General features: G+C 43.7%; 3 protein-coding genes across 3 annotated transcripts; 1 reads left to right on the plus strand and 2 right to left on the minus strand.

The window, feature by feature from the left end:
* Positions 1-11,435: 11,435 nt before the first annotated feature.
* On the plus strand, positions 11,436-36,937 carry LOC149276432 (TAF6-like RNA polymerase II p300/CBP-associated factor-associated factor 65 kDa subunit 6L). The gene is made up of 12 exons (XM_089503657.1): positions 11,436-11,582; positions 12,036-12,122; positions 12,876-13,026; positions 13,402-13,452; positions 14,320-14,414; positions 14,547-14,621; positions 14,869-15,086; positions 29,114-29,246; positions 30,115-30,243; positions 30,850-31,143; positions 33,723-33,828; positions 36,786-36,937. Exons 1-12 carry the CDS (start codon positions 11,436-11,438, stop codon positions 36,935-36,937), a joined length of 1,638 nt encoding a protein of 545 aa, XP_089359783.1.
* A 638-nt stretch (positions 36,938-37,575) lies between these two features.
* LOC149276433 (transmembrane protein 223-like) lies at positions 37,576-38,633 on the minus strand. Its single transcript, XM_089503658.1, has 2 exons — positions 38,309-38,633; positions 37,576-37,868 (listed from the first exon to the last, which is right to left on the minus strand). The coding sequence occupies exons 1-2, from the start codon at positions 38,631-38,633 to the stop codon at positions 37,576-37,578; spliced, it is 618 nt and encodes a 205-aa protein (XP_089359784.1).
* A 5,765-nt stretch (positions 38,634-44,398) lies between these two features.
* LOC149276434 (guanine nucleotide-binding protein G(I)/G(S)/G(O) subunit gamma-3-like) lies at positions 44,399-45,337 on the minus strand. The gene is made up of 2 exons (XM_089503665.1): positions 45,239-45,337; positions 44,399-44,527 (listed from the first exon to the last, which is right to left on the minus strand). Exons 1-2 carry the CDS (start codon positions 45,335-45,337, stop codon positions 44,399-44,401), a joined length of 228 nt encoding a protein of 75 aa, XP_089359791.1.
* Positions 45,338-65,230: the final 19,893 nt, after the last annotated feature.

A 65,230-nucleotide genomic window follows, 5' to 3' on the forward strand; every position in this document is an offset into this window, starting at 1 on the left:
ATGATCTATTTTAAAGGTGAAATTCTCGCTGCATAAGTAAATTATGAGCAAATCACGAGCGGAGGATCACAAAAAAAACTGTTGTGCGCAGGGTTGTACCTAGAGTATTTGGCACCTGGGGCGGATCCTGTATGTGGCACCACCCCACACACTCACACACACTTTAAAACTGCTTCTGTCGTTGATAAGGGTACAGCATAACTGTTATCATTATATACTGAGGCACACATTGACTGGGGTACAGCATAACACCCATCACTATATACTGAGGCAAACATTGATGGTGGTACAGCATAACTACCATTATATACTGAGGCAAACATTGACGGTGGTACAGCATAACACCCATCACTATATACTGAGGCAAACATTGACGGTGGTACAGCATAACACCTATCACTATATATTAAGACACACACTGACAGTGGTAGAGCATAACACCTATCACTATATACTGAGGCACACATTGACAGTGGTACAGCATAACACCTATCACTATACATTGAGCCAGGCATTGACAACAATGCAGCATAACCCCTATCACTATATACTAAGCCAAACATTGATGTGGTGTAGGCCTACCACTTCAGTGTCTGGCCTAGTATATAGTAGGGATGCACTGAAATGGAAAATTCAGCATTCATTTGACAAAAACCGAAAATGACCCCCCCCCTTTAAAAAAAAAAAAAGTAACACACCAAAATTAGACACAAAAAATCAATAACAATATTTATACAGGGTTTGACAAATCCCAGGCGCCAGGTCGCCATGGCGACAGAGAATTTTGTCCTGGCGCCTAGGTGTTTGTCAGCCTCTTACATCCACAAAAAATTGTCCTCGCGTCAGCACAGCCACTCCGAGCCCGCCCCTGAACCTGTGATCACTCCCACAGAGTGATCCTGTAGGCTGAAAACGCGGTTGCAGGAAAACCAGCAATCGTGTTTTCAGCTGCCACAGGCAGCTTCAGGGAAGGGGGTTGTGTGTTGATTAGGTCCCCACACAAGTGTGGGGACCTGACCCAACACCCCCCAGCTGCCTGATCGCTCCCTTTTATTTGCCAACCTGCCCCCCCCTAGTTATGCACATCTGCCCCAGGCTTGCCACTCTGCCCCCTGATATGCCTTTTAACCCCTATATGCCCCTCTGCCTCCAGAAATGCCTTATACCCCTATACGCCACTCTGGCATATAGGGGGTTAAAAGGCATATCATGGGACAGAGTGGCATATAAGGGGGTATAAGGCATTTCTGGAGGCAGAGTGGCATATAGGGGGTTAAAAGGCATTTATAGAGGCAGAGTGGCATATAGAGGGTTAAAAGGCATATCATGGGACACTCTGCCTCCTGAATGGGGACAGAGATGACACTGGGGAGCTGAATGGGGACAGGGGTGACACTGGGAGGGGCTCATTGGGCTGAATTGGGACAGCAATGACATAATAATTTAAAAAAGCACACTTACATACACACACATACCGATTGTTTTTGTGTTTAAAAAATACAAAAAAATATTATACAGTTTGTACAAAAAATAAATCAGTTTACTGACCTTCTACTCCTTCCACTTCTTGGGGCTTTTCCATCTTGTCCGCCGTCCTCTGGTAGCTGCAGACTACCGTTTTCTATGGTAACAGGATGTCAGTGACCCGACATCCGGTGCTCCAGCAGGGCGGAGCTTTCACCCCTCACGCTGCTCTCAGTCTCATCATCACTAGGCGGCCATCAGATTGCTGGAAATTTAATCTAAACGGCCGATGCGTTCTGATCCCGTGGGCCAGAGCTACTTTAATCCTTTATTTATTTAATATGCCGGATCGGCTTGTCATATTAAAAATAAAGTATTAAAGTAGCTCCGGCCAGCGGCATCAGCATGCAGCGGCCGTTTAGATTAGATTTCCAACAATCTGATGGCCGCATAGTGATGGGAGGAGCGTGAGGGGTGAAAGGTCCGTGCGAGGGGGCGGAGCTTTCACCCCTCACGCTGCTCCCATCACTAGACGGCCATCGCACACGGCCACTGGGTGCTGATGCGGCCGGCCGGCGCTACTTTAATACGGACCGGCTTGCCATATTAAATAATAAAAAAAGAATTAAAGTAGCGCAATTGTCCCCCTGCCCAACCCGCCCCTGGCGCCGGAGGTGGCTTTCAATCCCGCTCCGCCGGCCCCCGGGCCCACGAATCTGCGGAAATATCCCGGTGGGCCAGTCTTGCCCTGCTTGGGCCCCCCTGAGTAGCAGAACTCCAGGGCCCGGTCGCAGTCGCGACCCCTGTAGTTCCGCCACTGCCTACTAGGTATGCTACTCGTTGTGCGCACAATTTTTTGATGTGTGCGCTCTCTCTAAACCAGGCCCGGACTGGCCATCGGGCCTTGGATATCTCCAAGTTTTGTTTGTTTTGTCAGATCCAAGTTTTGTTCAGATTACCGCATCCAGCCAAGTTTACTTCTACTTTGTTCTGGACATCATACGCTGCTATGCCAGGGTGCTGGTATGTGGCTGCTCAACCCTAGATGCCCACCTGGGAGAGTGCAGTTACCCTGCATCAGGCCCTGTCCAACTCCACTACTGCTCAATACCTCCTGAACTCCATCTTTGGGCGCTCTGGGTCTTTACAGTTGTCTGTATGGACCCAGTTCCTGACAGCCGCTGGGGAGTGATGCCACCTCCATCCCCGCCCTGGTGCTGCCACTGGGGAGTCGGGCCAGCAGCAACATCTCCCAGGACCTCACTCAGCCGATGGGGAGTGATGCCACCTGCATGCCCTCCCTGGTGCTCTGGCTGCCGCTGGGGAGAAGGGTCGGCTGCACCATCTCCCTGGTGCACACTCAGCCGCTGGGGAGTGATGCCATCTGCATCTCTTCTCTGGTGCTCCTGCTGCCCTTGGGATGATGGGCCGGCTGCCGCATCACCCTGGATCTCTGCATCCTTAACAGGTGCTGGGCAGAGGCTCCCGGCGCTCTGCCCTGTTGCCAGCACTTCAGCTGGGGCTAAGGCATCTTCTGGCTCGGTCTGCTGCTGGGGAGGAAGGACTGCTTCCCCCACTCCCATCTGCCGCTGGGGAGGGAGGACAAGTTCCTCTCCTCCCAGAATAGTAAGCTGCCGCTGGGGAGATGGGATGGCTGCCACATCTACCTGGATCCCTGTAGCCATTTCAGGTGCAGGGCAGAGGCCAGCGGCACTCTGTCCTGTTGCCAGCGCTTCAGCTGGGACTATAGGATCCGCCGACTCCAGTGTCATGGAGAGGCTGCCTTCCAGCAGACACAAGTAGTCCATCTCCAGGTACCATTACCTGTAGACTAGCCCTTCTAAGTCAGCTGTCAGGATCCGATCCTGGGAAAGCGGCAGCATTTCCTTGCGGTCTCCGTACAGGTCCCAGAATCAATAGCTCTCTGAGCTACCAAAGTCTTCTTTTTCTTCAAAAGGCTCCCAATGTAAGCCAGGGATGCCGAAGTCCCTACCTGCTGGAGAATAGTGACTTTCTGACCTCGACTCCTGCTGGCCTGCAGCCCAATACAATGCTCGGTATAGGTCCTCGAGTTCCTTCGCCACCAACCGCTTCAGTTTGGCTACTTCCTCTTCGGTGGGCTGCCATCTCATTAAGCGAAGCCGCAGCTTAACCAGCTCCGTGAAGTGCTGGTGTGGGGCAGGTTCTTGCCTTGGCAGCTGCACCAGTTTTCCATGGCATCTTCCTACAGCTCTAGCCGAATCAGGGCTCTCCATTCCAGCTGTACTTCTTCTGGAATTGTCCCTCCTCGTATTGACAGGGCGACCTCAACTCGCCTCTCAATGTCCCATAACAGAGCTTCCCACTTATAGTCATCACCTCCCCGCATCGCATTTCCTCTGCCACAGCTGTCGCTGATGTTGCATCTTTGCAATCAGAGCCGGCCTTAGGTGTTCCGGCGCCCTGTGCGAACTACTCCTCTGGCGCCCCCCCTCACTACCCCCCCTCTGCCCCTTCAAACTACCCCCCCTGTGCCTTCAAACTACCCCCCTCTGCCCCTTCAAACTACCCCCCCTGCCCCTTCAAACTACCCCCCTCTGCCCCTTCAAACAACCCTCCTCTGCCCCTTCAAACTACCCCCCCTCTGCCCCTTCAAACTACCCCCCGTGCCTTCAAAAAACTTTATTTAACATGGAGGATGTTAAATAAAGTAAAAAAAAAAAACCAACAAAAAAAACCAACAATGTTTTAATTTAGGTGCAGAGACCCCGCAGCGGCGGTGGCGGCGGAGGAGGACCCCGCTGCGGCAGCGGCGGAGGAGGACCACGCGGCGGCGGAGGAGGGCTCCGCGGCGGCGGCGCCCCCTGGAGTGTGGCGCCCTGTGCGGTCGCACAGGTCGCACACCCCAAAGGCCGGACCTGTTCGCAATCAGCAGGCATGTTAGTCCCGGTGGTGGTTTGGATATTCCGTTTTGAAAGAAGCATTCCACCTCTGCCACCAGTTGTGACGGACCGACCAGGGACCTCAGGTTGTCCCTCTCTGCCAAAATTACCAGGCAAGACTAGTCTTTAGCTACAACAAGAGGAAAACCGATTTATTTTAGGCATACAGGGCTGGATATATCCAGCAAAACACACATTAACATAAAACAAGATATTGGGATACAAACCGCCCCCTTAATGTGCCTCCCAGAGACAACAGGGGCAGTAAAGGGATTAACAATACAATAGGGTCCCAACCTCCACTGCCTATTACTGGCCCAAATCAGTTCCAGGGATGGTTGGGGTAAATGTCTGTAGTGGTGGAACTGGGAGAGGGTGGGGGAGACTGACTTATACAACATTAACCCCTTAACAACCTTTTTCGGTCCTGAACCGTCATTAAATTAAATAAGCTTAGAAAGTGATCAACAATCACACTACAATGGTGTCGCTGGAATGCCTCGATCAGGAGGCATTCAGCGACACCAAACACTTACCCCAGGACGGGCTGTGACCGCTCCGGAGATCGGTCACAGCCGTTACTGCGAGTGATTTTCGCCATCCGCAAGATGGCGGCCACCCTGTCAAAAAAAAAAAACAATGAAGTTGAAAAAGTTCGCTAGAATATGGAAAAAAAATGCTAAAAAAAAATGCACAAGGGGTGTCTAATTTAATAAAAAATGGCTTGATGGGGTAAATTGGAGTGGCCGGGCATTGGCTCAAAGATTGGGCATTGGTACAGACTGACCAAAATGGAGGAAAAAAGCACACTTCACAAATGTGGCATTTTAAATCTCAAACAACACGAAAAAACATCACTGCACTCGGGAGATGTTGCTGAACACACATTGGGGTGTTGTTTGATAGTGACGCATACCAGGAGCTATGAATTAATTTCTGAAGTACAATTTGTGTGGAAAAAGATACAAAATAAAATTTTGGCAAAGGCAGGTGGTAGAATCTCATGCATAAAAGGGTTAAAATACCAGCATTTGAAATACTTTGTGGTGTCTAGTTTTCAAAAATATATGGTTTGATGAGGTAAAGTAGCCGGTTTCAAAGATGTTCCAAAGAGGAGATAGAGGCAGAATGACCAAATGACCACCTGAATTACGCATGTCCCAAAAGTAGCCTTTTACCAGCCAAACAATCTGACAAACCTATACATGTTGGGTATCACCATACTCAGGAGATGTTGCTGAACACATATTGGGGTGTTGTTTGACAGTGACATATACCAGGACCTTTATATTTATAACTAAATAACAATTCGTGTGAAAAAAAAAAATTACTATTACAAAGTTGACAAAGTGTGGTTGTATAATTAGAGCATGGAAAGGGTTAAAATACCAGCATTTGAAATACCCTGGGGTGTCTATTTTTAAAAAATATGTGGTTTGATGGGGATTAATTGAGTTAACCGGCTTCAAAGATGTTCCAAAGAGGAGATGGAGGCAGAATGACCAGATTTGGAAAAAAAGGTTTGGAAATCATAAAACGCTACTTATTGCCAAATAACTTACAAAAAGCAGCAAAAAACATAAAAACATTGGGTATTTCTAAACTCAGGACAAATAGTAGAATCTATTTAGCTAGTTTTTTTACTTCCTTTTGTAGGTGAGTAAAAGATTTTTCAAAGAAAAGTCATAAAAGGTGTTTTTTTTCAAATTTTCACCATGTTTTATTATTTTTTTTTTATAGTAAATAAGATGATCTGATCAAAACATATGGTATCTGAAGAAAGCCCATCTTGTCCTGAAAAAAACAATATATAACATGTGTGGGTACACTAAATGGGTGAGGAGAAAATTACAGCTGAACACAAGCACCGCAAAAGTGTTAAAACAGCTTCGGTCCCACAGTGTACAACAATAAAAAATAAGCCCAGTCCTTAAGGGGTTAAACTATAACAATGGTGGTCACTCCCTGGTTGCAGATCCTGGCTGTCTGCCAGAGATAATCCCCACAGCAAGTGATGGGATTATATACTGCTGGGGATAGCCACAGAAGTCTTTGCAAAGTCAGGGCCCATAGTCAATAGGGAGGAGGCTAGCCATCAGATGGTCCCCTCCAAAAGCCCCAGCGACGGAAGGTTCCGTCACATTGACAGTCGTAGATTATGGTACCCGATAAACGGAGGCCGTCCTCTGTAGCTGATGCCCTGCTCCATGTCTTCTCCAGGGTGGGTTTCACCCAGGAGATACCGTATTTGCTTGATTATAAGACGACCCTGATTATAAGAAAAAAGAAAAAGTCTGACTACCCTATAAGAAAACATATTTACTAGAAACTATTTTTTCATATTTAATAAAAACTATGATTGAGAATTTTTTTTGGTTTTATCTCATTTTACTTGCCAACCTGCCCCCATTTATGCACATCTTCCCCCAGATATGCCTTATACCCCCTTATATGCCACTCTGCCCCCCAGAAATGCCTTATACCCCTAAATACCACTCTGCTTCCCTGATATTCCTTTTAACCCCCTATATGCCACTCTGCCTCCCTGATATTTATTTTAACCCTCTATTTGCTACTCTGCCTCCCTGATATTCCTTTAACCCCCATATGAAACTCTGCCTCCCTGATATTACTTTTAACCCCCTATACGACACTGCCTCCCCGAATTCCTTTTAACCCCCTATATGACACTCTGCCTCCCTGACATTCATTTTACCCCCTATATGACACTCTACCTCCCTGATATTCTTTTTAACCCCTATATGCTACTCTGCCTGCAGAAAGCCCTTTAAAGCCCCTCCCCATATGCCACTCTTACCCTCTCCTGACTTCCCAGTGCTTCTTTAGACTTCTCCCTGTGCTCAGGCAACCTGAGCTGCTACTGCCGGCGCTTCCACCGGGCTACTATGAATGAGCACCGGACGGTGATGTGATGCCGGTGCTTCGTCATAAAAGCCCCGTCAGAAGTGGAGGTTGCAGACGCCCCCCAGCTGCTGGAGAGGAGTATCCAGGTACCCTGCAGCGCTGCAGAGGATCTGGATCTTTGACCTGAGGTCTGATTAGAAGACAACCTTGAATATAAGACGATGGTTATTTTTCAGAGTATTTGCTCTGAAAAAAACTTGTCTTGTAAACGAGCAAATACTGTAATTTCTGACCAGGGGACCCAGTTCATGGCTGAGATTACCCAGCAGTTGTGGACGTTGTGCGGGATAAAGCCCTTGTACAGCACCCCTTACCACCCCCAGACGAACGGGTTATGTGAGAGGTTCAATGGAACGTAGAGACAGAGGGGACCCCGATAGTACAGTACTGTGACGAAACCCTCCATCACTGGGACCACTGGAGAGGCCTGACTGCCAGCCTCCTCCCTATTGACTATTGGCCGTGGGTTTGTAAAGACTTCTGTGGCTACCCCAGCAGTATATCATCCCATCACTTGCCGAGGGGATTATCTCCAGCAGACAGTCAGGATCTGCAAGCAGGGAGTGACCAATTATGTTGCCCTTCCCCCTGGTTCCACTACTACAGACATTTACCCAGGCCATCCCTGGAACTGTTTTTTGCCAGCAATAGATAGCGGAGGTTGGGGCCCTATTGTATTGTTAATCCCGTTACTGCCCCTGTTGTCTCTGCGGGGCAGATTAAGGGGGCGGTTTGTATCCCAATATCTTGTTTTATGTTAATGTGTGTTTTGCTGGATATCTCCAACCCTGTGTGTCAAAAATAAATCGGTCTTCGTTTTGGTTCTATACTGAGTCTCGGCTAGTGACTGGGGAACCAGGGAAAGTGTGGTGTCCCAGACTAAGGGAGCACAAGTCAGCGGAGGTAGTCGGTCGGACTAGCCAGCTCCGTGCTAGCCCTTACGATCGCACCGCCCGAGACTGCACTCTACAAGTCGAACAGAAGGTTCTTGCCGTCAAGCCCACTAAGGCCGATAAGCCGCAGGCCGCCTGGCAGGGTCCCTATCAGGTAGTGAAACAACTTTGTGACACTACCTACCTGGTAGCTGAATGCTCCGATAGGAAAACCCAACAAGCTTTCCATGTAAAGATGCTGAAGGCTTAGCAGGAACAGCCAGAGGAGGTAGTCGCTATCTGTGCCCCTGCAGCAGAAGATTCAGAGAATCTTCCGCTACCGGAACTACCCTGGCAGGGTGAGGGGCAAATGGGCATAGAAGCTATTCGCCTCGCTAACCAGCGAGGGGTGACACAGAAGGAACATGTCCGACCGGTGCTTTCACATCGCTAACAAATGTTCTCCACCACCCCTGGCTACACTACTGTTGCAGTGCACCAGGTGGAGACCCCGAGGTAGCCTCCCATGCGACAAGCTGCTTACCGGATACCTGAGGCATTAAGGGAAGGTATGCTGTCCGAGACACGGGAGATGCTTGATCTGGGAGTTATCGAGCCGGCTAACAGCCTATGGGCTTCCCCGGTAGTATTGGTGACGAAGCGGGACGGTACGACCTGCTTGTGCATAGACTACCGTAGGTTAAACGACAAGACCGCGCCGCATAAAGTTTCCAAAAAATTATTATTTTTTTCTTTTTTTGGGAAAAACTATTGTGTGCACAATTTTTGGATGTGTGCACTCTCTAAAGAAGCTATGTGCACGCGCACAAGCACACTGCTTAGAGGGAACACTGCTCACGGACCACAACCCACTAAAATGGCTTAACAGAGTCTCTGGGGACAATGGACACCTATTACTGTGGAGTCTAGCCCTGTAATCTTACAATTTCACGGTTCAGTATCGACCGGGAAAACAGAACGGGAACGCATTTGGGCTTTCTCGACAAATGGATTTAATGGATACTTAACTTTCCCGGACAGCCCCAGGCCGACCCGCTGAGGATCTAGCCGGGTCTTCCGGACTATGAGTCAAGGTGGGGAGATGTCACAGCCCTGGGTTGCAAAGATCTGTTTGTTTTTAATTATTGTAATGTGATTCCCCTTTGTATCACCAGCATATCGCCCATTTTCCCTTTAAATGGGGATGTTTCCCGCTGACATCAGTGGGAACGCCCCTGACGTCAGCAGACACACCCCTTTCAGCTGGATCTCCCCCTGATATCCGCAGGACCGCCCGCTAAATTGAAAGCTGGGACCTCTACTGTGTTTTAAATGAGACTTGGTCCTAGCAAACTGATCTGTCAAAATTCCATGTTTGAAAACTGTAATGCGCATGTTCCAATTTTGAACCCGCAGAGCCTAAAAGACATGCCCTATCCACGCATTGAGTATTCCTGTATTCAGAGTATTGCTTCAGTAATTTCATGTACCCAGAATAAGAAATTTACTAAAATACAGTTTAGGACACTGACATTGATCTGGTAATAATTATGTATTGTGGGGACAAATTTTAACCCCTGCAATTCCACCATCGTGTCATACACAATCACAGCATTGAAGGGGTTAACACTTGCTTGGGGACCCAAGCAACATTAGCCCCCTTCTCTGAAGCTGCCCGTGGCATCTTGGAACACAATGGTCGGTTTACGCGGTCAAAGGCAGACAGCAGCAGCGTCCATGTCATGGCGACATGGAGGCATCTTGTTTGCATGACGTACCAAGTTTGTCAGAGAACCAATGAGCCCACTTGGGCATGAGGTACCTGGTACTGTGTGTGTATATTCGACATAGCAAAAACTGCTCTGGTCAACAAGCACAACCATGGTAAAAAAAAACAAAAAAAAAAAAAACCCTCTGGCCCTGAAGGGGTTAAAAGCGATTCCTGCGGGAAATATCACCAGAAAATGATTGGAAAACGTAAAATATACTGCGGATAGCTGCGGCGAGGCCCGATAGAAATGATTACGCTAATAAACATTAGCAGCAGGGCTACTACAACGCACAACCACTAAGCTCCAAAGCATCAGGCCTTGTTACCACTGTCACGTGATCCAAAATTCACCCATTACGCATTTGACAGATTCCAATTCCACCCAATGAAACATTTCTCCGCCCTGTAAGTGGCGTTTTGTCTGAATCTGAGAGGCGGAACGCAACTCAGTGTAAAAAAAAAAAAAAAAAAAAATCGAGCTTTTGTCGGCATTTTACCACCTCCGGTAAAGCGACCTTTCGCGGGATTTGTAAAGAGGGGTCAACATCTTCAATTAGTATTTTTCTCCATCCTTTTAGGGTCTTCACACTTGCGGACACAGTATTGGTATGAAATATCTCGCCTGTAAACCTTGGTGAGCGGAGAGTATGCCGGGAGAAAAAGTACGCCGTGACGTCAGCGAGAGGCAAGAAATACAAAATATGTCATCGAAGTCTTTTTATTTTATGACCACTAATCACATTTTGAGGGCGCAATTGTGTGTTCGTATCCCCCCCCTCTCCGAAGTGCCATAGATTAATAAGTATGTTTTAAGATTGTCTCCATGGCCATTTAAAACATGCCAGTAACTTCAATTTAAGTTAATTAAGGTTAGACGTTCTACTTACGAATCGTCGGGCCTTACAGAAGCTGGGCCTCATCTAGCGCTCCTCCGGGCGATGGTAGCTGCATATAGATATATTTTTAAAACGTGTATTTGTCCATCTTGAAAATGTCTTTTGGTCTAATCTAGATGTATCTAAACCCCAAATTAATCTCCACTTCTGGCTATCATACTCCCTCAGGCATATTAACATCATGTCTGTGTTTTAAGTGGTGTGTGTATAATATGTATAATATACTAAGTAATCTCTTATTCTGGAAGAATAAATTACTCTAGCGTTACAGGGAAAATATTCATTTTGTCAGATCCCATTTTACTGAGCCTGCATAAGCGTTGAGAACGTCATGGGTCAGATTGAACAAATCTGTACGAGACCCATGAAATTCTTAAAACTTTTATAACTTTTACATATTTTTCTATGTTGACCCAATAAAAGGTTTTGTCAGATTTGACTCCGTGGTAAAAATGACAGCAAACACTTGATGGGCATGTTTAATTAGCAAAAGTTAGGGGTACAAAATAACTTTTCAAGCAAACAACTAATAGCATTATCTACATAGATGGAAAGCTGATTCCCTATATCTCTCTGCAGTCTGGGGATGGCTCATGCTGAGGACAAGCGCTATGTGGAGCTTTGTCAGGATTCAGTACGTCTGACAGCAGAAAGTGTTGGAATGGAAATCACTGATGAGGTTGCAGCACTGATAGCTGAGGATGTATGCTACCGCCTTCGAGAGCTCACTCAGGTTGATGCAAAGGGATTTTTTTTGTTTTTTAGAAATAGGATGACTGCTATTTTTACGGGATTTCACACTCTACTCAGCATTTCTAAGATTTCCTACAAGCTTAACTCCATGTAAACATGGAACATTATCAGTCTTGCCGAGTACAGGACCAATTCATACGCAATTCAGTTGGCTTGAGGTCAACACAATAGAAGTAAAAAAAAAATAAAAAAATACATCAGTGTTTTATGTGACAGATGTCACTTTATACCTTATGGTTAGGTATTATGTGGTTTATATATTTAAGGGCAAAGAGCCACACGCTTTTTTTTTTACATTATATCTTTTACTTTGTCACCTTCAGGACACATTTTCACTCCTATCTTACAAGCTTTACACAGCCTTTGAGTTTTTTTGTTTTTAGTATTTGAGACATGTTTTTTGTTAATTCTTACCACTTACATGTTTTCTCAGTTCAGTGCGCAGGCTCTGAGACACTCTCGCCGGAGAAGACTGACAGTGGAAGATTTGAACCGTGCTCTTAACTGGAGTAATGTTGATGTAGGTGTGATCATGCAACATACGCTGCTCTATATTATTAGATTAGGGTTATGTAACAAATGCCAGAAAAAAAATGCTGGTACTAGGACATTTATAAACCGCTGCCTTGCAGCATTCATGCATTGGTTATGGTCCAGCCATACTAGATTCGTTCGTACCTTCAGTCAGATAGCATGTTTTAGTGTCTAACTACTTAAAGAAAAGTATCCCCAAATTATGGGGTTTTGACACCTGCAGGATTAAATCTGACAGCTGTGGCCAAAATTTCCGGCCCCGAGCTGCCGGATCAAATGTAACTATTAGAGAGGCGTTACATTCAATAGAGTCTTAAATGAGCAACCAGAAGTTTTGGTATTTTCTTTCGGCAACATCATCACGGACACCTCTTGGCTCCTTGGGAGCTTATGACGATAACTATAATAACCAAATAATGCATGTAACAGATCATAATCGACCTAGAAATTCACTGGATAAACACTGTGACGTGTTGAATATATACATTTTGATTGTTGCTTCTTTAACTGAATGCCTCTCGTTTTTCAAGAAGAAGCCAAATGAAAATATTTGGATCATTGCTATTTAGGCCTTGTTTAGTCTTAGCACAAGCTATAATTCATACAGTATCATTCATTACACCTCCAGCACTCTGGTCACATATTTTCTCTAATGTGTGATGCCATAGGGAAGGAATCAACAGGCAATATGTAATGTATTTTTCCTTCTCTTCTTTTTTACCCGGCTCTCTATATTCAGGCTATCTGTGGTCATGGATCACCTGATGCAGTCTCTTTCCGTAGTATTAGAGATGGTGAATGTCACTGTGCCGAGGACAGAGACATCAACCTAGTTGAATTAGCCCTAGCAACTAACATCCCAAAAGGGACAGCTGAGACTTCTGTGAGAGGTAAGTGACCCATTTAAGAAATTTAAAACAGTCATGTGTTTGAAGGGGATTGTTGTGTAACTCAAGGCAGTGCCTCCGGTCCTACCATTCTCAGATTCCTTGTGCCGGATATGATGCCCCCACCTTTCTGAAAAGATAATATAGAGGTCTGTTGGTGGCATTAATTTACAAGTTTCAAGGTAAATCTCTGTTCTACCTACCAGCCCATTGAGTTGCAGTGTGTTAGGAAGACTGATGGCCCTGTAGGTCTGTTTCCCTCAGTATCTGCTTCCCTAACACGATAAGGATACACCACAGATTAAAAGTCACTGTAAACTGCTTTTGTGGGTGTGTGTTTTTTAAAGAGAACAAACTAAACTGCTTTTTTGTTATCAGTTCATGTTTCATATTTGGATGGGAAAGGGAACTTGGAGCCTCAGGGAACAGGTACGTTATCATCCCGATCTTCTGCATCTCAACAAGGTTCTGCTAAACTTATGAAGTACCATATTGGCTTGATTATAGGCCGCACCCTTAAAGTTTGGTGCTATTTTAAAAAAAAAAATGTTTTTGCGAAAAAATACACATCAGTGGAATGGTAAAACAGTATTTTATCTAATGAACAGGAATACATGTATTTTAACATTTTTGGTATCTATTATTCAGTTAGTCAGCATAGGTTATATACAAATAGAAAACAAACAGCCATTTTAAGGTCCCTCCTTAATTTGTAATGCACCTTACTTATAGATATGCCACCCTCCCCCGACTTACCAATGCATCCCCAGACTCCCTGGTGTCTAGCTGGTGCAGCCGGTGAACGTCTGCACGATGCGCGTAGCTAACCTTTGCTGCTGTTAGCCACTTCTGAGGCTTCTATGCCGGTGCTCTGCCATAGAAGCCCGAGCAGAAGTGCCGACGTTTACCAGCTGCAGGCAGCCGGTGAATACACGTTGTTGTCAGACAGCCTCCGCTGCTGGCCGGTAGTTCTGCAGGGCTTCTGCGGTGGAGCACGGGAAGGTATGTAACGCCGGCACTCCTTCATAAAAGCACTGGAGGAAGTGCCGGCAGCAACGGGGGTTGTCTGCGTTGCGCAGACGCCCACTGGCTGTCAGAGGAGGATCCAGGGTCCACTGCAACAATGTGGGTACTCTGGATCCTAACCCTGCTGCTGCCAAGTTAAATGGGAAAAAAAATCCCTGCGCTGAACCCTGATTATAGGCCACCCCCACACTTTAAAGACCTAAAGTGGGGTGGGGGGGGGGAGTGCCGCCTATAACCGGGCCAATTCGGTATTTCTTCCTCTGTCTCCAGTTCCTGCTGCCGTCTCTGTCCTGACAGATGACCTTTTGAAATATTACCAGCGTGTCACGCGAGCTGTCTTAGGAGACGATCTGCAGCTTATGAAGGTGAGAACGGAGGTTCCTGCATTTTCTTTCTTAATTGTGCCTTATTCTACATAAAATTATGCTCCTGGCCTCTCAAACCTGATCAATTCGCCAAACACTCACAACTTGCATCTTCTCTCTGGTCTCTCACAGGTTGCCCTACAAGACTTAAAGACAAATGCAAAAATTGCTGCCCTTTTACCTTACTTTGTGTATGTTGTGAGCGGGGTGAGTGCCACACATTTTTATTAAGACACTTTTTAGCATTTAAAAAGTAAATAATTGTCCTGGATATGAGAAAATTGAGCTTGCCTCACAATGGACTAATAAGTTATTTTATGTTTGTCATGCAAATTATCTTCAGTGTTAAGTGTAACACATGTTTTACTGAAGTTTAGCTCACAGTGCTGTTTTTTCCCAACTATCTTCGGGTTGCTTACTTACTATATTTTTCCTGAATTACCCTGTTCTGCAGGTAAAATCAGTTAGTCATGATCTTGGACAGTTAAGCCGTCTTTTACAGTTAGTACGTTCTCTGCTGTGGAATCCATATCTCTATCTGGGTTATTATGGCTACAGTCTCATGCAGAGCGTCCTATACTGCGTAACAGAACCTCTTGCTGCATCTATAAACCCGCTGAATGATCACTGGACTCTACGAGACTACGGAGCTGGTCTGCTAAGCGTTGTGCGGTGAGTGCAAAGATCAGTCATTTATATCTGCAAATGTGATATACGTTAATAATTTATTTAATGCATCTGTTGGCTACATAAAGTAATCGTTTTGACCTGGGATGTCGTTTGCACGCAATCCTAACTATGGCTAGGACAACATCCTTTTTCTGCCCAAATCCATATATTTCAAAGTAGAAACTCCCTGCTTTGTGATTAACTTTAAGTTCTGTTTATTTCACAATAACCAGCAGTGATTTATCTGGGCCAGCCTTCTCATAGGCAGAACAGAATACTTGAAAAGGTGTAGAGTGTTAAGGGCTAGTCTAGCTAAGGGCTAGGCTAGGCTAGTCTAGCTGGTAAAAAAGTCAAATAAGGGTGTTTGCAAATGGACGAATGTGTTACAGAATGTGAATGTAATGCATGCTGTTATGAAGAGGGAATAATGGTAAACTATCAACATAGTTGATATAGTATATAGTATATGTGAGTTTCTATGATTCCTCCTCATTTCACAGTTTGCCCCCTTTAAGGGTAATTTCCATTATATACAGATAAATGGTAAAAGGCTCTTACGATAACGGGTAGAAACCCTCATTTGCACCCATTCATTATCTGGACATTTTAATGGATGAATCTTCTATCTGCATCTGATATAACTGTACATGACAGACTTCCATTAAAAATCTAAAATCGTGAAAGTGAATAGAATTATGCACATTTTGAGGTATATGACAGACCCTAGCTACTTGTGAAGCAGCTTGGCTTCCTGGTAGCTTCTACCCTCATGCCTACCATGCAAAATTAGTTACATAGTTTTATATAGGCTGAAAAAAGACATGCATCCATCAAGTTCAGCCTTTCCTATATCTCTTAATTTGTTGCTGTAGATCCAAAAGAAGGCAATTCTGCACTAACCAGGAAAAAAAATCCTTCTTGACCCCAAATTGGCAGCCAGATTTCTCCTTGGATCAATAAGCTGTTTCCCCATAATTAAAGATTATATCTCTATATATTATATTTTTCCAAGTATTCATCCAGTTGCTGTTTAACCCCTTCAAGACAAAGGCTGATTTTACTTTTTGTACCCTTCGTGACAATGGCCGTTTTAACATTTCTGCGCTGCTGGTGTTTAGCTGTAATTTTCTTCTTTCCCGTTTACTGAACCCACACACATTAGATATTGGTTTTTTCAGGACAAGAAGGGCTTTCTTTAGATGACATTTTTTTGATTGTATCATATTATTTACTATTAAAAAAAGTATAAAAATGACTTTCTAACTTTTAGTTGAAAAATCTTTTACTCAATAAGTATAGGTAGCATTTTGCTATTTCAAAGCCATTTTTTCCAAATCTGGTAGTTCTTCCCCCCCCATGTGCCATTTCGGGTATATTTGAAGCCGGCCCACGCAATCTACCCCATCAAATCATATATTTTTGAAAACTAGACAGCCCAGGGTATTCCAAATGCTAGTATTTTAACCCTTTCCAAGCACTAATTCTACCATCAGCCTTTGTCAAACTTTATGGTAGTAATTTTTTTTTGCATTTGTTGTTTCACACACATTTTACTTCAGGTATGAATAAACAGGTTCTGGTATATGTCACAATCATAAAACACTCAATATGTGTTTAGCAACATCTCCTGAGTACAGCGATACCTCACATGAATGATTTTGCCTGGCTGTTTTGGGGCAAAAGGGCCACATTTGGGGCATGCGCATTTTTCAATGTTGAACTTTGGCGTTTGGCGATCAACTGCCCATGTCCTATTTGGTACATCTTTGAGCCGGGCCATTTCAGTGTGCCCAACAAAACCATATATTTTTGAAAACTAGACACCCCAGGGTATTTTAAATGCTGCTATTTTAACTCTTTGCATGTAGTTTGCAGTAGTATTTTTTTGTGTGTGTTTTTTCCCCACACACCTACTTTATGTATGAATTTACAGCTCCTGGTTTATGCCGCTGTCACACGACACCCCAATATGTGTTCAGCAACATCTCCTGAGTACAGTGATATCCCACATGCATGGGTTTGTCATTTTTGGGGGGAACTAAAATGCCACATTTGGTACGTGTGCATTTTTCTAATTGGAAATTAGATGTGTGGCCATCCTTCCCCCCGTGTTATTTGGGACATTGTTGAACCCAGCCATTTCATTTTACCCCATAAAATCATAATTTTTTTTTAAAGTAGACACCCCATGGGCATTTAAAATGTCAGTATTTTAACTCTTTCCATGCCAGAATTGTTTTAAGCGTATATGCTAATTTTAGGAGTTGCTCACAAAAATATATTTTTTATATATATATATTTTATTTTTTTGGCTTTTCTTAAAAAATTTTGTTTTTTTTTTTTTGTTTTTTTAACTTGAAGGTTCCCCTAATTTTTTTTACATTTTACTTTTTTTTTTTTTAGTATTTTTTTTCTAATTATTATTAATTTTATTTTATAATCTATTTTTACTAATGACACTGTGATTAGAAGGCTGGGCTCCATTGACTTGCATGGTTGAATGCAGTACCTGTATTCAACCTGCAAGTGGAGCCAGAGTTCTCTAGAGGGTCTGGAGACCATCTAGCTAACTTTTTCGTCTTTATTATATTTTTCCCGCAGCGGTCACAGTCCATCCAGAGGTAAGTGTTTGGTGTCGCTGGATGCCTCCTGATCAACACCATTTAAGTTTAGGAGGTGATCGTTGATCGCCTCCTAAACGCTTTTAAAACAGGCGTCCGGGGAGGGGCCAGAGATCGAGGCATTACAGCAACGCCGTTTGGGTGCAGAAAGTGAAAGTAGATCGCTTTCTGCACCCGTTTAAAGACGGGTGCCAGAACCAGGACCGGCACGTCAATTGTCAATAACGACTTGATTTTCCGTGACGTGCCCGGACCGTCAATTGTCATCAAGGGGTTAAATATCTGTACAGACTCCGATAAAACTACCACTACAGGCAGATAATTCCACATCCTTATTGTCCTTACTGTACAAAACCCTTTCCTCTGCCTTAGACTAAATCTCCTTTCTTCCAGTCTAAACGCATGACCATGTGTCCTATGCATTGTCCTGTTGTTGAACAGATCTCCACACAAGGGTTTGTATTGGCCCCGAATATATTTATATAATGCTTCTGGGCACAGAGTTTGAACCCTTTTTGAATATAGGAACCACATTTGCCTCCCTCCCAATCCTCTGGTACAATTCCTGAAAGAAAAGAATACCGGAAGATTAGAAACAGAGGTTCGCTTATTTCCAGACTAAGCTCCTTAAGTACACGTGGGTGAATACCGTCAGGCCCTGGAGCTTTGTTGACATTAATGTTCGTTAGTTGCTGCAGCACCTTGTACTGAGCCATCCAATTAGTTTGACCACAATTTTTTTTCAGTAGTCATATGTATATCCATTGCCATAGGTTCCTCCTTAATATATACTGAGGAAAAATAGTTATTTAAAGTGTGACCGAACCTTCCGTCACTGGGGCTTTTGGAGGGGACTGATGGATAGCCTGCTGACAATGGGCCCTGACATTAGAAGGGGTTCTGTTCTTGGGGAAGTGGGTACAGGGACCCACTTTTTACTGATTTTCCCTGTTATATGTTTTACCACATTTCCCACACAGAGACTCAGAACTGTAAATGCCAGCTGGACATCCTGGCGTAAGAAGAAGGCTGATTATCTGGGTTGTAAAGAAATGTATAAATGTGCTAGGTGTTAGTACTGCCATTCACTGTCTTTTGTGTACCCCCTACTGCTCTGTATATAATAACTAAATACACAGCCAGTAGCTGTTAATCCTGTTAGCTCTATGTCTTAGCCGTTGTTTTTTCAATTCAATTATATGTCTGTCATCATCATTCTATGTCTGCCTCCCCAATAATGTAATTATTTGTCTCATGTAATTCTGTCCTTCCCCCAGATGTTGTGTTGCAGGATGTGATCTAATTACTTCCTTCCTGACATGGTAATTAGATCCTGTGACATTTGTCTTGCCCCTTTATTACTTGTATATATAGTTCTTGTGTTTGGTTCAAATAAAGTAGTTCTTGTTTTACCTCCCTAAGAGTCCTGCCTTGTTATTGAGGTAAGCCTCGGTGCTGCCCTTATCAGGGCGGTAGAGTGCTGTATTGCTATACTTCCGTATCCTACAGTGCCGCCGAGGTTCCTGAGAGGCTGTATTTCCTGCTGTCGTTGGCAATATTTCAACCTGATGATCCAAGTCTTGTATGTCCGGTGACTATGGACAGAAGGAGGCAACCTCTGGTGGGTGTACCCAGTCGAGGTACAGGTCATTCCCATCACACTGGTGGCAGCGGCGGGATGCTTCCTTCAAAACGGAATGTCCAAAACACCACCGGGACTAACAGGCCTGCTGACTGCGGAGATGAGAGATCAGCGACAGCTGTGGCAGAGGAAATGAGCCAGTGTCAGGAACGGATAGAGAAGAAGTTTGCCAACCTTCTCTGCAGTGTGTTGTGAATCTACTGAGCCATCTGATCTGAAGAAGCAGTCTGGTGGATGGTGAGAGAGATTGACAGGCAACTCACCTGGGACCCGGATCTACTGAGGAAAGCAATGCGGGGAGCTGATGACTGTAAGTGGGAAGCTCCGTTATGGGACACTGAGAGGCGAGTTGAGGTCGCCCTGGCGATACGAGGAGGGATAATTCCAGAAGAAGTACGGCTGGAATGGAGAGCCCTGATTCGGCTAGAGCTGTGGGAAGATGCCATGGAAAACTGGTACAGCTCCCGAGGCAACAACCTGCCCATCCCAGAACAGCCCTTCGGGGAGCTGGTTAAGCTGTGGCTTCGCTTAATGAGATGGCAGCCCACTGAGGAGGAAGTAGCCGAAATGAAGCAGTTGGTGGCGAAGGAACTCTAGCTTGGGGACCTATACCGAGCATTGTATTGGGCTGCATGCCAGCAGGAGTCTAGGTTAGAAAGTCACTATTCTCCGGAAGGTGGGGACTTCGGCGTCCCTGGCTTACATTGGGAGGCTTTTGAAGAAAAAGAAGACTTTGGTTGCTCAGAGAGCTATAGATTCTGGGACCTGTACGGAGACCGCAAGGAAATGCTGCCGCTTTCCCAGGATCTGACCCTGACAGCTGACTTAGAGGGGCTAGTCTACAGGGAATGGTACCTGGAGATGGACTACTTGTGTCTGCTGGAAGGCGGCCTCTCCATGACACTGGAGTCGGCGCATCCCATAGTCCCAGCTGAAGTGCTGGCAACAGGACAGAGTGCAGCTGGCCTCTGCCTCGCACCTGCAATGGCTACAGGGATTCAGGGAGATGCAGCAGTTGGCCCATCTTCCCAGCGGCAGCTTACTATTCTGGGAGCAGAGGAACTTGTCCTCCCTCCCCAGCTGCAAATGGGAGCGGGGGAAGCAGTTCTCCCTTCCCAGCAGCAGGCCGAGCCAGAAGATCCCTTAGCTCCAGCTGAAGCGTGGCAACAGGGCAGGGCACTGCAGGCCTCTGCCCAGAACCTGTTAAGGCTGCAGAGATCCAGGGTGATGCGGCAGCAGGCCCATCGCCCCAGCGGCAGCACCAGGGAAGGGAAGCAGGCGGCATCACTACCCAGCGGCTGAGTGAGGTCCTGGGAGATGGTGCAGCCGGCCCAACTGCTGGCAGCAGCAGCAAGGAGGTGATGCAGGCGGCATCACTCCCCAGCAGATGAGTGAGGTCCTGGGAGATGGTGCTGCTGGCCTAACTCCCCAGTGGCAGCACCAGGGTGGGCTGGAAGTGGCATTACCCCCCCAGCGGCTTAGTGTGTACCAGGGAGATGTTGAAGCCGGTCCGTCTCCCCAGCGGCAGCCAGAGCACCAGGGAAGGGGTGCAGGCGGCATCTCTTCCCAGCGGCTGAGTGGACTCCAGGGAGAAGGGGCAGTCGGTACTTCTGTCCTGTGGGGAGTATTGGCAACTGGAGAAAGGCAGGACTCTCTACCTGCACTGTGGGACATGTATCCCATACCGGTGGGTGAGACTGTGGTCGCCACCTGTAGTCCCCAGAAATGCTGGGCAGCTGGCTCAGATCCTCAACCCTGGATCGAAGGGACCCCTGCCACCCTGTCTTCTCCCCAGCGGCTGAGAAGATTGCATAGAGAAGGTGCATTTGGCACTTCTCTCCAGCAGCAGTTGTATTTTTCTGGAGAGGCAGAGGTCAGGCGGGTGAGTACTGCTCTTGGAAGGGCAGATTGTTTGGGGCATCAGTTTTGGGAGGGCATTGATGATGGGCCAAGTGAACTTGCTGATTATGGGGTCAACCTGTTTGGGGTCTTCTCCTGGGTCAGTCCCACTCGGAAGGGGGAGAAATGTGACGGAACCTTCTGTCACTGGGGCTTTTGGAGGGGACTGATGGCTAGCCACGTTTCCCACACATCCTGGTGTAAGAAGAAGGCTGATTATCTGGGTTGTGAATAAATGTATTAATGTGCTAGGTGTTAGTACTGCCATTCACTGTCTTTTGTGTACCCCTTAATGCTGTGTATATATTAACTAAATACACAGCCAATAGCTGTCAATCCTGTTAGCTCTATGTCCTAGCCATTGTTTATTTCAATTCAGTTATATGTCTGTCATCATCATTCTATGTCTACCTCCCCAATGAATGTAATTATTTATGTCTCATGTAATTCTGATCCCCCCCCCCCCCCCCGATATTGTGTTGCAGGATGTCATCTAATTACTTCCTTCCTGACATTGGTAATTAGATCCTGTGACATTTGTCTTGTCCCTTTCTTATGTGTGTGTGTGTGTGTATGTATGTATGTATATATATATAGTTCTTGTGTTTGGTTCAAATAAATTAGTTCTTGTTTTACCTGACTATGAGTCCTGCCTTGTTATTGAGTTAAGCCTCGCTGCTGCCCTTATCAGGGGGGTAGAGCGTTGTATTGCTATACTTCCGTATCCTACAGTGCCGCCGAGGTTCCTGAGAGGCTGTATTTCCTGCTGTCGTTGGCAATATTTCAACCTGATGATCCAAGTCTTGTATGGGCAGAAGGAAGCAACGCCTGGCGGGTGTACCCAGTCCGGGGACGGGTTGTTCTCGTCACATAAAGTTTCTGCTTTATCCAGGTCCTCTTTAACCCCTTAACGACAATTGCCGGTCCTGGCACGACACGGAAAAGCATGTGCTTTACGACAATTGACGTGCCAGGACCGGCACGTCTTTAAACGGGTGCAGAAAGCGATCTACTATCGCTTTCTGCACCCAAAAAGCGTTGCTGAATGCCTCGACCTCGAGGCATTCAGCAACGCCGCGATCGGCACGAAGGGGCCATCTATGGCCCCTCCACGGGGCGTCAACATCCGCCATACTTTGTATGGCGGCGGACGCCCGTTTTAAAAGCGTTTAGGAGGCGATCGACGATCGCCTCCTAAACTTAAATGGTGTCGCTGGAATGCCTCGATCAGGAGGCATCCAGCGACACCAAACACTAACCTTTTGATGGGCTGTGACCGCTCCGGAGAGCGGTCACAGCCGCAGCTGCCGGCAATCTTCGCCATCAAGGAAGATGGCCGCCGTCCTGTAACAGGAACCACAAATTTTAAAAGTTCGCTAGACGGTCCAGACCATCTAGAGAACTTTGGCTCCACTTGCAGGTTGAATACAGGTACTGCATTCACCATGCAAGTCAATGGAGCCCAGCTTTCTAATCACAGTGTGATTAGTAAAAATAAATTAAAAAATAAAATAAAATTAATAATAATTAGAAAAAAATAGTAAAAAAACAGTAAAATGTAAAAATCATTTCCCACTGATGTCACTATCAGGGGAACCTCCAAGTTGAAAAAAAATGTTAAATTTTTTTAAAAAAAAATAATAAAAAAAAAATATATATATATATATAAAAAATATATTTTTGTGAGCAAGTCCTAAAATTAGCATATTAGCTTAAAACAATTCTCGCATGGAAAGAGTTAAAATACTGGCATATTAAATGCCCGTGGGGTGTCTACTTTTAAAAAATGTATGATTTGATGGGGTAAATTGAATGGGCCAGGTTCAACAACGTCCCAATTAACACGGGGGGAAGGATGGCCACACATCTAATTTCCAATTAGAAAAATGCACACGTACCAAATGTGGCCTTTTAGTTCCCCCAAAAAATGACACACCCATGCATGTGGGGTATCACTGCACTCAGGAGATGTTGCTGAACACATTATGGGGTGTCGTGTGACAGCGGCATATACCAGGAGCTGGAAATTCATACATAAAGTAGGTGTGTGTGGGAAAAATACACACACAAAAATATTACTGCAAACTTTGAAAAAATGCTGGTGGTAAAATATGTGCATGCAAAGAGTTAAAATACCAGCATTTAAAATACCCTGTGGTGTCTAGTTTTGAAAAATATATGGTTTTGTTGGGCACACTGAAATGGCCTGGCTCAAAGATGTACCAAATAGGGCATGGGCAGTGGATCCCAAATGCCAAAGTTCAACATTGAAAAAAGCGCATGCCCCAAATGTGGCCCTTTTGCCCCAAAACAGCCAGGCAAAATCATTCATGTGAGGTATCGCTGTACTCAGGAGATGTTGCTGAACACATATTGGGGTGTTTTGTGATAGTGACATATACGAGAACATTTTAATTCATACCTGAATTAAAATGTGTGTGGAAAACCAAATGCAAAAAAATGACTACCACAAAGTTTGACAAAGACTGGTGGTAGATATGGTGCATGGAAAGAGTTAAAATACTAGCATTTGAAATACCCTGGGGTGTCTAGTTTTCAAAAATATATGGGTTTATTGGGCACACTGAAATGGCCCGGCTCAAAGATGTACCAAATAGGGCATGGGCAGTGGATCCCCAAATGCCAAAGTTCAACATTGAAAAATGCGCATGCCCCAAATGTGGCCCTTTTGCCCCCAAACAGCCAGGCAAAATCATTCATGTGGGGTATCGCTGCACTCAGGAGATGTTGCTGAACACATATTGGGGTGTTTTGTGATAGTGACATAAACTAGAACATTTTAATTCATACCTGAAGTAAAATGTGTATGACAAAACAAATGCAAAAAAATGACTACCATAAAGTTTGACAAAGACTGGTGGTAGATATGGTGCATGGAAAGAGTTAAAATACTAGCATTTGGAATACCCTGGGCTGTCTAGTTTTCAAAAATATATGACTTGATGGGGTAAATTGCATTGGCCGGGTTCAAAGATACCCGAAATGGCACATGGGGGGAAGAATTACCAGATTTGGAAAAAATGGCTTTGAAATAGCAAAACGCTACCTGTACTTATTGCCCCATAATGGGTAGAAAAAAGCAAAAAAACATAAAAACATTGGGTATTTCTAAACTCAGGACAAATAGTAGAATCTATTTAGCAGGTTTTTTCATTACCTTTTATAGATGAGTAAAAGATTTTTCAACTAAAAGTTAGAAACAGTCATTTTTTTCTAAATTTTTCACCATATTTTATAATTTTTTTAATAGTAAATAATATGATACAATCAAAACAATGTCATCTAAAGAAAGCCCTTCTTGTCCTGAAAAAAACAATATCTAATGTGTGTGGGTTCAGTAAACGGGAAAGAAGAAAATTACAGCTAAACACAAGCAGCGCAGAAATTTTAAAAAGGCCATTGTCACAAAGGGTACAAAAAGTAAAATCAGCCTTTGTCTCGAAGGGGTTAACCAACACTCCCATCTATGTTTTTAGTGAACCTACACTTTCATTTTTTTAGAATGTGTGGTCATTTTTTTATTTTTTTTTACACGCTACTTCATACCTTACCATGGTAGAACTAGTTGATGGGTTTTACTTTTACAGTAGCTTTTCTCTTAGAGAAGCAGACTAACTGATTGGTAGCGTTTTCTGAGAAAGCCCTTTACATTTAACTGAAGGATCAATAATCTCAGGATAATTATCCTGGAGCCCCATTATATTTTTTCTGTGGTTCCTGCCAATCACACTCCATTTCTCCAGGGAATGAGATGTGTGGATGACATCATGGGTCCACTTTGGCAACTATATACATTCACTGGCCACTTTATTAGGTACACCTGTTCAACTGCTTGTTAACGCAAATGGCCAATCACACGGCAGCAACTAAATGCATTTAGGCATGTAAACATGGTCAAGACAACTTGCTGAAGTTCAAGCATCAGAATGGGGCAGAAAAGGGATTTAAGTGACTTTGAACGTGACCGTGGTTGTTGGTGCCTGAAGGGCTGGTCTGAGTATTTCAGAAACTGCTGATCTACTGGGATTTTCATGCACAATCATCTTTAGGGTTTACAGAGAATGGTCTGAAAAAGAGAAAATATCCAGTGAGCGGCAGTTGTGTGGATGAAAATGCCTTGTTGATGTGAGGCGAATGAGCAGACTTGTTTGAGATGACAGGCAACAGTAACACAAATAACCACTTGTTACAACCAAGGTATGCAGAATACCATCTCTGAACGCACAACACGTCGAACCTTGAAGCAGATGGGCTACAGCAGCAGAAGACCACACTGGGTTGCACTGTCCGCTAAGAGAAGTAAATCTTAGCGCACAGGTTCACCAAAATTGGACAATGGAAGACTGGAATAACGTTGCCTGGTCTGATGAGTTCCCTCTAGGGGCCTGCAAGGCATTACTGCTGTGGTTGGACTGAATGCTTTAGGATGGCCGGTAAGATTACCTGCCATCCAAAAGCATTCAGTCCAACCACCGCCTGGAAGAACGTTGCCTGGTCTCTATTCCAGCTGCGACATTCAGATGGCATGGTCAGAGTTTGGTATAAACAACATGAAAGCATGGATCCATCCTGCCTTGTATCAACGGTCAGGGTGGTGATGATGGTAGTGTAAGGGCGTGGGGGACATTTTCCTGGCACATATTAGGCCCCTTAGTACCAATTGAGCATCATTTAAATGCAACAGTCTGCCTGAGTATTGTTGCTGACCATGTCCATTCCTTTATGACCACAGTGTACCCATCTTCTGATGGCTACTTTCTGCAGGATAATGCCATGTCACAAAGCTCAACTAATTTCAAACTGGTTTCTTGAACATGACAATGAGTTTGCTGTACTCCAATGGCCTGCGCAGTCACCAGATCTCAATCCGATAGAGCACCTTTGGGATGTGGTGGAACGGGAGATTTGCATCATCAATGTGCAGCCGACACATCTGCAGCAACTGTGTGATGCCATCATGTCCATATGGACCCAAAATCTCTGAGGAATGCTTCCAGCACCTTGTAGAAAGTATGCCACAAAGAATGAAGGCAAAAGGGGGTCCAACCCGGTTCTAGCAAGGTGTACCTAATAAAGTGGCCAGTGAGTGCATATTGCATATGCCAGGGGCGTCCAACATGCGGCCCGCGGGCCAAATGCGGCCCGCGAGACCTCGAGGTGCGGCCCGAGTAAGATCGGCAGCCAGGGCAACCGATCTTACGCGAGCCGCACCTCAAGCCCTGCTACTTACTTGTGGGAGGGTCTTCTGGACTGCACAGAGGAAGCGGAGTTCACGTGACATCCTACTTCCTCTGTGCTTTAGCAGAGGGAGGCCGCGCCCCCTGCTGAAGTCTGTGAGCGGCATCGAGGAGCTGCAGTGCAGGTAAGGGGGTGGGGATGGTGTTTGAATGAGTGTGTGTGATTGAGGGAATGAATCTGTGAATGAATGATTATATGAATAAATGAGTGTGTGTGTGTGTGTGTGTGTGTGTGTGTGGTAGCATGGATATGTAAGTGCTGGAACCTAGGCATGATGGGACTGTGATTGCTGTTAGCAATCACACTCCTATCATGCCAAGTCAGCCAGTACATACTGAAACCTGGCTAGCTGCCCCCCTTGTGTATTGATGCTGCCAGCCGTATGGGGTCTGCACATCACTTACAGCCACCCTGTACCAGCGTGTATTGGCTGACTTGGCATGATACGAGTGTGATTGCTAACAGCAATCACAGCGAGCACAGTCCCATCATGCCTAGGTACCAGCATTTACTGGTTGCCTGGGTATGATAGGAGTGTGATTGCTGTTAGCAATCACACTCCTATCATGCCAAGTCATATTGCTAATTTTGTCCAATTGTGTTTTACCTACTTTTATTAAACATGTGAGTTTTTATTATTTTTAAAGGTGGGGGTCATTTTCGGTTTTGGCTAAGTGAACCCTGAATGTTTTGGTCCAGAATTTTCATTTTAGTTCATCCCTAGAATAAATCTAGGGAATCCTGAATTTGTAGTCGCAAAACTTTCAAGGCCCAGAAATCAGTGAGAGGAAGAGTAAAGGTTTTGTGTCATTTTACTTTATTTTAATCTGCATATTTTATTAAAGGCCATATTTTTTGTCACAGTGAAAAATGAGTGCGGCCCGCGCACGTATACAATTCTGATGAAGTGGCCCACTGCAGAAAAAACTTGGACACCCCTGGCATATGCACTATATGCACAAAAGTATAGGGACACCTGACTGTAATGACATTACATTCTAAATATATAATATGAAGCCCCCCTGTCCTGTCCATAACATTTTGGAGTGTTTCTATGGGAATTTGTGTCCGTTCATCCAGTAGAGCATTTGTGATGCAGGCACTGATATTGGATGAGAAGGCTGTAGTGGCGAATCACACTATAGCACAGAACACGTTTCCACTGCTCTAGACTCCAGTGAAGGTGTGCTTTACATCACTCGGTCAGACGCTTTGCATTGTACTTGGTGATGTGAGGCTTGCCTGCAGCTGCTTGGCCATAGAAACCCATTCCATGAAGCTCCTGCCACACGTTTTTTGTGCGGATATTAATATTTGAAATACTTTGGCTATAGCGCGTTTGGGGACTTTCATGGACCATGCGGCTCAGCACTTGGTGACCCCGCTCTGTGACTTCATGTGGTCTTCTGCTTCATGGCCGAGTTGCTGCTGTTCCTAAATACTTCAACTTTTCAATAATATCACAGATGACTGTGGAATGTCTAAAAGGGATGACATTTTAGGAACAAGCTTATTGCAGATGTGGCATCCTATCCCAGTACCACGTCTGAACTCACTGAGTTCTTCAAAATGATCCACTTTTTCATAAATGTTTGTGGATACAGGCTGCATGGCTAGGTGCTTGATTTTATTCACCTGTGGCAACGGGTTTGAAACACTTGAATTCAATAATTTAAGAGGTGTTTCCCAATATTTTTGTCCAGAGGGCAGTAGGGAAGAGTCTGGCAACTCCAGGCTTGTGAGTCTTGCATTAGAAGTGGATAAATGAATGTAAACTATGTTAAAGGATTGTTTGAGCATCTAAAGTCAAATGGGTTTCAAGATCAAAAGCAACATGGGTATACTACTAGCCTTACTGATTTTTTTTTTTTTTTTTTTTTTTTTTTTATTGGGTGAGTAAAATAATTGACATTGCATATATATCTTAATATTGTTGAATGGATTAGACAGTGGCTGAGTCAACAGAAGGTTGTCAAATAGAGTATATTGGAAGCAAGGTCATGTTATCAGTGGAGAACCTCATGAATCTGTACGTCGACCCATTGTATTTAATATTTTCATTAGTGCTATTGCAGAGGGTCTTAATGGTACGGTATGTCTTTTTGCTGATGACAAACATTTGCAACAGGGTTAATGTTTCTTGATAGGTAAACAATTTTGCGGCGCTCTCATTTAGTTGTAATTGCTTTCTAAGCTTGTTTAATGCCATTGGTCGTTAAGGGGTTAAACTAGAGGCACAAAGGTTTAAAAGTAATATCAGGAAATATTACTTTGCTGAAAGGGTAATGCATGTATGAAATAGCCTTCCAGCAAAAGTGGTAGATGTTAATACAGTGAAGGATTTTAAGCAAACTTGGCATAGGCATAAGCCTAACTTAGATATAAGACAAGGTTAAGGACTAAGGAAAGTATTCACAGGTTGGGCAGGCTAGGTGGGCTGAATGTTTATTATCGGCCATCACTTTCTATGTTTGGCACTGAAAGGATTCATTTTGCCTGCACTGTTAGTGAGATGACTCATAGGTGGCCACTAAAACCAGTCCAAATATTAAGGAAAAATGAACATTCGTATTTTAATTGAATCCTCTTTTTCCACTGTTACTGTACAGGACCCACAAGGACTTGGCAGGAGCCCTTTACCCGCAAATTTTGCTATCACTGCAGAAAGTTCTTGGAGACCCTGTCAGGCCTTTGTGCTCTCATTATGGCGCTGTGGTTGGACTGAATGCTTTAGGATGGCAGGTAAGATGTAACGTATTTCCCCATGTATAAGACGCTTAATTTTGGGTCCCAAAATTTGAAAAAAAAGTTATCATAAAATTCATATTCATCCGCATCACTCCCATCCATTAACTGCCCCTAAAGACCCCATGAACCATAACTGCTCCTAAATTAACCCAAACCTCCCCTAACTTTCAGCAGCCCAAATATTAATTTTTTACTTACTGTTAGATGAGTTGCTGTCTGGGGAGTGTGGATGCTATGAGGAAAGGGGCGGGGCCAATAAGCAGTGTGACTGTAGGGAGGTACTGGGAAGTACCGTAGTAACTCCAATCTACAACCACTGTATAAGACGCACCCAGTTTTTAGACCACAAATTTTTCAAAAAAAAGTGTCTTATACCTGGGGAAATACTGTAATGCTTTGCAGGCTTCTAGATGTAGGGAACTTAAGCAGTGGGTAGAAGGCCCTAATCAAGAATGTGTTTTAAGTAAGCATAAGGTTTTTATAATATCTAACATTTAGGTACTTATTGAAGCTCTATGTTCTGCTTTACAATGCAAATCCATCTCCATCTAAGACAAGGGAAGCTAATATTTTGACCATAATGGTCAAAAAAATCTACAGCAAGCTTCTGGAAGCTGTAATTTGATTATTACAACTATCATATTAAAATGTTCTCAAATATACATTTCACCATAATTAGGGCATATCTGGTGGTAAATGCACTTCAATAATTTCTCAGTTTTACACTTGATTAAACATGACACTGTGGTCCAAACAGAAGAATGACTTGTTTACTTGGATATGGAGATTAATGCTGCAGATTACAAAAACTACAGGCATCATCAATATTTTTATATATCATACATTTCTCACCCCACATCAGGCAGTGGAGCAAGTATTGTATCCTCTACTTCCAACATACTGGTCTGGGTTGCAGACAGTGCTGGATGACCACTCCATGTCTAATGCACAGGTCAAAGCAGATGGGCACAAAGTATATGGAGCCATTTTGGTGAGTAGTGAAAATGTAAATACTTATAAATATTAGGAAATAAACAAATGGGGTAATAAAGCAGAAATGTAATAATGTTATTAGAGATGTGTGTGAGTAGACTGGTCAAGGTGGGGAGGGATATATAATCTGACCTACTCTCAACTTAACCTCTCCTACCATCTCACTGTGTCTCTTTTCCTGACTTCACCTAGTGTTGCCTCACATAACCACACCAAGGGTGAGCTTAGGGTTAGTGGCACGTGGGTGTAGTATTTCCTTAGCCCTTCTACCATAACGAGAACAGAAAGGAGCTGAGAGGGGGCAAGTCAGAGTAGAGAAGGCAGGCCGGAGGAGGGAAGATGTAGGCCAGAGCAGTGGCGCATTGGAAGAGGCAGAAAAGGGGGGCAGGTTAGAGGTGTGAAGGATAGGGGTGATAAGGCGCTTTGAGCGTGAAGGTGGGGGAGAGGTAGAGTAGAGAAGTGAGGAGCAGAGGGACATTGAAGGAACGGAGAACATGTGTCCTCATGGGAACCGAAGCACTGAAAAGGACAGGGTCCAGAGTAAAGTGTGTGTGTGTGAGATACACATAAAATTATACATTTGATTCTATGTTATAACACTCAGGTTGCTGTGGAACGACTCATCAAGATGAAGGCATGTTCTAGTGACCCAGACCTGCACAATACATCCCTACCTCCACCACACCAATCACTTGGCTCTTCTCTTTCTGTCCCTTTACTTGAGATGTACAGTGAGTTGTACTGTTTCTTTGGAGACAGTCTGGCTGTACGTTTTGGAACTGGAGGAACACCATCTCACCAAAGGAAGGCTTTAAGGGGACCACAGGAGCCAAAAAAGGATGGGCCTGTTGAGAGCACACGAAAGATGCCCCAGTTAATAGCCCATGGAGAAGATGATGTGGGAAGTGCAGGAAGACCATCTCAGCGACTTTCTCAAATTTCTCTTACCTCTACCCGCCCTCGAGAGTCTTCCTGCCAGCGACAGAGATCACAAGGAGTGAGGGAGGCATTCCAAAGGAGCAGGCTCACTCCCTGTGGTACCCCGCATTTTACATTCTTGATTGGTGGACGGCAAGCTGGAAAAGGATGTGGAGGGCGAAGGTTTCAAAGTGTCTTTCAGCTACACACAGGGCCTGGAGTTACAGCATCACGTTATGCCCAAAAATTGCCTATGATAGGCAGAGTGGCGAGACAAGGGTATAAGGGGACACAGGGAGAGTTGTCACTGTATTTGCCACTATGATACAATTGTTTGACATTTTGCTGTCACTCAGAAGCTAGGAATGATACTGGACATATGTAAGGAACTTCCCCAGCAATAAATAGTAAAGCATAATCATATTTTCGTTTTTCCTCATGTAGTGGCAATTCTAATTTTATAGGAATCATTGTACTGTGTAAGGGTAACACTGATGGTGTCCCATGCAGATGATTGGAAAACTGCAGTCGGGAACCAAAAGCTGCAAAGCACTGCTTTACGATCGAAGTGAGAAAATGGAACGAGGAGCAGGGACAAAATAATTGAATAAAATATTTGGCGTATAAAGTGTTTCTAAACACAAGGCAAGTAAACAAGGCATTTGAGGTTTTTCTTGGGCTTTTCAAAGATAATCTGATTAACCAAATATATAAGTTAGTGTGGTAGCAAAATAAGTGAACTTTATGGTTGAACAAAGTCTGAAAATCCTCAAACTGCTTGTGTTTTACCCCCTTACTGACCAATGATGTGCATACATGTCACAGAAAAAGGGTCAGTTAACGACCGATGACGCGTCATCGTATTAATCAAGCTTACAAATTGATCTAAGAACAGTTTCTTTGCTTAAACGGCATTGCTGTAATCAACATCCACCATATACTGCATGACAGAGCGAGCCTGATTTAAAAGAGCGATCAACCATCGCATCCAAAGTTTCAATGGTGTCGCTGAAATGCAACAATAGCGAGGTATTCAGCGCCACTGTGAAAGCTCCTGGGTGCGGTCCCAAGCACCACTGTGAGAGATTTTGCCTCTTGCAAGAGGGTCTCTCCAGGTACTGCATTCAACCATGGAAGTCAGTAGAGCCCAGCTTTCTAATCACAATGTGATTAGTAAAATAGTTAAAAAAAAATAAAAAAATGTAGGCTCTCTTTTTTTCCATAAACTAATATTCAAATTTTGAGGGGTCATCTTATAATCGAGCAAACACGGTATATATAGTTTGATAGGGTAAATTTAATTTGCCAGCTTCAAAGATCTCCCAAATGGCACATGTGGGCAGAATGACCAGATTTGGGAAAAAAATGGTTGTGAAATGGCAAAATGCTACTTATTGCCCTCTAACTTGCAAAAAAAGTGAGAAAAGTGCCTTTTTCATTTTCACCATATTATTTAATAGTACATTAGATATGATCACAAAAATGGTATCTGCAGAAGTGAGAGAGAAGAAAAATCCACCTAAACACGAACATCGCAAAAGTGTTAACCCCTTAAAGACCGTGTACCCACACAGGACAAGATGGGCTTTCTTCAGATACCATTATTTTGATCAGATCTTATTTACAAAAAAAAAAAAAAAAATGGAGACAATTTGAAAACTCCTTTTATGACTTATTTGAGAAATCTTTTACTCATCTATAAAAGCAAGTAAAAAAAAATAGCTAAATAGATCCTACTATTTGTCCTGAGTTTAGAAATACCCAATGTTTTTATGTTTTTTTGTAAGTTATGGGCAATAAGTACAAGTAGGATTTTACGATTTCTAATCCTTTTTTTTCCAAATCTGGTTATTCTGCCTCCATCTCCTCTTTGGAACATCTTTGAAGCCGGTTAACTCAATTAATCCCCATCAAACAAAATATTTTTGAAAACAAGACACCCCAGGGTATTTCAAATGCTGGTATTGTAACCCTTTCCATGCACTAAATATATAACCACACTTTATTAAACTTTGTTATAGTAATTTTGTGTTTTTCTCACAAATTGTAACTTAATTATAAATATACAGGTCCTGGTATACGTCACTGTCAAACACCCCAATATGTGTTCAGCAACATCTTCTGAGATGTTTTTTCACACAAATTGTACTTCAGAAATGAATTTATAGCTCCCAAGTGCAGTGATACGCCACATGCATGGGTTTGTCAGGTTTGGGATTTAAAATGACTCATGTGGGAAGTGTTTTTTTTTTCTCCATTTTACTCAGTCTGTGCCTATGCCCTATCTTTGAGCCCAGCCACTCCAATTTACCCCATCAAACCATTTAATTTTTTTTATTACCGTATTTGCTCGATTTTAAGACGAGGTTTTTTTCAGAGCAAATGCTCTGAAAAATACCCCTCGTCTTTTAATCGGGGTCGTCTTCTAATCAGACCTCAAATAGAGGTCTGATTATGAGACTAAGATCCAGATCCCCCGCACCGCTGCAGGGGACCTGGATCCTCCTGTCTCCCCCCCACACACACTTACCGGTGCTTCCTGCTGTATTGCCGGGGCAGGTTGACGTCTACACGGAGGTGTGGCTAGCAGGGGGGTTGTCGCGCGTACCTTTCCCGACTGTCAGAGATCAGAGTTCCCCGCACCAGTGCCGGCAATACAGCACCGGTAAGTAAGTAAGTGTGTGTGTGTGTGTGTGCGCGCTTGTGTGTGTTAAATGGGGGCATAGGGCATTTCTGGAATGCCTTATACCCCTATATGCCACTCTGGCACTTAGGGGGTTAAATGGCATATTATGGGGCAGAGTGGCATATAGGGAGGTATAAGGCATTTCAGGAGGCAGAGTGGCATTAAGGGGGCATTTAATAGAGCACTCTGCCTCCTGAAATGCCTTATACCTCCCTATATGCCACTCTGCCCCATAATATGCCTTTTAACCCCCTAAATGCCAGAGTGGCATATAGGGGTATAAGGCATTTCTGGAGGCAGAGTGCTCCATACAATGCCTTTTAACTCCCTTAATGCCACTCTGCCTCCTGGAATGCCTTATACCTCCCTATATGCCACTCTGCCCCATAATATGCCTTTTAACCCCCTAAATGCCAGAATGGGATATAGGGGTATAAGGCATTTTTGGAGGCAGACTGGCACATAGGGGGTTAAAAGGCATACCATGGGGCACAGTGGCATATAGAGGGTTAAAAGGCATATCATGGGCCACAGTGCCATATTGGTGTGGCAAGCCTGGGTGCAGATGTGCGTAACTGGAGGACAGGTTGGAAAATACAAGGAAATAAAAACAAAAAAAAAATATTTTTCTCAATCATAGCTTTTATTTAAAAAAAAACAGTTTACATGAATTAACATTTACTGGTAAAACTTTTTTCCTTTAGGGTCGTCTTATATTCAGGCTTTTTCTTTTTTTCCCTAAGTTAATATTCAGATTTTGGGGGGTCGTCTTATTTGAAATGCTTTTATTTTAACTCTTTTTTTGAGAAGATAAAGCGCTAATTTTAGCACTTACTCTTAATAATAAACTGTTTTGTATTTTTTTTTTTTTTTTTTTTTTTTTTTTAAGACTTAAAGTGGGGGAAAAGGTGTGGCCTATATTCGAGCCAATACGGTAGATATTGCTTTTTCAAGGAGAGATAGAGCTTTCTTTTGATACCATAGTTGGATGATTAGCTGAAAATTTAGAATGAGAGATTTAGTAAAAAATTAATGAAAATTAGAAAAGAAAATACCTAATTTTTTTTTTTTTAATTTTCCTTCTTAATCCTCACAAAATTAGGTAAAGTGACAGAAAATTCCATCCAAATTTATCAATTCAGGTGTCCTGATTTCAGAAATACGTAATTTATATAGAAATTCCATACTTTCCCAGCACATATAGGCAACATACTATAAGGTGTACATTACTTTATACAAAGCCGTTACATTTTTACATGATAGGACTGCAACAAAAGGTATATATTTCTGTAAAGCAGACAATCCAGGCTATCCTATCAGGGGTATTTGGGCATTCTACATACGGTTATTTGGCCACCAATCGGTGTGGCCCCAGAAATTAGTACCTGCGCTTTTTCTACCAACACTTCTTAGTATTTTGTACAGGGTATGTGTTACGGCAGAGAAATCTATCCTAAATTGTTCAGCCGCCTCTCCTGATTACGAAATACCCCACATGCCTAGTTTTTTTTTGTGGTTTTCTGAACACTACAGGGCACAAACGGGACCATGCGCGTTATAGATTCCAAAGGTGACATTTTCACATTTTGGCCATCATCTTCCTCTGACTCATCAGATATTGATCTGACACAGAGCTAGACGCATCAGATATTGGGTCAATATCTGATGCAGTCAGAGTGACTTTGTCATCAGACTGAGTAAGGAAGACGTAAGCCTCCTCAGCGCTGAAGACACGGTGCTCCATTATTACACTAGCCTACCTACCCAATTTCTAAAACCCTACACTATCCCCAATTCCCTCTAGCCACCCACCAAACTTAAACCGAATATTTTCTTTTTTAGTTTATCATTTTTTTTGTATTTTTTATATATATTTTTTTATAAAAAAATGTTAATGGTTAGAGGTCCTCTTAGGGACCTCTTGAACATGTTAATGCCAGCAATGTCACAAGCTTACTTTTTTTTTACTATTTTAATGTGATCTCTATGTCCTCAAGGACATGAATATAGATTGCAGCGTCTGCCTCATCAGAGGAAAGGATATCCCCTGCATATCCTCCGATGAACTTCTGGGTTACGTCAGCAGTGATGCAACCTGGAAGGGAATGCGTGATTGGCATTTAAAAGTCTAACAGCTATGCTGGCTTCTGCTCTCAGGGGGGAGTCCAGGCTGTAAAACGATGTGTCCCTGCCGCTGCAATAAGGGCTGCACGTATCAGTATGTCCATAGGGGATTCTTGGGATGCGGTTTTTTGGACGTACCGGTACGTCCATAGGGGACCGAAGGGGTTAAAACGGGCGTCCGCCATCATACAGTGTATAGCGGATGTTGACGCCCAGGGAAGGGGCCAGACATGGGGCCTGATGCCGATCTCGGCGTTAGATAATGCCTCGACATTGAGGCATTACAACAACACCGTTTTAAGCGAGGAAAGTGATTGTTAATCACTTTCTAAGCTTTTTTAATTTAATGACTGTTCAGGACAGTTTTTGTGTGACGGCCCTGGACCGTCAAAGGTCGTTAAGGGGTTAAAACAAAGGATACAAAAAGAAAATCACAGCCTCGTGCTTAAGGGGTTAAAGTGTAAAACACCATGAGTGGGACACATTTATTTTTTTTAAGTAGGGTACTCAACAATGTGTAGGACATATTTCCGTATTTACTCGATTATAAGATGACCTCCCAAAATCTGATTAATTTAGGAAAAAAGCCTGAATGTAAGACTACCCTATAGGGAAAAACTTATACTAATAAAATGTTCATATTTAATAAAAGCTATGCTTAAGAAAATGTTATGTTTTTATTTCCTATTTGCCAACCTGCCCCCCCATATACACGGTCGCCCCCAGAAATGCCTTATACCCTCCTATATGCATCACTGTGCCCCATGATATGCCTTTTAACCCCCCCCCCCCATATGCCACTCTGCCTCCAGAAAGGGTCATGTTATTCCGGTGCTCAGTCATAGAAGCCCCGGCGGAAGTGACAGCAGCAGGGGGGTTGGGGGTTGTCTGCATCTATTGCGCCGACGTTGGCCGGGGACTGTGTGCCCGATGGATGCAGACAAGTTTCACCGGCACTCGGTGATAGAAGCCCCGGCGAAGGTGTTGCCAGCAGTGGAGGTTACCAGATAGGAGGATCCAGGTCCCCTTCAGCGCTGCGGGGGATCTGGATATTAGTCTTGCAGTCTGATTATAAGACGAGGGATATTTTTCAGAGCATTTGCTCTGGAAAAAAAAAACATCTTATCGAGCAAATATCTGTTCCTGTTTTTTTCCCTGTGCGAATAACATGCCATAAACCAAGTTTGATACTGTTCAGTGTTACCTTTTGCAAGTGGGCCTTGTGAGGCAGTACTAGCACCATTTCTACAACAGATGTGAGACAATACCATATACAAAAGCATGCATTGTCAAAAACAAAGTAGATTTTCAAATCCGATTCTTTTAATGAAAATGGACTCCGTTTGCGACATCCACACAATTACGATAGTTTGGTGTTCCTAACTCCAAGATGCATCCAGGTTGCACCAATCAACTAATAGTGTAAGCAGGATTTTTTAAGAAGATATTTAATATAATTATATTTACTTTGTATTTCCATGAACTATTTTTTATTATACATATTTTAGTACAATATTGTATGTCATGTATAGCTATAGCCATCTTTCACATGATTTGTGTATTGACAACCCTACATGCTATATTATATTAGCACAAAAAGTGTCAGAGTTTTCTATATGCTCCCACAGTTATGTCAAAGAGCTTGGCGTTGGATACCTGTCCTTGCTTATCTAGTAGGAAATACAGTGGCTTCCCTTTGATCTTAAGCGGTATCATGGCAGGGACTTCTGAACGGTGAGCCATTGAAGAAATATGCCGCAAAGGGACAGTGAAGGACGAGCCAAATCCAAACAGACCTGCAGTGACAATGGTTACTCTGTCCCCTCCTCTGTGCAGAGTGACAGCACTAACGGAACGCAGGGAAAACAACAAGCCAGCCGCCAGTATCAGCCCACCTGGTGAGGGGGAAAAGCAGAATTTAAGAATCATATACAAACCTCTAAGGCATGGCTAATGAATAAATGGCACGTTAAAAAACTGCATTCCTGCGATCTATTGACTGTTATGGGAAGTGTAATTACACTTCCCATAACAGTCAATCGAATGCAAGAATGCATTTACTTTATATATATATATATAAACATCTTAAATACATGGAAATACCTTCTCGTTATATGTCTCATGATATCAAAAGCCTTTTTATCATGAAGGGGTTATTTTAACCAAAGACTAATGGGGTGGGTGAAGGTTATGCTCACTATTTATGCTTATTAAAATACACACACATTATATAAATATATTATACACATTTTAATTTATTCGTTCCATTTTGTATGTGACGCCCCTCTGCTCTGTGTATTCTATATTTCCCCGACCCGTATTCTCGCACACGTACCCATTGTCAGGCAGCTTATGGTGAATCCTACCCTCCATAGTGGAGAGCCTAAGTTTCGCCCATCCCTCTCTTGCCCTTGGATCCTCTCTCGGGTGTCTCTCAAAGAGGTGAAACCGAAATGCGCCAGGTAGGCCCAGAAACCGGCCTGTGCGCCGCAAAACAGACCAAGCAAGCGAAAGAAGCGCGGTCGCTGGTGTTCAAACAAAACTACATCATGAGAGACCGAATCAGCACGTACACAGCGCGATAACACACGGGTAAGGGACGTTTTCGGCCGTAACCGGGCCCCAAACCGACCACCACATAGAAAAAAGACAAGGTTCATTGTACTGTACGGTTATCAGGAGACGCAGCGCATGACGTCCACTCATTAGGTCGTAATTGATTGGAGGCAACCAGCCAAATGATCGGCTGACGTCAGTAAAGTCGACCTAAGTCTCGTTGTTCTATATACCAGACACATTTTGGTGTAGCAGTAGTCCCAGGGTCTGGTTTCATCGAATTGTTAGGCGCAGAGTCACCTGACTGCCATACACCTTGCAAACGCTGATAACGCTCTCCGATGCATTTTCTTCTAAATGATTGTTGTTTTTTTTTGCAGTATTCATGCATGCCAAAAAACATTTTGTATACGCTGTTTTTTCTTTAGTCTAATTCTTCTCTGGGTTCTTAAAAGGACATGAAATTAATTTAAATGCATATGAAAGCTGAAATAAAATTTTCCTGGGAACGTAGTAAACAGCATATTGAGATGATGGTATGATTGGCTGCAATGCTCATCACTATCACTAGATGTCAGTGCACTTTTTACACTGATATGCCTTTTAACCCTCTAAATGCCACTGTGCCCCATGATATGCCTTTTAACCCTCTATATGCCACTGTGCCCCATGATATGCCTTTTGACCCCCTATGTGCCACTCTGCCTCCAGAATTGCCTTATACCCCTATATGCCACTCTGGCATTTAGGGGGTTAAAAGGCATATTATGGGGCTGAGTGGCATATAGGGAGATATAAGGCATTTAGGGGGTTAAAAGGCATATTATGGGGCAGAGTGGCATATAGGGAGGTATAAGGCATTTCTGGAGGCAGAGTGGGATTAAGAGGGTTAAAAGGCATTTCATAGAGCACTCTGCCTACAGAAATGCCTTATGCCCCCATTTAACACTCCCTCCTCCAAATTTACCGGTGTTTCTGAGTCCCCGTCCCGGTGCGGGGAACTCTGATCTCTGACAGCCGGGGAAGGTCTGTGCGATGGACGCAAAAAACCCCCGCTGCTAACCGCACCTCTTCCCGGCTGCAGCGGAAGTTGTCTACGCGAATCTCATAGAGCTCTACGCGCTGCCCGGACTAAGCACCGGAGACTCAGAAGCACCGGTAAATTGGGGGGGGGGGGGGGACAGGAGGATCCATATTTTTTTATATGGGGATTATGGGTGAAATATTATGGTTACACATGCTAAGTACCATATTTGACCTGTTTCTGATAAGAATATAGTTATAAATATTTTTTACATGGGGATTATGGGTGGAATATTATAGTTACACATGCTAAGTAACCCATTTGATCTATTTATGATAAGAATATGGGTATAATTGTTTACATGGGGATTATGGGTGGAATATTATGGTTACACATGCCAAGGAACATATTTGACCTGTTTCTGATAAGAATATGAGTATAATCATTTTGACATGGGGATTATGCATGGAATATTATAGTTACACATGCTAAGTAACACATTTGACCTTTTGTTCTGCTAAGAATATGGGTATAATCATTTTTTACATGGGGATTATGCACATGGGCGTAGGAACCGGGGGGGACAGATCCCCCCCAGTAACTCTTGCGGGCGGGAACGATAATTAAGAAATCCCCCCCAGGGCCGTAGGAACCCCCCCAATAGAAACGCCGCAAATGCGGCCCGCGAGACCTCGAGGTGCGGCCCGCGTAAAATCGGCAGCCAGGGCAACCGATTTTACGCGGTCCGCACCTCGAGCCCTGCTACTTACCTGTGGGAGGGTCTTCTGTACTGCACAGAGGAACCGGAACCCAGCAGAGTTCACGTGACATTACATCACATCCTGCTTCCTCTGTGCAGTACCAGAGAATGCAGAGGGAGGCCGCGCCCTCTGCTGAAGCCTGTGAGCGGCATCAAGGAGCTGCAGTGCAGGTAAGGGGGTGGAGAGGGTATTTGAATGAGTATGCGTGATTGAGAGAAGGAATCTGTGAACGAATGAGTATATGAATGAGTGTGTGTGTGATAGCATAGATGTGTAAATGCTGGAACCTAGGCATGATGAGACTGTGATTGATGTTAGCAATCACACTCCTATCATGCCAAGTCAGCCAGTACATGCTGAAACATGGCTAGCTGCCCCCCTTGTGTATTGATGCTGCCAGCAGTATGGGGTCTGCACATCACTTACAGCCACCGTGTACCAGCATGTACTGGCTGACTTGGCATGATAGGAGTGTGATTGCTAACTGCAATCACAGTCCCATCATGCCTAGGTTACAGCATTTACTGGTTGGATATGTAAGTGCTGGAACCTAGGCATGATGGGACCGTGATTGCTGTTAGCAATCACACTCCTATCATGCCAAGTCAGCCAGTACATGCTGAAACCTAGCTAGCTGCCCCCCTTGTGTATTGATGCTGTCAGCAGTATGGGGTCTGCACATCACTTACAGCCACCCTGTACCAGCATGTACTGGCTGCCTGGGTATGATAGGAGTGTGATTGCTGTTAGCAATCACACTCCTATCATGTCAAGTCATATTGCTAATTTTTTTGGTCCAATTGTGGCGTGTTACCTACTTTTATTAAAAATGTGAGTTTTTATTATTATTTTTAAAGGTGGGGGGTCATTTTCGGTTTTGAACCGTGAATGTTTTGGTCCAGAATTTTCATTTTGGTGCATCCCTAGAATAAATAGAACTATTTCATTTTTCATTATTCCTGATTTTGTAGTCACAAAACTTTCTAGGCCCAGAAATCAGTGAGAGGAAAAGTAAACGTTTTGTGTCATTTACTTTATTTTAAACTGCATATTTTATTAAAGGCCATATTTTCTCACAGTGAAAAATGAGTGCGGCCCGCGCACGTATACAATTCTGATGAAGTGGCCCACTGCAGAAAAAACTTGGACACCCCTGGGGTAGACAGTGAGAAGGGGGGTAGGGAGAGGGTAGCTAGTGAGAAGGGGGGGTAGGGAGAGGGTAGCTAGTGAGAAGGGGACGATAGGGAGAGGGTAGCTAGTGAGAAGGGAGGGTAGGGAGAGGGTAGCTAGTGAGAAGGGGGGGTAGGGAGAGGGTAGATAGTGTGAGAAGGGAGGGGGGTAGATAGTAAGAAAGTGTGAGAGGGGGTAGATAGTGTGAGAAAGTGGGGATCTGATGGGGAAAATGCCAACTTTTTGCAATTTAGTCGTGACAATTTAGTATCAAGAACTACAGAAAAGAACATACTTTGATTTACCATGAGTGTAAAAAGTGTACTGACACCTAGTGATAGTGATGAGCATCGCAGCCAATCATCCCATCTTCCCAATATGCACTTTAGTACGTCCCATGTAAATCACGTGAATGTATACTTCCATTACATCATTTCCATGGTGTGCCTCTAGTAAACAGAAGCGTGCGGTTTTGTACCGGAAATGGAGGACGCACAGAAGCATAATTTAGCTCGCAGGAGCTCGGGGCTTCTTGTAAGCACCCAGTCGGGAGGGGAGTCTCGGGCGTTGTGTGAGGCAATATCTAGGCTTCGCGCGGTGACCCGAGCGGTATCCAATAATCTGCGCCAAATCAACTCCAATTTGGCGAGGTGAGACTGCATTAATTAGCAGACCGCTTTCTTGAGTGGGTTTTGTTTTTATGCGGGTAATTAGATATTGAGAGTTAGTGGGTAGCTGGCTGTGAGTATTATATCCGATCTGTTTATTCTTTCGCCGGTATGTATTATATGATTAGAGCAACTTTACTGCTGTCGGCATTAAGCGGCTGTTGGATTCTGTCTCCCAGCACCAGAATCATTAGTTGTGAACCCTCAATATTTGCTGGGCTTTATTGCCAGGATCGTCTTACTACTTGCAGCGGGGTTTTGCATCTCCACCCCGCTCTTACTCGTGTGGCTTTTACATTGCTGAATATTTTTAAGTGCTTTAATAGGCATTTACTTACGTTTAAATCCACCATTTTAATAGAAACTGCAGTGGAACACCTCTACAATGATCTGATGTTAAAAGTTCCATAGATCGTTTAAAATAATTTAAATGGACTTCTCAACTATCATGCCCCTTGTAAATGCAAAAAAAAAAATCACAAGAAGGTTAAGTGCTTTTTAATATTTGGTCGTTTGTGGTGAGGTTGTAAGGGGCATTATCTAAATGAATTATTAGGGCACTGGGTTTCTATTGACAAACCTGTCTACTTAATCTATCAATCAATCATACTGTTTGTATATTTCTATACTTTGCTGTTGCATATATATAACAAATCTTTCTTTTGTATCAGGATTTTGATGGATAAAGAAGATATTGAAGAACTAGAGAGGATGCTGGTAAAGATATACATTTTGTCCGTCTTCTGGGTTTCTGGCTATGGTGCTAATCATTGACACTTGAATCTATTGGAATCAAAGTTTTGAGAATTTTTTTTTTTCTAAAAGAAAATCCACGTTTTTGCAATTTTACAAAACTACAAACAAAACAAAAACCCTTGATTTATTTTTAACCCCTTCAGTCCCCTTACCTTTGCTTTTCGCCCCCTTTATAACCTATGGCAAGAAGCCCATTAGGAGGTACAGGTATGTCCTGACTCTTTTGCAGCAACAAGGAGCCTTGACCTTCCCGCATCGGGAGATGCCAGCATCGTGGGCTTCCTGTTGATTGATCGTGTTTTAAGGGTGCCTCTCGCAAGTGGCTGATCATACAATTAGACGTTCCCTTCCGGTAGGGGTCACTGCTGACATCCAGCGTAAGTTCACTTGGGGGCAGGAGCTCTCCTGCCCTCAAGTGAACTTACGGTGGGTGTCAGCAGTTGTTGTTTTGTCAACAATTGTTTTGCAATTGAATTGTTCACATTATAGGTCACATTAAAGGTGGAAAAAGTTCTCACATGATTTTCTCATTCTTTAACATCACAAAAACCTGGCATTTTAACAGGGGTGTATAGACTTTTTATATCCACTGTATGTATTGGGGGTGGGTTCTTTAATTCTTGTGGTTGGTTACACAGCACCACTGAATATGTAACCGTTTTACAAATTAGTTCCAAACCTACCTGCTTCTGTCAAATGAGCTAAAATGGTTAGCACTGCCAAGCTGGTACAATAGGTGCACAGGACTGTAAATGAGTCACCCTGTTTAAAGCAATCTTACCATTGTTCCTTAAGACTTAGACTGGCGTTCTGCTCATCTTCATGTGGGCTTTAGAATGGTGAGTAAAAAAATATTACCGATAAATAGTAATGTTTATTTTTCTTCTCTTCTAGCATACCTTTCAGGTGGAGAAAGCATAAAACACTGCATCTAAACAGGGAGAGATGCAACCTGGCAGTATATTCTGTAGGCTGGTAGAAGAGAAATTACAGAACTTGAAAAGCTGTTGGTGACAATGAAGATATTAATCCTTAATGCTCAATCTTTTTATGTGTTGTTGGTGCCCTGACCTCACTGAATAAGTTGTGTCTGGGTGAATTTATCCAGTTTAGATAAACCGAGCAATAATACTAAAAATAAAAAACATTGGGTCTTGAGCACTGAAAAATCAATTACAATCAGTGAGTTCAGGTGGTTGGAGTTAACCTACTTCATACACAGAAACCAGTACATTTCTTTATTATGCACGACACAATTAAGAGTTAACTTTTCACTTTATTTTACAAATAAATACTGACATGACTAACCCCTGCCACAGAGCAAGAGGTGATTAACAACTTTCTGGGTTTTTACTTATTTATTTGTTATAGCCCCCCCCCCCTGGAAACATCAACAATTCTAGCCATCTTTATGGTAGAATTGGAAAATGTGCAGGTAGGTGCTACTGTGAACATGTTGCAAATCTTTGTGCTTTTGTCTTGGGGATATATCACAGGAGTGCACAGAAGAATTTCTTCTCTCTGAAGGGGTTTTCCGAAGTAGGTACTGGAGTGATGAGAGGATCCTCACAGGCATGAGCATCACAGAAGGTCATAAGGTCTGAGGCTGCTTTTGAAACCTGTAAAAAGGCAGCCAACAATGGATGCTGAGGGCACAAAGAATTTATACTTCTGTTCTAGATTCCAACGCATTTTATAAACCAGAATGGTGGATTGCAGTATACCATCATTTTGTAGTGTATTCTGCTGTAACAGGAACAGCTCTACATTTATATAGCTAATTGTTGTTTGTGGTATGCATCTGCACAAATGTATTATTGCCTTTTATTTAAGTCTGAGCACAAAAATATGGAAATGTGATAGGGAGACTACTTGCAAGAAGAATCGTGGAACGATATACATAGATACATGAGTATATTTTTTTATATTTTCACGGTGGTGTTCACGTAATTATTATCTACGAAGCACATACAGCTCATCTACTTTCACCTTTTTCCAGATTATCAATCTATTTTTTGGGTGTGTTTAAGGGAGACTGCCCTGAGCACTGGTTAGAAGCTTCTTTTTTTTGTTTCCTTTTAGCGCTTATTTTCATTTATTTTAAAATAGTTTCCCTACCACAGATGTCAGGCCTCCATGTCTGTAATAACCTGAGATGTTTATCCTCCTTTTGAATATTTGTTTTGATTGTATTTTCCAAGTTGTAACATGACTACAAATCTAGGAAACTACAATACAACTTTTTTCACGTGGTACAAATGTGAGCAAAACTTGTGTAACAGATTAAACAATGTAGCAGTGCGGTGAGCTGTCTGTCATTGTGCACATACTTTAATTCGACACATGGAAGCCTCAATCTTCAGCTGCTCCACCATTTTCCTGGCCTGACCCACACTCAGGGTGCTATTCACAGGAGTGTCACCTTTCATTGTGTTTCCTAGAGGAGAAAGAAAGTATATTGACAAGGCTTATAGATAAAATACACATTATGAGTCATGTAATGATGGCTCAGTTGTGCAGGTTTATATTAACCCCCACCATTTCAGAGCAACTGATTTTTTTTTTTTTTTTTTTTTAACTACAGTTACTGTTGCCCTTAATTTTGCTCCTAAATTTCAAGATGCCCTGCACTAGGCAAATGTTTAGACGGTGCAAGTGTACCCTCTTTCGTCTGTGACGGGTACGCCTTTGTACCTCGGCTGGGTACGCCCATCGTTTCTGCAATGCTTCCTGCCAGGATTGAAAGGGTTAACCGCTACCAACGCTAGACGATACTAGCGAGGCAGCTTCCAGGGACTGGCCCAGCGTCCTCCTGAACGTAGCACTGCAGCTCGCGAGGCAAAGCTGAATACAGTGCTGAGATTGTCCTGAAAAGGACAATAGGTGATATAGTGGGTCACTGAAGCATTAGACGAAACTAATGTCCAGGGAAAGAACACACACTTTATTGGGGAAACACACAGGCTTATATACAGGTTAGGTGTGAGAAAGACCATAAAGCATGTCCACAGCGTCCCACCCAGCCCAGACAGTCCTGCGCCACACTTAGGCCAGCGAAACCCGCGATGCCCGTATGACTTTAAACTGTCGTTTTCTGAGTGATCCCGAAGGAGTGGTGGCGATCCCGGGATACCGATGCATAGCTCGGGGTCCTGAGGATACCCTGTCTAAAAAGCAACGTGATTGGTTGCAGGGGCCCAGAGCAGCAGCAGTTCAAAGTTTCGTCAGGGATGAGCTGCGAGGTAGTCGGGCGCAGGCTAACCCCCGCTCTCCTAGAAGTCCCGTCGGCCAGGAATCTACAGGCAGCTTCCTCCTGGGACCACCCCTGGTGGGCACTCCTAACACCCGTGGGGTAGCTCCATATAATAGTGCTGTGATGGGGCAGACGGTGTCCGGGCTACGAGGGATTTAGAGTCCGTGGGCAGGGCATGTGGAACATGGACAGGGTAGCACATGAGGAGAATAAAAGGGAATAACACTAATCACACATATACCGGACATACAGAATTCAGACAATAACTAATACATTAACTCTTGGATGGCGGCAACACAGACGGCACTTATTAACCCTGGGCTGTCACAGAGCCCACAAATGTGAAATAACCCCCTAGGGATTGAGGACATATAGTGTATGTTTAAAAAAGGTCATTTTTTTGTAAGGGTAGGTATAAATCCCAATGCACTAAATATCTATATCTATTGACTAATATAGTCTATGAGCTTCTTGCACCTGTCTGCTGGCAGTTTCTCCCACTCCTCATCTGCAAATTGTTCAAGCTTTTGAATGTTTGCAGGATTCCTGTTCTCAATGGCAATGTAGGAAGTCTTTCTTATTGTTGCCTTGCGCCTTTATGCCCGCCAGGTGGAAACTGCCAAGAGTACGGTCATCTGAATTAGTTCAATTTAATTACTGATCCTTATATATAAACATCGGTCTAGCCTCCAGGGGTGGAAGAGACACAACAAACAAACAAAATAAATAAAAATGTATTTGGTCAACCCAAAGATCCATTGAGTGTACCACAGCAGTCCAAAATCAGCTGGGCTAATGGTGGCACTGCTAGGTCCTGTAGTCCAACTCTTGTTAATGGCAATTAGAGACTGGAGACTTAAGTGTGATTTAAGTTGTGCCATGTGCTGTGGTAGCTGTGTCTTTAGGTAATTGAGTATTTCCCAAAAATAATCCAGTAGCTAGTTAGGGATTGAGCTGTGCTCTAGATCGAAGATACCTAGAAAGCCCAGCAAATTTAAATAATCTCAGGTTGGCAGCAACAGGCCCCTTCCAGGCCGAATTACAGAATGGGAATCTCCGGCAATATGTAGCCCCCATATCAGAGAGTGCTTTAGTCAGGGGTTTTGGTTGGGAATGTAAACCACGAGTGGTTTTCGTAAATTAACACTGGGGCATTGTGGAATCCAGCAAATCATATCCCTTGAGCGGGTTTAGCAGTACTTAATTAGTAGCAGCGGGGATTCGGGAGGCTTTCTCTGCAGGGAGCGAGTCCCGCGACACGCACTTCTGGTGCGCGGACAGGCTGTTTCTGGAAGAGGGTATCTGAGGTCAGCACCCTCAGGCAGCAGGGGCAGTCATGAAGAGCCCGTTTTATAGATTCTGGCGGGGTCCCCGCCATGTTTCCTGTATTACCTATAAATTATTGTGCTGCAGTTAAGCATTTACTTGCCTGCCTGCTGAAGCCCTGGTGTATGTTTTTTTTTTACCTTAGCCCAAGTAGGTTTAAGGTGGTTATTCTCTCCCCGCATACTCCTTGTTTTTATGATTTATTAACCCTTTCCTGTCTTTTTTTGTCAGGGTGTCCTCAAATAAACCAGAGTTACCTGACCCCGGTCACCAGGAAGACAACCTATGATTAAGCATCTTGCGTAGAGGGAACTCTGACCCTACAAAGAAGTTATGCCAAGGTTTGGACATTGGAGGCACCCGTAACCAGCCTCCACTTCCGCAAAAGCCGTCCTATTGGACGCATTGGATTTAAAAAGACTGCACTATGGTTGAGGAAGCCCACGGGTGAAACGCGTATTGGAGGACTCAGAGACACTTAAATTGAGTATATTTTAAGATAGTGTTGTAATTTATGTAATAAAGTATTTATTCTACATTTTACATAACTTTTTATATTATATTTATATACATATACTCCATACACTCTGCTGGATCCAATCTGCTGTTCATCACCTTGAAGGGGGAATACTGCCCTAAGTCTGAACTGTTCTTTATCCCTGGAGCCGGGTTACAGGCTCTAGGCAAGACATCTCCATTCAAGTAGAATTGGGTGTATGATCCCTAATCACACCAGGCGTTGATGATTTGAGTCAGTCTTTGTCAGACTCATCAGAATGTGGGTTTTTTATAATTTTTTTTTTTTTTTAAATGAGCTATATTTTATCATACAGAGTGCACTATTATCCTTTTTTGTCATTTATTCTGCATAACCCATTGGGGTGAGTTACGTTTATATTTACTTCTGTCGCTCCGCTCCCTGTTGGTGGGTTGTACCACCAATACCTGTCTTTTATCTTGTTGAATTGTGGGAGAGTGGGATTCCCACAGAGTGTTGTAGCACATGTACACTTTTACCTATTGTTCTTTTAATCAAGGAGGATTCAATCTCTGAAATTGAAGAATGGATGAAGACGGAGCTTCAAACCACCTTTAAACAGATGCGTGCCTCTGTTATAAGTTCTTTGCCTCAGACTAAAGCCTCCTTACCAGAGACTCTTGCTGTGTTCAGAACTTTGAGAGATGATCAAGATTCTTCAGGCTCAGAGGAAGACTGGTAGCTGGATCCTGAGTCTCCTCAGGAGGGGGAGGTCTCAGAAGACACATTTTCTTCCCTTTGGAGGAGGTGAATAAATTAGTAGGAGCAATGGGAGCTACAGCTAGAGGAGGAAAAGCCAAAGGAAAGGACGGATCTGTTCTTTCAGGGGTAATTTCAGAAGCTGAGGACCTTTCCAGTGCATGAAGGTACTCTGAAGACCATCATTATGGATCAATGGAAGACACCAGAGCGAAAGTTAAGTGTCTTTAGGCGTCAAGACTCTTCCCATTTATAATATACAAAACTTGTGTCAGTGTCCAAATATCTCTGGACCTAACTGTACGTGAAATGTGGAACTGGGAAGACCTACACCTTCCTGGAATTCCAACTAGAAATACTGAGGGATATCCTCTTTAAGGATGCCATTCCAAATGTGCAAGACAAACCCCCCTCCCCCACATACACACACACTGGCGCCAAACAAAAAGGCTATTAGGAAGGAATCCAGGTACAACTGCCCTTCCTGACCCTCTCTGACAGGACTCAGCATTGATGATTGCTTCATTGTCGGCCATACTAAAGAAAATTATTAGATATAGATTAAGATCATTTTTTCAAAGTTCAATAAGGGTGTGCCACATGGGGAGTTGATGCAAACCTTTATGTTTTTGCCCTGCAAATCCGTCCCCCTCACAAAAGCCCATAAAAAAAACATATGCATTAAAACCCTATGCATGTAGGGAACTTCCATAATCTGGATATGCTGCTGAACAAGTTTGGCTGGATGTTCCTGCCATAAGACAAAATCCTACTCAACACAGAAGTGTTGGCGAAAAGCTTAGGAAAATATTGCTGGGCTAACAGCATCCAGAAGTTCCTAACAAAATACTCCGGATTGTCTGCTTTATGGAAATGTATACCTTTATTCCTTTTTTTAATTACGGTATGCTAAACAGGCCCAAATGAAACATAAGGCCAGTACAGCAAAATGTGAAAATCTCATGTTTAGAATCGGCAATCGGGCCCTGCAATGGCAGAAAAAACAAAAAATCCTATGCATGTGGGATATTTCCGTAATCTGGAGATGGAGCTGAACAAACAGGGCTGAATTTATCTGCCATAACACATAACATATAATCCAAAGCAACACAGACGTGTTGGTGAAGAAAAAGCGCAGGGAATAATTAATATGGCTAACTTTGACAGTGATTGTTGGTCAAATGGCTGCATAAGAATGTAATCATGTAACCATGGTATAAAAAAGTAATATATAGTTTACATTAGTACAAAACCCCTGGAAGTGAAGGGATTCATGTCAGGTATACCTGGGATTTTACATAAATAGACAATGCAACAATATTACTATAGATACAATCCTTGATTAAAAAGAAAATATTATATTAGATATATCTGTAATACCTGATATTTTGAGATTAAGGTTACTGCCTTAATTTAAATGGTCTTCTATTTGCATAATGCTACCAAACCTACAAGCAAGATGACAATAAAATTATTGACCTGGTAAATATAACGCAATATATTCTGTTGTACCTTTCTAGAGATACAAAAAGTTAATATAAACAAACTAATTAATTTTGTGTTGGAATGACCGATATGTAACCAGAGACTTACTCATTTGTTTTATTGAGTTATTCTGAAGAACATGCTTCTATCTGAAATGCAAATACTGCACATACAGGTGGATCAGTGAGTCTTTTTTTTAGGTTTCATCATTATAAATTATAAGCTTTCAAGGACAGGAAGCTTTTTAGGTTCTGAGGCAAGAACAATGCATTTCACCAAAGCAGGCCCGGACTGGCCATCGGGCAAACCGGGCGTTTGCCCGGTGGGCCGGGCCGCGGCAGGGCCGGATTGACTTAGGGGCTGATAGAGCTGCAGCTCCAGGCCCCTACCTTAAAATAGGCCCAGTCTACGGCCGCATTAACGCAGGGCATAAGGGGCACCTGCCCCTTAAGCCCGCAGCAACTGCGACCGGGTCCGCCACTCTAAGAGGCCGGGAAGCCCCCACCAGGGCACAGGGTTTAAATTAAAACATCGGGGGGTTTTTTACTTTATTTAACATCCTCCATGTTAAATAAAGTTTTTGTTAACTTTATTTAACATGGAGGATGTTAAATAAAGTTTAAAACCCCCCCCCCCGATGTTTTAATGTAAGCCCTGTGCGGCCGCAGACCCCTAAGGCCGGCCCTGGTGGGGGCTTCCCGGCCCCTTAGAGTGGCAGACCCGGTCGCAGTTGCGGCGGGTTTAAGGGGCAGGTGCGTTAATGCGGCCGTAGAGGCCGCATAGGCCCAGTCAGTCCGGTCCTGCCGCGGGCCCAGCCGCAGTTGCTGCTTGCTCCGGCAACAAGGTAAGTAGGGTGAGGGCGGGGGGTGCAGTGAGAAGGGGCAGAGGGGGGTTAGATAGTGAGAAATGGGGAGAGGGGATAGATAGTGAGAGGGGGTACATAGTAAAAATGGGGAACATAGTGAGAAGGGGCAGATAAGATGGGGAGAGGGGGTAGTGTGAATGCATATGAGAATGAATGAATGAATGAATAAATGTGTGGATGAATTGTGTGAATGCGTATGACAATTAATGAATTCATGTGTGGATGAATTGCTTGAATGATTTGTGAGACTGCATTAATGAATGTGTTAATGATTTGTGTGAATGAGTAAATGCAAAGATGGTACATGAAGGGTGGGCTTTAACAATAAATAAATAAAAATGGGCTGCTCAGGCTTAAATGCCCGGGCCTATTTTCTGTCCCAGTCCGGGCCTGCACCAAAGCCTTCCTTGCCTATTAAATTATTCATTTTGCAGTGAGGGAAACCTGCAAGTGTTTGCCCTTCAAAATGAACAGTTAAGTGAGAGGGTTAAAACCACCTTCCTAGAAGCTCTCTTGGCATCTATCCTTTCAGTGAGTAGGCCACAATGTCTATTTTGTATAATTACAATTAGAAACCTTTCATGACCAGAGCTCAATTTTGCTATGTTTGTTCAACCATAATTTGCTATTGATATATTGTACACACACATTATATATATATGCATATATATATATTTTAGGACATCATTTAGTTTGGGGGGAAAAACATTAACCCCTTGACAACATGTCATGCAAAAACATTCAGTTAATGACAATTGATGTGCCCGGACTGCCATGGTGTTAAACGTTCGCTTTCTTCACCCAAACGGTGTTGCTGTAATGCCCGTTTTGAAAGTGTTTAAGAGGCGATCAAAGATCCAGTTCCAAAAAATAACAAATTCAAACAATTCTCGCATGGAAAGAGTTAAAATACTGGCATGTTAAATGCCCATGGGGTGTCTACTAAATGTATGATTTGATGGGGTAAATTGAATTGGCCGGGTTCAACAATGTCCCAATTAACACAGGGGGCAGGATGACCACATGTCACATTTCCAATTTGAAAAGTGCACACGTCCCATATGTGGCCTTTTAGCCCCCAAACAACCCAACATCAATGTACCTAGGAGATGTTGCTGAACACATATTGTGTGTGACATATACCAGGAGCTGTAAATTTATACCTAAAGTACAACATGTATGGGAAAAATACACTCAAAAAAATACTTTTTGGCAAAGGTTGGTGCCTGGAAAGAGTTTAAATACCAGCATTTGAAATACCCTGGGGTGTCTAGCATTAAATTGGCCAGGCTCAAATATGTACCAAATAGGGCATGGGCACAGGATCACAAAAATGTCAAAGTTCAACTTTGAAAAATTTGCATGCCCCAAATGTGGCCCTTTTGCCCCCAAACAGACAGACAAACCCATCGGTGGAATCACTGTACTCAGGAGATGTTACTGAACACATATTGGGGTGTTGTGTGACAGTGGCATATACCAGGACCTGTAAATTCATACCTGAAGTAAAATGTGTGAAAAAAGCAAAAAAATTACTACCACAAAGTTTGACAAAGACTGGTAGTAGAATTAGTGTAAGGAAATACTAGCATGTGATATACATTGGGGTGTCTAGTCTTCAAAAATATATGGTTTGATGGGGTAAATTGCATTGGCCAGCTTCAAAGATACCTGAAAAAGCACATGGGGCAAAATAACCAAATTGCGTCATAACGTTTCTTTTTTTTTTTTTTAAACAAGAAAACATTGGGTGTTTCTAAACTCAGGACAAATAGTAGAATCTATTTAGCAGGTTTTATTCATTAGTTTTTAAAGATGAGTAAAATATTGTTCAAGTAAATGTCAGAAAAAGTAATTTTTTCTAAATTTTTTACCATATTATATACTTTGTTTTATAGTAAATGATATAATACAAGTTCTAAAGAAAGCCCTTCTTGTCCTGAAAAAAACAATATATAACTTGTGTGGGTTCAGTAAACGGGAAATAATTAAATTACAGGTAAACACAAGCACCGTAGAAGTGTTAAAATCAGCCATTGTCACAAAGGGGTTAAGGAGGAGTTTTTACAATGATGGGTATAAAAATGCCCACAAAACTAAAGCAAAATACATTAACCCCTTAAGGACCAGTTTTTTTTTTAGTTTTGTACACTTCAGCTGTGTCACGGATGCCTCTGTGCCATGGGCTCCTGGAGGGGACTGAGTGCCAGCCTCCTTACTACAGACTATGGGCCCTGGTAAGGAGTGACACATTATACAAATCATAAGAGACTCTAAAGACTGTGGAGCTCGGAAACACATTTGGGGTTCCTGCATTTTGGGACTGTGACGGTTCCTACAGTCACACTACCCCTCAGTTAATGTTATCCTTTTGCGTATTATTAATAAAAATGTATTTTATTATTTATTATTTCCTTATTTCCTAACCGTTTGCACACAGCACACTAATGTCTGGGAGATAATCTAATCAAGACGTGTATTCCTTATTTTAGTGGCGTCTGTATCCTTTTGTATTGTTAATCCCTTTACTGCCCCTGTTGTGGTAGTAATATTTTATATATAATATATAAATATTATATTTAATATATAATTTTTTTACTTCAGGTATGAATGTACATCTTTAAAAGTACTCTGTAAAAAGAATAAAAACCACAAATGGTGCAATAACATTTAAAAGGTTTAAAACAGCCCCCACTAGTTGCGCCACACTCACAAGATTGTAGTAGGTACTGCGCCTTTAAGATAACCTGTATCTTAGGAATCCTGGAGGTTTGCTGGAACTTTTAGTTTTTGTTAGCTGATGTTTCTTGATGCATTATAACTAGTCCCTGATGAAGTCAGTATATGACGAAACACGTTGGACTTAGTTTCTTAAAGCATTAAGTGTTTTTAATGGGCTATTGTAAATAAAGAACTTTTGGAAGATACCCTGTCTGCCATTCGTTTGTATCCAGCAGATGACCGGTTTTTAAAACTTTGAGGTGGTTTTAAAAGTTCCAGCAAACCTCCAGGATTCCTAAGATTAAAGGCGCAGTACCTACTACAATCTTGTGAGTGTGGCACAACTAGTGGGGGCTGTCTTAAACCTTTTAAACGTTATTGCACCATTTGTGGTTTTTATTCTTTTTACAGAGTACTTTTAAAGCTGTATCCCCAGAATTTGTTCTGTTTTTCCATATATCTGTTGTAAGGGGCTTTTTCAAGGAAATTGGGGAAGCTACCACATATGTGTTCCGATGAATGAATAGAAGGGTTAAAAAGCTAAGTACCCTGTTTTTATATTATATTTCATTCTTCTAGAACACAGTTACAATTTTATTAGGGCTGCAACAACTAATCGATAAAATCGATAATAATCGATAATGAAAATCGTTGCCAACGAATCTCATTATCGATTAGTTGAATCGATTTTTATCGATTATTAAATGAGGGTTTTTTCAGAGCAAACGCTCTGAAAAATACCCCTCATTATATAATCCGTTTAGTCTGACTCACAGCAGCAGCTCCTACTTACCAGTCCCTCCCTGTAATCACTGTGACAACTGGCCCCGCCCCCTTCCTTCTCCCAGAAGGCCAGAACCACATGGCTGTGACACTCATCTAACTGTAAGTATAAAATTAATATTTGGGCTACTGAAAGTTAGGGGAGGTGGGAGTTAATTTAGGGGCAGTTATGGTTAATGGGGTGTTTAGGGTTAATTTAGGGGCAGTTATGGTTAATGGGGTGTTTAGGGTTAATTTAGGGACAGTTATGGTTAATAGGGTGTTTAGGGTTATTTTAGGGGCAGCTATGGTTAATAGGGTGTTTAGGGTTAATTTAGGGGCAGCTATGGTTAATGGTGTGTTTAGGGTTAATTGAGGAGCAGCTGTGGTTAATGGGGTGTTTGGGGTTAATTTGAGGCAGTTTTGGTTAATGGTATGTTTAGGGTTAATTTAGGGGCTGTTGTGGTTCATGGGGTCTTTAGGGTTAATTTAGGGGCAGTTATGGTTAATGGGGTGTTTAGGGTTAATTTAATGATGAGTACTGAGGGTTAATTTTATTAATTTATTAAAGTTAACTTAAGGTGCAGTTAGAGATAAAGGGGGGGCAAACTAAGGGGAATCTAAATCCTGGGGGCAGTGAAGATTAACCCAGTACTTATTTATAAAAGTATGGTCTGTGACTCTATGAGGGGACTATGAGGTATCTGGGGGGTATAAGGCATATCTGGGGAGGACGGAGTGACATATCTGGGGGTATAAGGCATATAGGGTATATAAGGCATATGTGGGGAGGGCAGTGTGGCATGTCTGGGGAGGACAGAGTGGTGTATCAGGGTGTATAAGGCAGATCTGGGGCCACAGTGGCATATCTGGGGGTAGAGTGGAGTGGCTTATCTGGGGGTAGAGTGGAGTGGCATATGTGGGGAGGGCAGTGTGGCATGTCTGGGAGGCAGTGTGGCATGTCTAGGGAGGATGGAGTGGTGTATCGGGGTATAAGGTATATCAGGCACAGTGGCATATGTGGGGGTAGAGTGGAGTGACATATGTGGGAGGCAGCGTGGAGTGGCATATGTGGGAGGCAGCGTGGAGTGACATATGTGGGAGGCAGAGTGGAGTGGCATATGTGGGAGGCAGCGTGGAGTGGCATATGTGGGAGGCAGCTTGGAGTGGCATATGTGGGAGGCAGCGTGGAGTGGCATATGTGGGAGGCAGAGTGGAGTGGCATATGTGGGAGGCAGAGTGGAGTGGCATATGTGGGAGGCAGCGTGGAGTGGCATATGTGGGAGGCAGCGTGGAGTGGCATATGTGGGAGGCAGAGTGGAGTGGCATATGTGGGAGGCAGCGTGGAGTGGCATATGTGGGAGGCAGCGTGGAGTGGCATATGTGGGAGGCAGCGTGGAGTGGCATATGTGGGAGGCAGCGTGGAGTGGTATATTTGGGAGGCAGAGTGGAGTGGCATATGTGGGAGGCAGAGTGGCATATGTGGGAGGCAGCGTGGAGTGGCATATGTGGGAGGCAGCGTGGAGTGGCATATGTGGGAGGCAGCGTGGAGTGGCATATGTGGGACGCAGAGTGGTATATGTGGGAGGCAGAGTGGCATATGTGGGAGGCAGCGTGGAGTGACATGTGGGAGGCAGCGTGGAGTGGCATATGTGGGAGGCAGCGTGGAGTGGCATATGTGGGAGGCAGCGTGGAGTGGCATATGTGGAAGGCAGCGTGGAGTGGAGTGGATTTAGATTCCCCTTAGTTTGCCCCCCTTTACCTCTAACTGCACCTTAAGTTAACCTTATTAAATTTATTAAATCAACCCTTAGTCCTCAGCATTAAATTAATCCTGAAGAGAAGACCCCATTAACCATAACTGCCCTAAATTAACCCTGAAGACCCCATCAACCACAACTGCCCCTAAATTAACCCAGAAGACCCCACCAACCACAATTGCCCCTAAATTAACCCATTAACTATAACTGCCCCTAAATTAACCCTAAACACCCCATGAACTATAACTGCCCCTAAATTAACCCTGAACACCCATTAACTATAACTGCCCCTAAATTCACCCTGAAGACCCCATCAACCACAATGCCCCTAAATTAACCCTAAACACCCCATCAACAACAACTGACCCTAAATTCACCCTGAAGACTGGGCCCATCAACCACAATTGCCCCTAAATTAACCCTAAACACCCCATCAACCACAACTGCCCCTAAATTAACCCTAAACACCCCATTAACTATAACGGCCCCTAAATAAACCCCCACCTCCACTAACTTTCAGCAGCCCAAATATTAATTTTATACTCACAGTTGGATGAGTGTCAAAGCCATGTGGACGCTACAGGAAAAGTGCGGAGCCAATTGGCCCCACCCCTTTCTTCCTCCCTGCAGTCACTGCCAATTGGCCCCGCCCCTTTCTCTGGCAGTGATTGCAGGGAGGGGCTGGTAAGTAGGAACTGCTGCTGTGAGTCACAAACTGATCATAAAACGAGGGGTGTATTTCAGAGCAAAAAAACCCTCATTTTATAATCGATAAAAATCGATTCAACTAATCGATAATGAAATTCGTTGGCAATGATTTTCATCTTCGATTATTATCGATTTTATCGATTAGTTGTTGCAGCCCTATATATGTCACAACAATATATGTTCAGCAACATCTCATGAGTACAGTAATATCACCCACGCATTGGTTTATTGGGTTATTTGGGTGCTAAAGGGCCACATTTGGGAGGTGGGCTTTTTCAATTTGGAAGTTTGCCATCTGGTCATCATGTGCCCATGTCCTATTTGGGACATCTCTGAAGCCAGATAACGCAATTTAACCATATATTTTTAACACTAGACAACAGTCAGCAACACACCCTCAGCAACGGAAATGATCATTGATCGTTTCTAAAGCTCGGACCAGGAGGAGAGCAGTGCTATATTCAAAGCCAGCATGTGTTTTGAAAAAGACAACTCCCTGGCGCTAGAAATGGCATTTAGAAAACCACCTTTCCTCAGCTGGTGCTGCTAAACTGCTTCAATGCCAGCTAAGAGAAGAAAGCTTCCTAAGCTCTTTCCAGTGGCAGGGCGCTGCCATTTTTGGTGTTGCTTGAATGCCTCAATGGCAAAGCAGCAACATCATCTGGGCAAAAAAGTGATTGTTAACTGCTTTCTAAGCTCATGTAACCCCATGACATGTCAGCCACATAATTGATGCTTAACTATATGTTTGTTCCTGTGATCATTGGTCATTAATTGGGTTAATTTACTTAGGATTTTGGAAACACCCTCATACGCATAGGATTTTCATCTTGATTATATTCTTGTGTCGTCTTTAACATACATGATTATTTACTTACTTGGGAGAAACAGATATTTGATCAAATCAGACACAGTGAATTTGGGAAATAGCATAAGACAGACAATTAATCTCTTTTATCAATTAATTTCTTTTACTCTAAAGCTTCAAGGAAGTGTACTCCAGTTTACCGGACAATAGGTAAGACCTTACTGAAACTTTGGGGACATAAGCTGCACGTTTATGTACAAAAATTGAAATGCAAAAGATATATTTAAGCTGATTGGTAAGTTTTATGTTCTAATGTAAGAAGGATTACTCTAAAGCGAGACTTGCCAGGGGGGTTGAAAGATAGTTGTGAAGGCTAACACAACCATGCCTTTTCAGTTTATTTTAATGCCATCCTTATGGACCGATACAATAGATTGGTTGTGTTTCATGCAGATAAAACTATGCCCTTGTTATAAGGTACACTGCCAGTGGTTTGCCCTTCATATTAATTAATGAAGAAAACAGGGTTTAAATGTAATGCAAGGCTGCCTTCTAGCTGTTCCCTCACAGCGTCTCTTCTCTTGCTCCGCCCAGGAACAAGGCGGAGTCACGGGAAGTGACGTCACATCACGTGACTCCGTTTTGTTCTTGGGCGGAGCAAGAGAGGAGACACTGTAAGGGAGCAGCGAGAAGGCAGCCTTGCGGGACTGCGCCAGATTACCGGGACCCTGGGGTACAGTGCCTGACCCCCCGCTCCCGCCAGCAGCACCAGCAAGACCGCCTGCGCCCGCAAGTATTTTGGCGGGTCCCGCAGGACCCACCTCCCAATGCAGTCCTCTACCATACGGTACCAGGATGGGGTTGCATTTTTTCCTGTTAACTAGAACACTGTTGAGCTGCTGGTCATCAGTTGAGCTATTGATACTTACCAGGTATATGGTATAACATTTTGAAATGTATGGGAATGCAAGAGCTGTTTTTTATAACAATAAACAATGGGGAGGGGGCTTTTATTATCTTAGTTCCCCACTGATTTTTATGCTACACTTCAATTTCACACAGCTTTAAAATGCTCAGGCCCATCCACATATAGGCAATTGACTTGCATCACACACATATATATGTGACTTGCAATGTTCCATCTAATTTTTCTGGTGTGCGCAGAAAATTTCTCTTGTGCAAAAATTTTTTGGGACGTGTGCGCTCTCTAAAAAAGCTACGTGTGCGCGCACAAGCGCACAGCTTAGAGGGAACACTGGTGACTTGCATCACATATATAAACTGTGGCCTATATTGCTTGTACACAAAGAACACCATAAGGCCATATATATTGATACATTAAAATCCAAATCACTTTCATATAACCAGGGCGTGAACAGTGGTATCAAGTATAAATGTAATCCTCCTAAATTGAACCTGCACTGGCATATACTGCTTATCTTTCCTCTTAGAGTTGCATGCATTAAGTTGGGTTTTCTGCTTGTAGAAATAGTGAGCATCACTAATGTATGAACATTTAGTAGCTACCACTGGTACTACTGTCCAGATGCTGTATACACTCAAGAAATCAGAGACATAAATAAGCACAATTCACACCAAAAAAGAGTGTGCATTAATATATAAATATAAATACAGTACCCTATATAAAATACAAATAAGATATACATAATACATGGCAACCATACATGCTTATGACATTTTTCATTGTAATACATTTGTTGGAAATTACATTGCTATTGCTATTGCCTATTGCCTGATTGTGTTGATGCCCTTTTTTAAGCACATTCACATCTACCTTCATTTGTTTCCTAAAACACATTTCTACCATCACTATTGATGCAATCATTACTGTAGGATGAATGTTTTCACAGGGATATATCCGATTCCCAGCCTATTAGTTCTCATTTAGCATGAATGCACATATCACCCTTTCAGAGATGTCATGGCAGTGAGGACGGGGGAGAACAATAGGTACAATCTATGTCAGCTTCTCCACTAGTGCAGGAGAACGATGGTTGATGTGTCACTGAGGCTGCATCGCACATATACTGCTCCCAACTCATAAAGGTTAGATTCACACCCTCTAGTACCCACCTGTCTGTCTGGTGATCGAGGGAAGCAGGATGCTGATCCGAGCCCCTTTCTGCAGCTATACCCACACCCTGCAACAAAGAGAGTAGGGGGAGGAGACACTGATTGGAGGTGGGTGGAATGAAGGTTGAGTGCAGTGCTGAATATGGATTACGACCTAATGCAAGTTACAGTGGAGCGAAGCACTAGAAGTAGATAAGGCGAGAAGGGTGAGCTATATAAAAGGTAGTGGAACAAGTGATTTAACCCCTTCGTGACAATGGCTGATTTTATTTTTGTGTACCCTTCGTGACAATGGCCGTTTTAACGTTTCTGCGCTGCTGGTGTTTAGCTGTAATTTTATTCTTTCCCGTTTACTGAACCCACACAAGTTATATATTGGTTTTTTTTCCAGGACAAGAAGGACTTTCTTTAGATGTCATTGTTTTGATTGTATCATATTATTTGCTATAAAAAAAAGTATAAAATATGGTGAAAATTTTTGACAAAAATGACTTTTTTTATATATTTTACTCAGAGCCGGCCTTAGGGGTGTGCGACCTGTGCGACTGCACAGGGCGCCATGGTAGCAGCGGCGCCTGCCCGGGACTTAACTTAAAACATCGGGGTTTTTTTGGTTTTTTGTTTTTTTTAAACTTTATTTAACAGCATTCATGTTAAATAAAGTTTAAAAAAAAAAACAAACAAAAAAACATGATGCTTTAATCTAAGTCCCGGTCAGGGGTGCCAAGCGGTTCGTGAAGTTATCAGCAACTGCTCGGCGCCCCTTATTCTCCGTGACTCCGTCGCGGTGCCGGCATCTCATGTTGGGCGCCGGACTATTCCGGCGCTCAACATGAAATGCTGGCACCGCTGCAGAGCGAGAAGACGGATGCCTCCAGCAACAAGGTAAGTGGGGGGTGTTATGTGGGACCTAGGACAACACGGATAATGCATCCACAATGCAGAGACGGTAGCGTAGCACAGCACAACGGGTATAGGAAGTTCCACGGTCGAGGCAGGCAGCACAGGAGCAAAGTCGGTATACAAGCCAAAGTCGGGGCAGGCAGCACAGGATCACGAGACGAGAAACAAGCCAAGGTCGGGGCAGGCAGCACAGAATCGAAGTCAGGAAACAAAGCCAAGGTCAGGTACACGTAGATCAATCAGAATAAAGTAAATCACAATAACCCAGAGATACACACAAGTGACTCTTTGAACGGGCACTGCACTAATGGGACAGGAGGTTTAAATAGGAAGAAGGGCGGGAAAAACTATAGAAACCAAAAAGAAACAAATGTGCGAGACGTCATCGCGACCGGCGCACACTAATGGCGTTGGCGCAATAACAAAAACAATAAACAAAACGGCATCTGCGTGTGCTACACCGGCAGATGCAGTATAAGTCGAGCCCGTTCATTACTACGGGTGCGTCGTGGGCGTGCCACGGCGGCTCACATGTTATCATGCGTCCATCGTGAGCGCGGCACGAGCACAGAGGGAGGGTCGCGTCGATGTGGCGCGCTCACGACGGACGCATGATAACATGTGAGCCGCCGCAGTAATGAACGAGCCGCCGCGACTCGTTCGCGGGGCTCGACTTATACTGCATCTGCCGGTGTGGCACACCCGTGGCGCTCGCGGGTGTAGCACACGCAGATGCCGTTTTGTTTATTGTTTTTGTTATTGCGCAGACGCCATTAGTGTGCGCCGGTCGCGATGACGTCTCGCACATTTGTTTCTTTTTGGTTTCTATAGTTTTTATAGTGCCGCGGGCACGTCACACTGAGAGGACGGTAGCGCGTCATCGCGCAAGCGCCGCCCACCAGCGGCAGACCGGCGAGGGACCGCGGCGGACACGGTAGGTATCACAGGGGGTAGTTTGAAGGGGCAGAGGGGGGGGTGTAGTTTGAAGGGGAAGAGGGGGGGTGTAGTTTGAAGGGGCAGATGGGAGGGGTAGTTTGAAGGGGCAGAGAGGGGGGGCGCCAGAGGAGTAGTCCGGTTCTGATTTTACTCATCCATAAAAGTTATTGAAAAAACCTGCTAGATTTTACTATTTGTCCTGAGTTTAGAAATACCCAATTTTGTTTGTTTTTTTGCTTTTCTCTACATGGGACAATAAGTACAGGTAGCGTTTTGCTATTTCTAAACCATTTTTTCCTGGTCATTCTTCCCCCAAGTGCTATTTCAGGTATCTTTGAAGCCGGCCAATGCAATTTACTATCAAACCATATATTTTTGAAACCTAGACACCCCATGGTATTTCAAATGTTAGTATTATCAAATTGCCATAAACCTAGGTGGGTGGCACGTCTATCACCCACTTTTTGGACAAACCCCATTTTGGTGTAGGCAAGAAAAACATGGGTTTTATGGTATCTGCACCATGAACATATGGCCATAATACATTTTAGTGCATTCAATATGCCAGTTTATTTACCTCATTAGACCAACCTCGGTAAGGACCAGACACATGTTTAATGGTGCTAAGTCGTAGGCATGCATGTGTTTCCGGAGAAAAAATGTGTAGGTTATTACCTTAACTCAGGGCTTGAATCTAGGAGCCAGCTAAAAAAGTGGGGAGCCAGGATTTTTTTTTAAACAAAAATAACAGATCTTACATTTTCACATAAAAAAGACTTGAGCCTTATGTTCCTGCGTTTTAGTCGTAACCGATATGGCTCCTTTTCTCTTCTGTTCCTTCCCATTGTACCTATGTGTAGGGTATGCAGGGTTTGGAGCGTAGTGCAGTGAGACACCAGATATGCAATAGAGGCAAACAGGCAATATCAGGAATATCAGCAAGTTTATTCCTCAGAATAGAAAAAGGCATAAACTGTACCGTGTAGCAATCCTGAGGTCAAGGGTAGGAGAAGTATATCAAAGTCCATAAGCAAGCCGAGATCAAGGGTAGGAGAAGTATATCAAAGTCCATAAACAAGCCGAGCTCAAAAGTCCATTAAATCCAATAAAGGGGTATCAGCAAACAGGTTCAAAACGGGTATCAGCAAACAGGTAGGTAGAGACTTGAACAATCAAGTAATGAGGCCTAGAAGCTGTGGGTTTAAATAGCCCTCTAGAAATCAACTCCTCCCCACCAATAACAGAGACCCATTCCTCCTCAGTATGTCCAAATGGAGTAGTGACTGTCAATCACTACTCGTGCCGCCCCTAACCAGGACTTTCTCATCAGTGGAGGTGCAGGCCACGCCTCCCCGCCATCACTCCACGTATGGCATTCGCCGCACTGGAGTCCGGGGATGTGGCCTACCGTAGGCCGCAGTGGGCCGCGACCGCGTGGCTCGCGGTCGCATACAACGAAGCCGCGTGGTACGCAGACGAAGTCCCGGACGTCCCGCGACTCTACCATCAGGTGGAGACCTTTGCTGCCGCCGGGGGATTGAGGTAGGACCCTGACAGGACCACCCCCCGTATACGCGACCTCCGGGGGCGTTCCAGTGCTGGTTTGCTAGGGTGTGTCACATGAAACGCACGCACCTTGGAGGGGGCGTGCACGTGTGTAGCAGGTTCCCAGGTACGTTCTTCAGGATTATATCCTTTCCAGTTCACTAAGTATTCCAGCCTTCCGTACCTTATGCAGGAGTCCAGGATGCTGTCTACCTCGTATTCCTCGGAGGAGTATATATAGGCGGAGGAGTCTGTGGGCTTTTATGATAGGGATCAGGAACCCATCGTTTGAGGAGCGACACATGAAAAGTAGGATGTGTGCGCAAAGTAGCAGGGAGTTCCAGACAGACTGCTGTCGAACCATACACCGCCGTAATGGCAAAAGGACCTAAAAACTTAGGGTTGAGTTTCTTTGCGGGCCCCGGGAGTTTAATGTGTGAGGACGAAAGCCACACCTTATCACCCACTTGGTATGTCGGTGCTGGTTTTCTCCTTTTATCTGCGTGTCGTTTGTAGTCCTGTTGCGCCTTCCGAAGATGACGTTGTAAGGTAAGGAATCCCTGCTGAAGAAGTTGGAGGCGATCTGTGACTGGTGGAATGGTAGAGGAACGGGGTAAGTTCACATGAAACAGTGGATCGTAGCCATAGTTGGCTTTGAAGGGTGACATCCTGATGGAACTGTGTATTTGATTGTTATAGGCGAATTCTGCCAAAGGTAGTATATGATACCAATTGTCTTGGTGATGGGATATGTAACAACGGAGGTATTGTTCCAGAACTTGATTAACCCTTTCGGTCTGTCCGTTGGTTTGTGGGTGGTAGGCTGAGGATAACAATCGTTGGAGTTGGAGACCGTGGCAAAAGGCGGACCAAAATCTGGAAGTAAATTGGACCCCTCTATCGGATAAAATGGAACGAGGAACTCCATGCAGACGAAAAATGTGAGTTATAAACAGGTCAGCTGTCTCAGCAGCTGTAGGTAAGTGGCGGACAGGAACAAAATGGGCCATCTTCGTGAGACGATCAACAACAACCATGATGGTACTGTGTTGGTGTGACGAGGGTAGGTCAACTATAAAGTCCACTGTGATGTCTTCCCATGGCCTAGTAGGTATTGCTAAAGGTTGTAGCAGGCCAGCGGGTCTTGTCGTTGGATTTTTTGCCCTGGCACAGGTGTCACAGGAACGAACAAAAGTGAGGACATTTTGCTTCATCTTAGGCCACCAGAAGGTTCTGTTAAGCAAAGAAAAGATCTTTAGGACGCCTCCATGACCGGCCAAAGGATGATCATGAGCTGCCTGTAAAACGTCGGCTCTGACTAGCGGAGGGACATAGATCAGGTTGTCCTTGTACAGGAGTCCCTTTTCGGAATGCAGAGGGATATTATTTATCACAGGAGGAAGAGAGCTGCTATGTGTTTGAACTGTAGTTAACAGCAGATCATGTGACAGGTGTTAGTTGTGAATTACAACTCCCACAATGCCTAGTTATGGTGGGAAGCGCAGCTTTATCTACTGTTAACTGCGCTTCCCATCATGCTCAGCCAGCATCATGGAAGTAGTATGTCTGGCTGAGCCTCATGGGAATTCAATTCAATGTGTTGGTTATTTTTAATATGCATGACTGTGCCGACAAAAATGAAGCATGTTTTAAGTGGCGATGCAAGCGTGACATTGTAAAGTGAAATAGCTTGTATTGGTTCCGCGTATTGGTATTGTATTGGTTTTAAATCTTGGGAGGTATGGTAAGGGCGTGCGGAAGAATGGGTGAATGAATAAATAAATGAATAAAGTGAGTGTTTAGGGGCAGAAATGGGACAGGCAGGCTGTTTAGAGGGGCAGATGTGGCACAAGCAAGCTTCTTCAGGGGAAGAGTTGGCACTGGCAGGCTGTTTCAGGGGCAGAGGGGGCACAAGCAGG

This window comes from Sceloporus occidentalis, unplaced genomic scaffold (genome assembly GCF_023333645.1).
Source record: "Sceloporus occidentalis isolate IW3139 unplaced genomic scaffold, rSceOcc1.0.p SCAF_239, whole genome shotgun sequence".
NCBI lineage: Eukaryota > Metazoa > Chordata > Lepidosauria > Squamata > Phrynosomatidae > Sceloporus > Sceloporus occidentalis.

Bases quoted from the DNA above. Each gene is read 5' to 3' on its own strand.
- LOC149276432 (XM_089503657.1), top strand. From the start codon at position 11,436: ATGGCTCATGCTGAGGACAAGCGCTATGTGGAGCTTTGTCAGGATTCA. The intron at 12,123-12,875 runs GTAGGTGTGATC...CTCTATATTCAG, and splicing joins TTAACTGGAGTAATGTTGAT to GCTATCTGTGGTCATGGATC. The intron at 14,415-14,546 runs GTGAGAACGGAG...GGTCTCTCACAG, and splicing joins ACGATCTGCAGCTTATGAAG to GTTGCCCTACAAGACTTAAA.
- LOC149276433 (XM_089503658.1), bottom strand. From the start codon at position 38,633: ATGAACCTTGTCTTTTTTCTATGTGGTGGTCGGTTTGGGGCCCGGTTA. The intron at 37,869-38,308 runs GTACGTGTGCGA...CCCCCTCACCAG, and splicing joins CATAAGCTGCCTGACAATGG to GTGGGCTGATACTGGCGGCT.
- LOC149276434 (XM_089503665.1), bottom strand. From the start codon at position 45,337: ATGAAAGGTGACACTCCTGTGAATAGCACCCTGAGTGTGGGTCAGGCC. The intron at 44,528-45,238 runs GTATGTGCACAA...GCCTTTTTACAG, and splicing joins CTTCCATGTGTCGAATTAAA to GTTTCAAAAGCAGCCTCAGA.